At 49.9% G+C, this 69,800-nt stretch overlaps 2 protein-coding genes and 1 pseudogene across 15 annotated transcripts; all 3 read left to right on the forward strand.

The window, feature by feature from the left end:
• The first annotated feature begins 372 nt into the window (after positions 1-372).
• Positions 373-12,121, forward strand: CDK16 (cyclin dependent kinase 16). Of its 11 annotated transcripts, none has more exons than XM_070067003.2 (16): positions 373-822; positions 5,980-6,187; positions 6,805-6,938; positions 7,038-7,163; positions 7,251-7,307; positions 7,407-7,521; positions 8,154-8,248; positions 8,338-8,400; positions 8,653-8,776; positions 8,930-9,050; positions 9,159-9,256; positions 9,341-9,446; positions 9,515-9,578; positions 9,721-9,811; positions 10,677-10,754; positions 10,837-12,121. In XM_070067003.2, exons 2-16 carry the CDS (start codon positions 5,986-5,988, stop codon positions 10,872-10,874), a joined length of 1,512 nt encoding a protein of 503 aa, XP_069923104.1. In that variant the 5' UTR covers positions 373-822; positions 5,980-5,985; the 3' UTR covers positions 10,875-12,121. The 11 variants fall into 11 exon arrangements, with proteins under 11 accessions (XP_069923104.1, XP_069923108.1, XP_069923110.1 ...); XM_070067007.2 differs by having other exon boundaries at positions 9,536-9,578; XM_070067006.2 differs by lacking the exon at positions 373-822 and adding an exon at positions 856-1,260 and having other exon boundaries at positions 9,536-9,578.
• Positions 12,122-14,975: 2,854 nt separating this feature from the next.
• USP11 (ubiquitin specific peptidase 11) lies at positions 14,976-29,166 on the forward strand. 4 transcript variants are annotated; one of them, XM_008272547.5, is made up of 21 exons: positions 14,976-15,153; positions 20,122-20,231; positions 20,420-20,550; positions 20,881-20,998; positions 21,400-21,545; positions 21,661-21,722; positions 21,847-21,943; positions 22,278-22,451; positions 22,554-22,712; positions 23,098-23,322; positions 23,447-23,530; positions 23,640-23,734; positions 25,157-25,363; positions 25,983-26,035; positions 26,231-26,494; positions 26,588-26,658; positions 26,932-27,044; positions 27,967-28,116; positions 28,224-28,339; positions 28,495-28,583; positions 28,667-29,166. In XM_008272547.5, the coding sequence occupies exons 1-21, from the start codon at positions 15,005-15,007 to the stop codon at positions 28,787-28,789; spliced, it is 2,736 nt and encodes a 911-aa protein (XP_008270769.3). In that variant the 5' UTR covers positions 14,976-15,004; the 3' UTR covers positions 28,790-29,166. The 4 variants fall into 4 exon arrangements, with proteins under 4 accessions (XP_008270769.3, XP_069923085.1, XP_069923084.1 ...); XM_070066984.1 differs by lacking the exon at positions 14,976-15,153 and adding an exon at positions 15,446-15,584; XM_070066983.1 differs by lacking the exon at positions 14,976-15,153 and adding an exon at positions 15,456-15,794.
• Positions 29,167-54,787: 25,621 nt separating this feature from the next.
• Positions 54,788-55,364, forward strand: LOC100350690 (glycine cleavage system H protein, mitochondrial pseudogene; annotated as a pseudogene).
• The last annotated feature ends 14,436 nt before the right edge of the window (positions 55,365-69,800 follow it).

The raw sequence follows: 69,800 nt of genomic DNA on the forward strand, positions 1-69,800 counted from the left end.
AGTTCCGAGCCTGCGCAGTAACAGAGCCCGCCCCTGTAAAGGGCCGCCTTTTTCCTGTCTTTTCAGCCTTGACTCCGCCCCCGAGGGACCTGCTGGAGGAAATGGGAGGGAATAAAGGTGGGACAAAACTCCATTGAGCGTTCTTGGCCAATCACCTGGAGGAATATTTGTTCTATAGTGAGAGAGGAGCTCAGAACAAAAAGGAGGCCCCCTTCCCTGATGGGGAAAACCAATGAAAAAACGTGTAGAGGAGTGGGGGCTGAGGGAGAAAAGCTGAACCACGCCCTTCATTCTTGCTTTGCCTCACTACAGGACGCCAACCCGATTGGTTGGGCAATAACCTCAAAGGGCGGGGCTGCAAACGTTCACAGTAGCAAAAGAGCTAGCGGTGGAGGGAACAGCGGGGCGGGGCCAGCCTGTCCTAGCTGAGGTGGTAAAGGCCAATGATTACCCAAGCCGCCTGTCCTAGAAAAGTCATCTTCTCGCGAACCTTTAAAATTCCTGCTTGCTGAAGCACCTCAAGGGACCAAAACTGACAGCCTCATTTGTCTTTTTCCTTCTTGCAAAAGTCCCGTTTGCCACCATGGGGATGTACCAAATGAGACTGAGTAGGGGGAGCGAGCGGTGACTGGCACGCCTGACTAGGGCTGCTGCTCACCTAGACACTAGCAAACTTCTGGCAAGACCCGAACTGAGTCCTAAGCAGCTTCTGCACTTGCCCCTCTGGCGCCGTTCCAGGGCAGGCGCCACATTCCTCTGTGGGCGCGCAATGGCCGCACCCCCTCCCGCAGCGGACGGGTCTTTTGGTACGTGCAGTCCGAGGTAAGTCCCCTCCTACCCGCTTCACCCTGTCCAGCGCGTGCGTGCGCATGCGCGGAGCGCGGCGCGCGCGGCGGTTGGGCCGTTGGCTGCTCGGCCCTGGGATCCGCGTCTCCGCGAGCAGTCGGCTCTGAGCCGCAAGTCGCCGTGAGCACTCGGATTCGAGCCGGCGCCAACGAGCCCGGGGGCATCGCCCGCAGCGGCCAAGCTCATGGCCGGCTGAGCGGGACGCCGCCTCCGCCTCAGCCACCGCCGCCGCCGCCGCCTCCTCCTCCTCAGCCGGCGGCGGCCCGGGCCCAGCAGCCATGGCCGAAGACTACTGGGACGGGCGCCTGCGGCGAACTGGAGGAGAAGGAGGTCGCGCGGCCTGTGGCCAGGCCGCCGCCCCAGGCGCCGCCGCGCCGGCCCCGCGGCTCTGAGGTTGCTCGCGCGCCCCCGCCGGTGAGCGCGTCCCCGAGACGTGGGGTGGGGGCTGTCCTTCCTCCTATAGAAAGAACGCGACCCCGGGCCCTGCCCAGGGGTCTGGCCTGCAGGGCTGGCAGGTGCCCCCACCCCCAACGAATTTCCCAGAATGCACCGGACAGGGGGGTCATTCGGGGCCTCCCCTGACCTTGGCCCCGCCCTGGGCCCGTCCTAGGAGCTAGGGATGGGGAGTGCTGTGGGTGTTAACGGGGTAATCTAAGGACCAGAGAGTTTGGAAATGGGTGGCATGGTGGTGAAAGGCTTGAGGTTTACTACCAGGGAGGGAGGGGGGAGGGGGGCTGACCTCCGCAGGGGTTCAAGCATGTGGTCACAAGCCTTAGGGCTGTGTGCTCATGGAAGGGGGTGCAGGACAGCGAGGGACAGCGGGGTATGTAATAATAGGGGTAGGGTATCGGGACAGTTCCAGGACACGCTAGTAGGGGCTATGGCTGTAGAGAGACCCAGTGTATAATGATGGGTAGGAATGTAGAGGTACCAGCAAGTGTGCTGATAGGATCAGGGCTCTGAGGCCCCGAGACTGATAAGTGTCAGTACGGTGTTAATGTTTCTTTGCTTGCCCATGGGAGGCTACAGTGTGAGGGTCCCGAGTGCGCCGCTGAGACTCCAGTGCGGAGTGTGCTGATGGGGCTCATGGCTGTGTGTGCATGTGGTCCTGGAAGGGGTGGGTAGTGGGGGCAGAGTGACAGATGGACTTGATGAGTGTGTTGTGGGGGTGGGACAGTGAAGACCTGAGCCCTGTACTACTGAATGTCAGAATTGTGTGTGTGTGTGTGTGATTCAGAAAGTTCATGGAAAACTCACATCAGCTTTCCCTTCCATCTTCCACGAACTTTTTGAAGGCCCTGCAGATGGGGGGGGTAGTGGTGAGGGAAATGTCCTAGTACTGTAAGGGACTTGGTGCGCTAAGGGTTAGGGTACTGAGCGTATGTCCATGAAAAGTGGGGAATGCAGGTCTCCAGGGCATGTCAAGGAAGTACAAGGTAATACATGAAGTTCTAGTGATTGCTCATGTGGGCTTAGAACCATAGAGCCACTTTTTAAAGAAGACTTTTTTATTTGAAAGGCAAGAGTTACAGAGAAAGAGGGGGGGGGAGACAGAGAGATCAATCTTCCATCTGCTGGTTAAGTCCTCAAGCGGCTGTGGCCCAGGCCAGGCTGAAGCCAGGAGCTTCTTCCGGGTCTCCCATGTGGGTGCCACTTGGACCATCTGCTACTGCTGTCTCAAGCACATTAACAGGGAGGTGGGTTGGAAGTGGAGCAGCCAGTAGGGATTTGAACCGGCACCCATATGGCATTCCCAGGTCCTAGGTAGCAGCTTAACCCCACTGCACCACAATTCTGGCTCCCCATAGAGGCTCTTAATATGTATGTCAAGTGGAGGGGGAGCCAGAACAGTGTGAGTTCTGGAATGTGCTGATCAGCATAAGAACATGGTGAAGACAGTGTGTGCCTGCGTGTGTGTCCGTGGAGAGCTTTAATGTATTGAGACTCCAGGGAGTGCTGATGGGAGATAAAGCTGTGCAGGGGACCTACAGTGTAATAAGGGGGAGCAGGGCTTGTGAAGGGACCCAAGTGTAAACCAATAGGGGTTATGGCTGCAGAGGAGTTGAAGCAAAGAGACACAGAGGACAGGACATGCGATGGTCTAGGTGTGCTACAGTAGATCCGAGCCATGGAGAGCTGCAGTGTGTGCTGCTGAGGGTTGGGGTAGAAAGAAGAGCTTTGTGCACTAATGAGGGTCAGGCTGTTGTAGAATGGTATGTTTGTGTGTCCCTGGGGAACACGGTTGAGTAAAGGTTCAGGGTGTGCTAATGCGGAGCAGCGCTGCGTGAGGCCCAGCATGTGCTAATAGGGGTCAGGATAAAGGTTCACTTTGTGATGGAGGGGATAGGGTAATACGAGGACAGGAATGTGTGTCGATGATGGGGCCTGACTGTGCCCAACTAGTTAGGGATCTGCAAGGTTCACTTTGTGTTAATGGGATTCAGAGCAGCGTGAAGATCCTGTGAGTACTCATGCAGGTCAGCTGTAGAGCACCCCAAATGCATGGTAATAGGGGTCAGAATCAGGTAAGGGGAGCAGTATGTTAATGGAGGGGGAGACATCGGTGCTATGGAGAAACTGACAGGTAGCTGGGCCAGGGAAGGGCCCAACCATGTGGTGGCAAACGTTTCTTGGAAGGGGCCGCAGGAATGCTCAGTGGAGTTCAGTGGGATACCATAGGGCTTTGAACACCTCTGGGGGTTAAAGGTACACAGGGAGGTCACGGGTGCCAATAGCAGTTAAGATACAGTGAGGCCTTCTTGAGAGTCTAGTGCATGCTGGCGAGGTCAGGACTCAGGAGGTGTGGTGAAGTGTGAGGAGTGTATCCTCATCAGTGGTCTGTGTGCTAAGTGGGGGCCAGGATCTGTGGGTGTGAGAGTAGTCTGAGGATGGGTGTGTGTCCTTGAGGGTCAGGAATGATCAAGAAAGACCTGTGATTTTTTGGGGGTAGAATTGTGTGTCCAGTTCTTCCTCCCTCCTTATTCTTAACTATGAAAAACTCAGACAGCTGAAATGATACTATTTTGGAAGTTTTGTTGCATATAATTGTTCAAGTATCTGTTCACAGGAACCTGCCCAGGGTGCACACCCCTTATTGGGAGTGCTGCTTGGTACATATCTTGTTCCCCATCTTCCTAAAACCTCTCACCACAACTGAACTCTTCAACATGTTCAGCCCTTGGCATTTCCACTCAGAGGCCGTAGTTCATTCTGGCTCCCTCCCATCATCCTTTAAGTCCTGCTAACAGTCTCCCCAGCCCTTGCCCCATTGCCTATCACAACATGCGAAGCAACTGGATATCTGTGCCATATGGGGACACAAGATAGTCTTTGGGAGCTGGGCACACTTTGCCTTCTTCGGCCTTGGGTCCAGGATTGTTTTGTCGCTGTTATGCTGGGTTCTGTGTGGATGGACCTTGTCTTCTCTTAGGTCTTTCTGCTAGGCTAGTCCCTCTACCCCTCCATGGGGGTGGTGAGTTCAAGCAGGCAGGAGTAGGGGTGGGAACTGCTTGGCTAAGCACCAGGTTTCAGGGTAACAGATTTCTCTCCTCAAATCTAGCCCCAGCCTCATCCTCGACCTCCTATCTAGCTCTACTTCCCTTGGGCCAGGGCCATCTTGGGCCCTGCTGTGAGTCCAGATGGTTCCTGGGCCAGGTCTTTCCCCCTCCTTGCTGGCCCAGCACCGAGGAGGAAGTAGAAGAAGGCCAGCCTAAGCCTTTTGGTGGCCCCATTCCCTCCAGCAGCCCATCTAGGTCATCTTCCTGTCGATGCCAGCATCTTTGGAGCACCCTTGTTGGGGGTTGTTCCTAAATAGCAGGGACCCCCTGCCTCAGCAGAGATGGTTCCTAGGCTCTCAGCTCCCTGATGCAGTCATTTCTGCCATAAGCGCTTTTGGGCATCTGCTGTGTCAGTCACTATTCTAGGTCCTCAGGATATAACTGTGACCTAAACAGAAAGACATTTATCCTGGCAGAGCTGATCTTCTAGTTGTGGCAGTGAGGAGACAGTAAAGAATAAAAGAAACCAATAAGTAGATGTGTTATCTCCAAGGAGGTGATGAGTTCTGAGGGGGATAGTTGGCAAGATGAGGGAGCTCAGGATGGTTGAGATTTTAGATATTCACGGAAGCTTCACGTGAAAAGTTGAGATTAGATCAATGACCTGAAGGGAGTGGGGAGTGAGCTGTTTCAAAATCTGGGGGAAGGTATTCCAGGTACCAGGAACAGCCAGTGCAAAGGCCCTGAAGTGGGACTCTGCTGGGTGTGGTACAGAACAACAACTAGGAATGATCCTCGAGGTAACAGGGCAACTGAGGTATAAGACCTTGTAGGCCACATTGAGGACTGGGCTCTTTATTTGGGGTGATAAGGGGGCTGTGGTTCATTTTCAAGTAGAGGAGAAATGTGACCTGGCTTTTAAAAATCTGGATTGGGCCTGTAGGTGCCTACCAGATCAAACATTTCCAGCAGTCCTGAGGATAGCTGGTCTATATTGAAATGGGGGGGGGGGTCTCTCAACCCAGTGGTAGGGTCTGAGTAGGATCCTCCCTGCATCCCCTACATGAGCAGACTTAATGGTTTGGTTCACTTGTCACCATGACGATGGTCACTGAGGGAAGCACGGAGTTCCTTATGGCTAGAGAGAGCATTCTACCTTGGCAGTTGGGGGTGATGTGGGGCTGGTGCCAGCGGAACATAATGTTTTATGGGCGTGCCCAGGGCCATGGTTCCTTGGTTCTGGGAGAGCCTCCTGTACCACCCAAACCTGGGTCCATTACTGCCGCTGCACCTGACAATACCTGCTGTGGAGCCTTCTGCTCCCACAGTGAGGCTGCCACCCTAGAGACCATCAGTCTACCTAGTGGGCCCTTGCCCTCAGCCAGCCACCCAAGTCTGAGTACCCAGGTAAGCCCCTCAGGAGCAGGGCCCAGGGGCTGGTTCTGGGTGGGCGGGCACTGACAAGGGTCCCCATCCATACGGCTTTCTCAGGACTCCTGAACAGGGCCAGGGGCCCACAGTGGGTGGGCAGCCACTGACACAAGTTCACGTTGGTGTTCCCTACTAGGTTGTGGGTTTTAGGGGCCTCCTAGTGGACCAGCAGATGCTAATAGAGGAGCCCTGTGCCCTTACTCAGGTCGCCATGGATCGGATGAAGAAGATCAAACGGCAGCTGTCAATGACACTCCGAGGGGGCCGAGGCATAGACAAGACCAATGGTGCCCCAGAACAGATAGGCCTAGACGAGAGCGGCGGTGGCGGTGGCAGTGACCTTGGAGAGGCCCCCACACGTACCGCCCCAGGAGAACCTCGCTCTGGACGGGGCCCACTCAGCTCTGCACCAGGTGGGTCCACAAACTACTCCTTGGTCTCATGTCTCTAGGCTGGTTCCCAGGTGCTGCCTCCCGATCCAGTTCCTCTTAGACTTGTGCTCCCATTTTCTTCCCCTTTCCTGTTCCATGTGTGCTGTTTTTTCCCCTTCCCTGCCATCCTCTCTCAGCATTCTCTGTCCAACTGTGCCCCTGTCCTTGGCTTTGTGCCAGGCCCCAGGGGAGGAGACGTACCTTGCATGTTGCACCTGCCCCAAGGTTTCCTCTGCCCTTCTCCTGCACCCTGCGGTGGCCCCCTCAGGCCTCCTGGCACCTACCTATCCAGTGCACTTGCCTCCCAGAGCGCTTGGCTACCTCTGCCACCACCTGCCTATTGGCCCCAGTTCAGGCTAGCTGCATTTTCAACTCACCCTGGAATGGGTACTCCACTAGGTGACTGTTGTCCGTCTCCCTCTCTGTCCTGGACCTGCCTAAGCTCCCCTAGGCCCCACCACCTTCTCCTTGAGGAACTGTGGGCTGCTCCAGGGGCCATGCATGCACATGTATGAGGAGGGAATGTATTGCATGGGAGAGGGAGTGTCTTGGGGTTCCTGACCCCATCTGGCATACCCTCCCCCTCTCCCTGCCACCAGAGATTGTACACGAGGACTTGAAGATGGGGTCTGATGGGGAGAGTGACCAGGCTTCAGCCACGTCCTCGGATGAGGTGCAGTCTCCAGTGCGAGTGCGCATGCGCAACCACCCCCCGCGCAAGATCTCCACTGAGGTGCTTAACTCACTGTTCGGGTGATGGGAACTGGAAAAGGGGGCTGGAGGTAGGGAGGTAGAGCTCATGGTCCCTTTTCGCCCCTGTCTTGCTTGGTAGGATATCAACAAGCGCCTATCACTACCAGCCGACATCCGGCTGCCTGAGGGCTACCTTGAGAAGCTGACCCTCAATAGCCCCATCTTTGACAAGCCCCTCAGCCGCCGCCTCCGCCGTGTCAGTCTGGTGAGCACTTTCTGTTCCTGTCCTCTCTCCTTCCTCTCCCTGTCCCCTCCCCTGAGCCTGCTTCGACCTGCCTACTTTATCCCACAGTCTGAGATTGGCTTTGGGAAATTGGAGACCTATATCAAGCTGGACAAGCTGGGTGAGGTGAGAGACAGCCAGGAGACCCACGGTGGGGATGAGGGTCAGCAGGAGCTCCCTGCAGCCTCATTACGCCTCTCCTGTCACACTTGCTCACACCCCCAGGGTACCTATGCCACCGTCTACAAAGGCAAAAGCAAGCTCACGGACAACCTTGTGGCACTCAAGGAGATCAGGCTGGAACATGAAGAGGGAGCACCCTGCACCGCCATCCGGGAAGGTACAGATCCCTGGCCCACCTTTCCCAGGCTTTCCTCACGACACATGTACATCCTCACTCCATGGTGTGAGCAGAGACAGAGGGTTCTGGAACTCCCCCTTCCAACACACTAGCATCTATGAGAATGCCCATCAACCCTATATCTGGGTAATAATCAGAGTCACCAGAAATCGGTTCCTGCTTGGAGGAAAGGTAGATGAATTGCAAACCAGGGTGCTCACTTTGGTTCTGACAGCATCTTTGATAATCCTCACCAGTGTACTTGCTCCAAAGTGTATAGTCAGAATATCAAATGGAATGAATTTGGATTGCACAGAAATTGAGTGTGCAAGCTCAACTTCACACGATGCTACAGGCCTGTGTACTGAGGGTCAGAGCTAGGCCCCTTCCCAGAAACTAAAAGCAGGTTGTGAAAATCTAATTCTTGCCCAGTCCTCTTCTTGAACCTTATTTCTACATGTGGAACATGAAGACCCACCTTCCTGGCATAGGGTGGGTCAGAGCTGGTGGTTGTGAGGTGGTACCCCAGACTGCATGGGGAAAGAAGGAAACCATGGGCTCGTCATCCCTGCCCAGTCCTTGTCCTCACCTCTGTCCTGACTTTCCCCCTTCCCATTCCTTGCTTCTTGCAGTGTCCCTGCTCAAGGACCTCAAACATGCCAATATCGTCACACTACATGACATCATCCACACGGAGAAGTCCCTCACCCTTGTCTTTGAGTATCTGGTAAGGCAGTAGGTCTTGCAGGGAAGTAGGGAGATGACTAGGAATGACAGAATGTGACCCTTGTTCTGTCCCGCTCTGTCTGTCCTCAGGACAAGGACCTGAAGCAGTATCTGGATGACTGTGGGAACATCATCAACATGCACAACGTGAAAGTGGGTGTGGGGCAGGAAGCAGGGGCACCAGGGGTCCCCCTCTCACTGTACCCTTCAAATCTCCGACAAATGGACTTTTCCCATTTGGCTTTTTTGTAGTTGTTGGAAGCCCTTGGAGGGCACTGGGACCCTGTCCTCTTGTGTGTGACACGGCTCTGGGCTGGCTGTCTGGGGAGGGGGGGAAGCAGTGCTTGCTGGGGGTTGGACTGGTAGATACTCTTTGACCTCTGCCTGTCATTCCTGGGTCCTCAGCTGTTCCTGTTCCAGCTGCTCCGTGGCCTGGCCTACTGCCACCGGCAGAAGGTGCTACACCGAGACCTCAAGCCCCAGAATCTGCTCATCAATGAGAGGGGAGAGCTCAAGCTGGCTGACTTTGGTACTGCTGCCTCCCCTTTCTTCCCATTGATCCCCAGCCTCATTCTGCCAGCCTCCTCCTTCCCCACAGTTGCCTGGTCTCGTTCCCCTTGAGCCTCTCCAGACTTTGCCAGCAATCTCCTCGTTTCAGATGCCCCTTCTCTCTGCCTCCCAGGCCTGGCCCGAGCCAAGTCAATCCCAACGAAGACATACTCCAACGAGGTGGTGACACTGTGGTACCGGCCCCCCGACATCCTGCTTGGGTCCACAGACTACTCGACCCAGATTGACATGTGGTGAGGACAGGTGGAAGTATGGCTGGGGCCGTGCATTGAAGGGGGTGGCTTGGTCACAATAGCCACCTAGCCAACTGCCTCCCCATCCACTGTGTCCTCCATGCCCAGGGGTGTGGGCTGCATCTTCTATGAGATGGCAACAGGCCGGCCCCTCTTTCCGGGCTCCACAGTAGAGGAACAGCTGCACTTCATCTTCCGCATCTTGGGTAAGGAGGCATGAGCCCTAATTGCTGTGGAGATATGCAGGGAGGACCTGTGAGAAGTTTAGGGTGACTCTTCTCCCCTGCCAGGAACCCCAACTGAGGAGACGTGGCCAGGCATCATGTCCAATGAGGAGTTCAAGACATACAACTACCCCAAGTACCGAGCCGAGGCCCTTTTGAGCCATGCACCCCGGTGAGGCTAGTGGGTGGGTGGGCGGGCAGGTGTTAGGGGCCAGAGTGCCCAAACTCAATGTAAAGCAGATCCCCTTGTCCTTGTGGTAGACTTGATAGCGACGGGGCCGACCTCCTGACCAAGCTGCTGCAGGTGAGACCACCTTCCTGGGCCAGCCATGGTTGGGAGGGGATTCCCGACGTGAGAACACAGACTCCCGAGGACAGGGTCTAAGGTGAGCAGGAAGAGGGGACCTATTTGTTGAAAATACTAATATTCCTCTGCTCCAATTCAGTTTGAGGGTCGAAATCGGATCTCCGCAGAGGATGCCATGAAACATCCATTCTTCCTCAGTCTGGGGGAGCGGATCCACAAACTTCCTGACAGTGAGTGGAGCTAGGGGATGGACTGGCTGGTGGAGGGGCCACGGGGAACGGGACTGCCGGGGACAGCTGGGTGCATCGTGGAGGGTTCTGAGTATGCCACTTCTACAGGAAGGACAGCTTCATACTGTGTGACGGGTTGTGTTTGTTATAAAAATGCTATTTCTTGTTTTTTAGTTCCTTTTTCCACTCATGAAATGTTTCAAATATACATAGGATAGATTTTAACATGTTGAAGCAGACATTCCTTGTGATGTGTGAGGCTACTTCAGAAAGATCATGTGTTAGTCAGCTTTTCATTACCTGAAAATTAACTGAAATACCCAAGAGGACCTTCTTGGGAAGGAAAAGGTGTTATTTTGTATGACATTTTTGAGGATCATGGTTCAGAACCAGGCACCCCCATGAACCTGGCACTGGGACAGTGGGTACACAGGGACAGTCATGGGGTGAGCCAAGAAGCGAAAAGAAAAACTAAGATGAACTCAATTTAAATAAGCCACCCCCTCGCAAGAATTACATTCTGAGGGCAGTCCCCCAATGACCTAAGTAGCTCTCACCAGGCCCCCTGCCCACTCAGACATCACAATGAGATCAAGTCTCCACCCTTCATCCAGCCACCCTCAACATAACATCTGCCCAAGTTTGGGGAGCTAAGTCCTGCTCAGACAAGTTCATTTAGGTACAAAAAAAAAATACTGGAATCCCTGAGTTTTTTTTTTTTTTCATAATATGTACTTATGAGCTTTTTGAGGACCCCCTCATATGTGCGTAAGATGCATACATCACTACTAGACAGAATAATAGGATGAGTCCCTAGCTATTCCAACAAGTCATCAGCTCATTTTTGTGTCTCCTCCACCCACAGCTACTTCCATATTTGCACTAAAGGAGATCCAGCTACAAAAAGAGGCCAGCCTTCGGTCTTCATCAATGCCTGACTCAGGTAGGTGTGGTCCCTCCCTTCCCCATCCCACCCCCCTACCTGCTTGCCCACCAACAGCCATCCGCTCTGCTTCCCCCTGCAGGCAGGCCAGCTTTCCACGTGGTGGACACCGAGTTCTAAGCCGATTCTAAGCCACAGACCGAGGCCCCAGCAGGCAGCGGCTGGAGGGATGCCACACCCCTCACAGGGCAGCCCCCAACTGCATCCTCCCTGCTTGCTGCCTGCCTACCTACCTGCCTGAGCCATGCTCACCTGCCCACTTGTCCCTTGCTGCCTGTGCAAACATCTGACCACTGTCAACTCACCCATTGGCCTGTCTCCTGGGTGCTAACAAAGCTCTCATCGCTCCTACGCCTGGTCTGTCTGTCTGTCTCTCTTTGTCTTGGTAGTTGCCGGCGGACAGCATGGCCGTGCCAGCCTCCCACACTGAGGCCAGGCCTCTCCCTCCTCGTCGTATCCTCCCCCAGGACCACTACCCCATGGCCAGCCAGGGGTCCGGAGCTAGCCCAGGCTGGGGCTCTCGACTCAGACAACATGGTGGCAATGCCTTGGGTCTGAGGTGTCCCCTGGCTGCTTTCCTGCCTACCCCATCTGCCTCATGTTGTGTGGGCCTTTTTTGTTTGTTTCATTCATTGTTGGTTTCTTTTTTAATTATTTTAAATGAGGTTTTCATTTTTTTAAATGCAATATCTCTGTATACAGACTGGCTGGGCCCCACCCCCTGCGTGTGGCCCTCCCACAGTATTTTGTGCAATGAAGCCCCGCTCCCAGCCTTTCAGAGGCAGGGACACAGCCCCTATTCACAACCCTGACCTTCACCAGACCCTGGGATCGGCTATAGGAAAGCATGCCTCGGCCACTCGCCTTCCTACCCCCGCCTGCCATCCCCAGCCGCAGGGGGATCTGGGGGCTACTGGAGACTCTGGGAGATGGACAAGGTGGGGGGCCCACTCTCCCTCCTGCAGTCCTGTAGCCGGGGCCTCCTTCCTTCTCAGGGTCTTCCCAGCCCAACCCTTCTGCCCCCATCCCACTTGGTGCTGTTGAGTAGGGGCCCTGCCAGGAACTGACCAACTCAGCAAGGAGCCATAGTGTGTATATGTGCACAGCAGGGACAGAGGGGCATGTGGAGGTGTGTGCCCAGATGTTGCCCCCAACCCCTGGGTGGGGGGTGAGGCAGGGCAGGGACAGTCTTCTTCGGGGTCAGCCCCCGGATGGGTGGTTACCTCCCCTTGTTCCACCCTAAGCCCTGGGGCCCTCAAATGGGGTGGGAGGGCAGGGGTGGGAGCCCTCCTCATGGGGTTTGGGGGGTTGGGTTCCTGAATGCACCATAATCGCTGTATGAAATATTAAAAAGTCTAAAGTGTAAAGCCTGATTGCAAATCCTGTGGGTGTGGGGGCTAAGCCCACTGTGTTGGTGGGAGTGACTACTGGGACCTCAGGGAACTGATACCTGGCCCTCGTTGTCTAGAAGAGCACTGGGAATGGGCCACAGATACCACATGACTGAAAAAGGCATCTGAAGTGCTACACATTTACTGGCACATAGAGCTGAGGCAGGCAGGGCAGGCTGAACAGTGTTGATGAGCTGAGAATCAAGCAGAAGCGGAGATTAACCCAGGACCAGGAGGAAGCCTGGAAGAAAGTAGAGGCAGGAGGGTGTAATGAGGCTGTCTGAAGGCCCAATAGAAGCAGGGGTTGGAGGATGTGGCAGAGAGGCCTAATATCGCCACGTATGTGTCTGGGGCACTGGGAGAGGGAATGTGAGAGAGTAGGTTCTAGACCACTAAGCGGATTAGGGGAGTCTAATACATGGGGTGATAGAACTGGAAGTATGGATTATTGGTGTCCAGGAAGTAATGGGAACCACAGGCATGGATGAGATGACCCTGGGAAGGATGCTATGGATTGTAAGGGTAGAGGTCAGATGGCCTAGTCTGGGTCTTGCCCTCAGGTGTGAGGATAGTTGAGGTTTTGGTTTTCTTTTTCCTGTGAATTCAAGCCCCTGTCCCCACCATCCTGGGTAAAGGCAAGGATAGACTTCGGGCAGAAGAGGTGCACTGGATGGGGCCGGCAAATAGTGCGAGTAATAGCAAGCCTAAGTGATTGTTTACTGAAGCCCAGCAGTGGGAGCCTGTGGTTCTCTAGTCTCTCTGCTGTGTCCTTATAAGTACTTCAGTGATAGCTTGCAGCTTCAAGGTGCCATGATGGCTTCTGTGTCCCCAGAGGTGGCAAAGCAAACTGAGGAAACAGGAGTCCCACCTATTTTCTTGAAACAGGGCTGGAACTTCCACAGGCTCAGCAGACTTCCCATGCCATCCCTTAGCTAGAATCTGGTGACACAGCCACCTCTGGCAGCAAGGGTAGCTGGGAAACTGAAGACCTTGCAAGAGGATAACATTGCCAGGCTGGACTCAGGACTAGAAATCGCCCAACTGCTCTGAGAAGTGGTAGGGTCTGGATGTGGGCAGAAGCTGGCCTCTGGGAAGTGGAGAAAGTTAAGTCAAGGCCAGGAGATGATTGGATTTACCTGGCAGCCCAGGTAAACGAAGAGGGGGGATTCTGCAGATGGGCAATGAGGAGCATCAATTCTGAGTAGCTGACAAGATTCAGAAGGGCTCGAAGATCAGCTGTTTGCCATGTGCCAGACCCAACTCATGCCACTTTGTTTGGGGACCCGCCCCCCACCAAGTGAAAGGGCTTCTCTTCCTCAGGGTTTAGAATCACAGTAATAAAGACAATCTCTGCCTCACCAAGGTTAACTGAAAATAAGGGGTAAATTAGGAGATCCTGTGGGGAAATGATTGGGGGGGGTATTGCAGAGAGAGAGAGAGACACCTGTGTGTGCATGGGTCAGGGGTGTAGAAAAGGTAAGGTTTGTTTTTGCCTGTGGGGACAGTGAAGGAAGTCACAAACAGCCCAAGCAAGAATCATGATCCTGTCCTGGGGAACTTAAGGCACGGCTGGATGAAGACAGCCAATAGGCAGCTAGATGCTAGGAACCACAGAGGAATACATTAAAGGTACCACCAACAGGTAGAACTGGGAGCCCTAACAGAGAAAGAGCATAGCACAGTGCAGTGGCTCTCAGCCAAGGACAGCCCCTACCCCAAGCCCGGGAGTGGGGTGGGCATCTGGCAGGGAGCCAATTCCTTGTCCTGAGGGGTGATCTGGTGGTAGAATCCAAGAATGCAACTAAACATCCTCTCTACAACACATAAATCACAGTGCTGAGATTAAAAAACCCCGGCCTTGTCGACTGTTCTCAAACTTTTGGTCTCAGGATCCCTTTATATTAAAGATTGAAGACACCCAAAGAGTTTCCTTCTTATATCAGGTAGCTTCTAGATAATTCTGTACACGCATCAGAGAATGGAAAGTACTGTGAAAATAGTTTTGACTTTGTGAATCCCCCGAGAAGGTTTCCTGGACCAATAGATAGCCTCGGACCACAGTTTGAGAATTCCTGGCCTGGTGTTTAAGGTGACAGCCCCGGAACCAGATTTCCACCGGCAGGAACCACACACAGCACTACCACTTAACTAGCCAGGAGGCAGTGAGGTAACATTTCTGGTCCCCAGCTTCCCCCATAGTTGCCCCTGAGCAACAAGATAGTACCTGCTACCTGAGGCTACTATTTAAGTTCAATAAAGCACTTAAACTGGCCAGACTATTAGTTACCGCTTGTTGTGACTCCAACAAACACCCAGGGCCCGGGGCTACTTTGCCTTCAACAGGGATTCTGAAGACACAATGGCAGGCCTGGGCCGCTCTCTCTGGGGATGCATTGAGTTTTCACAGCTGAGAACAGTAGTGCCATGAAGGGAGAGCATTCCAGTCTGGATAACAGAAACATTGTCCCCAAGGTCGGGGTCCGCGGTTCTCAGAAAAGCACACGGCTGGGAAAACTCAGGGCCTTTGTGACCACAACACTCCCAACTTGCCCTCGCCCACCTCTAGAGCCTCGGCCTCTGCTTTCCATGCAACCTTTTACCCTAACTCAACATGGCGTTAGAGTCCCACAACCCTTGTTTAGTTGTCTGTGTTCGTTCCCAACTGGATGTTTTACCCCGCCTCTCCCCGATGTACGCCCAGCCCCCCAACTCGTCTAAGCCTGGGGCCCATTTCCAAGATGGCAGTAGTCCCCTGGTTGTTCGGGGGGCTCTGCTTCCGTTTCCGGTACCAGAATCCGGAAGTGGCAATCGAGGGTCTTCCTATCTCCAGTTGCGTCGGCAGAGAGAGGACGAACGGCGATGGCGGCGGTCGCAGCGGATCGAGCTGCGGCCGCGGCCGCGGCCAGACAGCCACGACGCGAAGCTGTGCCCGGCCTCGACAGCCAGCGACACCAGATAGAGAATGGCGAGAATGGGCGAGAGCGTCCTCTGCGAGCCGGCGAAAGCTGGTGAGGTTGGGCTGCCGCGGACGGTGGGGGCGATAACCACCGCGGAGGGTTTGGCAGCCGAGGTCCGCGGAGAACTGCTTGAGGGGGCGGGGGAGGGGCTGGGGGGGCGGACAGCGGGAGAGAGGGGCGGGGTCGTGCTTGAGATGAATGGCAGTGTCTGGGAAAGGGGAGGGGCCTATGAGGTACAACCTGACGACTGAGAACAAAATGGGGCTAGTTGTGGGGGCGGGGCCCAAAGGGAGCCGTCTATGGAGGTGGAACCCCGCCTGCTTGGGAAGAAGGCGGGCTCTGCGACGTAAGGCGGGGGGCGTGGCCTGCGTTGCGTAAGGGAGTATCTCAGGGTTCTAAGCGGTTTGCGATTGCTCTCGGGAGCTTGCGAACGCGGCGAGCGTTGGGACGTCAGCAGAAGAGCAGGATCGGGGCCAACCGCTGTAGGTCGCTGGGAGCGAGGGATTACGTGTGAAAGAGCGAAGCCAAGTTCGTGACGTGGGCCGAGGGGCGTGGCCTGAGGCTGGGACAGACTGGAGAGGAGGCGGTACCGAAGAGGCAGAAAATGGCGCCTGCGAAGGTGTAAAGTTTGTGAGGCGGCGAGGTTTTTGAGTTGAGAGGAGGTATTTTTCCCAGGACGGGAGGAAGAGCAGGTGATTAACGTGGGAGGGACCTTGATGTTAAATTCGGTTTCTTTTTTAGTACTTCTTTTTCTTCTTACAATCCGAAAAAATAAGCAGTAAAAATCACTGCCTAGCGATAAATCGGATTTTATCGATTTCTCTAATGAATGACTTCTGAAATGTTCTGTTTTTTTCTTCATTTTCACCGAATCGCATCTCGCCTTTGAAATTCTGAAATACGTAAGACGTAAAAAGATTATGGTACAAAATAATTATTCAGTCCAGATTGATGGACATCCTAGTAACATAAACCGCCTATATTCTTCAAAAATGTCATGGTTGTGAAAGACAAAGGCTGAAGAACTATTCCAGAGTGAGAGAATTGATTTAGTTGAACAAGTTCTGATAACTAAATGCAACATGTGATCCTCAGTTGGATCCATGAGGGTTGTTTTTCTTATAAAATTGTCTTTTTATCTTTTACTGAAAAAGACGATGGGAAAAAAAGGTGAAATGTGCCTGAAGTCCATAGGTTAGCTATGAGTACTGTTCATTTCTTGGTTGTGAACATAGTCTTTTTGAAAGAATATCCTTGTTTTTAGGACTTAGGTACTGAAAAATGTAGAGGTAAAGAACCGTCATGTAACCAAGCTTATACCCAAATGATTGAAAAAAAAATAGTATATTGCAGAAAATGTACATGAGGGGGATTGGGAAGATGTTGGTGAAAGGATACAAAATCCGAGGAGTGAAGTTCGGGAGGCTTGTTGTAAACCGTGGTGATTCACATTAATAATAGTGTGTTACATTTTTGAAAATAAGTGGCAGATTTAAATGTTCTCATTACAAGAAAAAAGTGATTAGTACATGGTGTGATGGATATGTTCATTAGCTTTAATCAGTCCACAGTGTATACACATGTCAAAACATCCGGCTGCAGCAACACAAACAGGCAGGATTTTTGTCGATTTTAAAATACATTAAAAACATCCCCCAAATGCAATAATTGAGAAAATGGGTAAGATGTTAGATTTGGGGACTCTGGGTGCAGAGCGTACAGGGAGTAATTTGTATATTATTTCTGCCACTTTTCTTAGTCTATGTCAAAGTAAAAAAAAAACAACCTGAAATATGATAAAGGAAAAACACGTGAAGTGACCACCGAGGTTAGCATTGGGAACATCACCTTAAAGATACCCTTCTGGGCCCCTCCCAGAGGGACATTCTCCTCCCCCATCCGGGGAGGAGCAGCTCTTACCCTGAATTCCAAGCTAACTAGCTCTCCTTTTGCTTCAGTGTTCTACCTCCTGTGTATGCATCCCTAAATAGTATTTGCTCCCTAGGCACATACAGAGTGTGTGTATGTATATATGTATGAAATCAGACTTCATATATGACACATAGGAATTCGTGCTGGATACATACTGTGAGCCCTTGTCCTGTCAGGCTATCCATGGGCTCCACATGACAGCAGCATTTGTGATGTTAACCTGGATGCTTGTTAGGCTAGTTTCTGGGCTACAAAGGGCGCCAGTTTTCTCTTTAGGCACACAGTAAGGGATTTTTGAACTATGTATCATGTCCATTCCTCACAGTATTCTCCTAGCTTCGCATCTCATGCTGTGTAAGTGGCTTACAGGGCTTTGAGAGGCTGGTCCCCTGCTTCCATTCTACTTCTTACTGCCACCTCCCTGATGACACACTCCCTCCCTCTTTCTCCGTCATGGTCAGCCATGTTGGTCTCCTGCTGTTTGGCAGCCACGTGAAACCTCAGAGGGCTTTCTAGTGAGGCTTTCCTGCATTGAGTCCTTCAGTAACAGTAGCAGTGAAGTGTGGTCCCTGTTACTGGAGAGATACATTGAGATTCCCCAGATAGGGATACAAAAACCAAACAATGTTTCTCTGCCATTACCTCATAGCTCTCCAGCAGGGAAAAGCCTCAGCGGGTCTTGAAAACAAACAGTAGGCAGAATGTGTTATAGCCCGCTTGGAGATGTTTCAGAGGGCTCCAGGCTTGGTTTCTCGGACCCTTCCTACCATGACAGCCTTGTCATGACTGTGTCATTTGGTAGGTAGGCCATGAGACCCTGTCATCCTTGGCAGCACTCTTTACAATTACCCACCAGTACCAGGTTTCCTTTTGTAGTGATGAATGGAGCTAGGTAGAGGTCATGATTGTACAACATTGTGAATGTTCTAAACCCCACTGCATTACCGGTTAACCTTAAAATGGTTAGTTTTATGTTATGTGAATTTTACCTTATTAAAAAAAATTATCACACCAGTGCCGGTTCAGCTCTTGTGGGCACTATGGAGCATTTTTGCTAAACTCCACTTTTTAAATGCTGATCTATTTAGGTGACGACAAAGCATCTCAAGGTTACTTTGCTATCCGTTTTTTAGGGATTGGCTGCAATGGTCAAGAAATACATGTTTACAAAGCATCTTGAAGTCATGGGTTAACCCCAAATCACAGACCTTGTATGAATATTGTTATTTGCACTTTGTATCTTGTGTCAGTTGCCAGATCTGGACGAGGGCAATTAATAATTTGGTTGTCTGAATTGATATGACTTCTGGGCACAGCTTATATTTTAGGAGTAAATTCAAATTTATGACAGTATATCTTCAGAAATTGGTAGTTTTTCTTTTCGAGTGTGAACCACCTATGAACACAATGAAATGAGCTGTAACCAGGGAGTCGAGCAGGTCTGGGCAGGGTGTGGATAGTTGGCCAGCAGAGGTAAGCAGTCCCAGGGTTCCTGTTTAGGTGAAGGAAACAGAGTGGTTGAGTTCAGAGCCTTGCAGCAGTGGGTGAATGGAAGGCAACAGTGTCTCATAGGAGATTGACCCAAGAAACATTGGTAGATACTTATGTTAGCATATCTGATTATATCTGATTATAATTGACATAGGAAGCTAAACTTCTTTTTTAGTTGGAAAAATGAAAGCTCATATAAAAATTGTAAACTAATTAAAGTTAGAAAGTAACTACTATTTGGACCATGTTGGAGAAATGTGATTGTTCTTACTGCCCTTCCTTTGTTGATGCAAGCTCAGATCTTTTTGAGGAACATCTTAGCAGTATTGCCCTGGACTCCATATAGTTGTCTTACAGAAAAAGACCCCAAATCTAGTTTTCCACCTTTGGTATGTTAGTCATTTAACAACTTACAGTAAAGGATTTGTTAATATGCCTTTATATATATATATATGTATTTAGGCATATACAGGTATAATAAAATTTAGTACAACAGTGTTACATTAACCATCTGAATAAACCAACAGCCTTTTAAGAAACAAGTAGGGAACCATTTCTTATATCCATGTTTCTATTTTTCTGTCATTATTATATAATTAACCCATTTATGTAAATCATTAGCATAACTAAAATAACCAGATTTTCTCAGAAATGAGAAAAATGTGAGCACTGTGGCAGGGTTTGGGAGCGGTCACTACAACAAAAAACAAACCATCCAAACTGGGCAAGAAACTCCACAGTAGTCAGGTGAATTCTAGTCTATTCCAAGATTGTTCTGTGCTTCCCAACTCCCACCTCTCCGATGCTTTTATGAACAAGAAAACGTTGATGTGTAAGAGATCAACATTTATGAGATTAAACTGCTGGGAAACAGACCAGGACCATGTTATGCGTATTCCATCAATTTGGTTATTTTCTAAAAAGTGTTCATTTGGGGCTGTTAAATATTTAAGGCAGCCTTTTTATGCATCAGAAGTTCATAGCAAAGCAGTTGTGTGTGGGAGGAAGGTTATATGTTTCTGTGTCTACACTTTTACATTCAGGCCTTGGGGTCAGAGCAGTAACGCTTACTACATGATGAGTATATTCCAGACTTTAGAATGTCTCAGCATTTTTCTTTTTTTAAAACAAATATTTATTGTTTTTTTGAAAGGCAGAGTTAAGAGAGAGACAGAGAGATGAGAGGTCTTCCATCTGCTGGTTCACTTCCTAAGTGGCCACAACAGCTGGAGCTGAGCTGGACCCAGAGCCAAGAGCTTCTTCTAGGTCTCCCATGCGGGTGCAGGGGCCCAAGGACTTGGGTCATCTTCTACCACTTTCCCAGGCCATAGTAGAGAGCTGGATCGGAAGTGGAGCAGCCAGGATTCAAACCGGTGCCATTTGGGGTGCCGGCACTGTAGGCAGCAGCTTTACCCGCTACGCCACAGCGCCGGTCCCACACTGACTAACTTTTGCTTCTGATGTATATTTGTATGATTTGACAGTTCTCATGTTGAATTGCAGTATGTTGGTGGAAGTTGTACATGAATCGCGAATCTCCAGGTAACTTGAATCTCCAGGTAACCATGTAACACCCTTTTCCCTGTCTGGCCCTAGGTTCCTTGTGGAGCGAGACTGGTATAAACAGTGGGAGCTGTACGTCCAGGAAGGCAACCAGGACTCCTGCACCTTTCCTGGCTGCATCAACAATGCCAAGCTCTTTGAAGGTATCAGGCCTCTCCTGCGTCCTTCTCACTAACCTAGCCCTGGAGATCTTGTGCCCTCTGTCCCTACAGATGGCCGGAAGCCCATTTTCTGTGCTAGCTCATGGGTAGGATGGCCAGAGTTACTTGTCAGATTCCTTCCCTGATTCTTTTTTTTAACCACCCTTCCCTCCCCCTCCCCCACCCCACAGATCAAATAAATTGGCGCCTCAAGCAGGGCTTGGTGGAAGGCAAGGATTACGTACTGCTGCCAGCAGCTGCTTGGCGTTACCTGGTCAGCTGGTATGGTTTAGAGCATGGCCAGCCACCCATTGAACGCAAGGTATAGTGGATTGGGAGGGTGCCGATAGGTAGATTCCATGGGAGGTTGGGTGCGAGGAAGGCCTTAGAGGTCCGGGGTGGGTCCAGACCCACGTGTGTGTGCACATCCGTGTTTTCCGGGTAGAGTCACCTGTGTCTCGGCTCACAGCTCGTGCTGCAGGTGTCTGCATGTGTCTGTTGTGTGAGTTCAGCTCCACTTACAGATGGCTGTGTGTCGTCATCTGCTACTATCAAAAGCCAGCGTGTTTGTTCCTTTGACCTCGGGTTATTGTGCTTGTGTCTGTGTGCATCCTATGTGAGCATGCCTGTGTATGTACCACTGTCTTCACAGGTCATAGAACTGCCTAGCATCCAGAAGGTTGAGGTGTACCCGGTGGAACTGCTGCTTGTCCAGCACAATGATATGAGCTCACCTCGCACTGTTCAATTCAGCCACACGGATTCTGTTGGTGAGTCCAGGGCGCATGGAATGGTTGTTGGTGTTCCCAGCTGTGAGTCATAGCTCAGTGACATGAGTGTGCATGGGAGTAGGCTGTGGCACACTTGAGAGTGCACCCATCAGACCTTGGAGGACCAGGAAGGCATCGCTCAAGTTAGTGGGAGACACTCGGCGTGGGGGAGGGGGTTCTGCTAGAGTTTCCAGAGTTGTGTGAGCAGCACCCCAGTGGTTTAGATGTAGGGCAGAGGGTATTTGCTGGGAATCTGAAGTCCTGAGTGTGGATCAGCCACTTGGAGATTGGTCTGGGGACATGGAGTATTGACTAAGAATGTGAAGATGAGTCGGGGATGCTAACATGGGTCAGTTCTGAGGCCCAAGAAAATCTTGAATGTGCCCCATCAACCCTCACAGACCTAATACTACGGACAGCACGGCAGCAGTTTCTGGTGGAATCTCACGTGGACACGCGGCTTTGGGTCAAGAACTCAGAAGGCACTCTAGATCGCCTGTGTGACCCACACGTCACAGTGCTGGACGCTGCCCTAGAGTCTGGGCAGGTAAGAGTAGGGAGGACTTTTCTGCTCAGGTAGGCTGGGGGGAAGAGAGGAGGAAGTGCCCACCAGGCCCTCCATGAATGCCTCTGCATCCCTTCTTTCTCCTTTTCCAACCCAGCTGATTATTATGGAGACCCGAAACAGAGATGGCACTTGGCCCAGCGCGCAGCTGCATGTCATGTAAGCCTTTGGGTGGTTGGTCCACAGTGGGGGTGGCCCACAGTCAGCCAAGTGATTGCACCCATGTGCCCCTCGTCCCCATACGTAGTAGGCCTTCCGCTGACACGTTTCTCATCCAACTCAGGAGCATAGCGGAAGAAGATGAGGACTTCCAGGGCCAGCCGGGCATCTGTGGTCTTACCAATCTGGGCAACACGTGCTTCATGAACTCAGCCCTACAGGTTTGGCCATTACAACCATTTCTGGCACTGCCACAGGGTGGGTGGCAAGACCTGGGGACAGAGTAGGGGGCTGGGGCAAGGGCTCAGGTTGGAAGCTCAGGCCTCACAAGCCTGCGTCAGCATGCCCGTATGCACCCCTGAAACACCAATCCCTTCGCTCTCTGCTTGTCCCTTGCTTTCTCTAGCCTCCCCTCTACCCCCTCCCACCACTTCCTCCTCGGGCAATACTAATATCTTCTTTTTCCCGATTTCCCTTTCTCTTCCCTCTTTCTTTCCTTTTCCCTGTCCACACCTTGGCCACCTCCTCTCTCTCCTGGCCCTGCCGCCCCTGCAGTGCCTCAGCAACGTGCCACAGCTCACTGAGTACTTCCTCAACAACCGCTACCTGGAGGAGCTCAACTTCCGCAACCCGCTGGGCATGAAGGGGGAGCTCGCAGAGGCCTACGCAGACCTGGTGAAGCAGGCGTGGTCGGGCCACCACCGCTCCATCGTGCCGCACGTGTTCAAGGTGCGGCGCTACCCTGGGGCGCCCTCACCCCGCCGCCGCCCCTCCTGCCTCTGCTGACTCCCTCCGTCTCATCTCACACTCTCTCTGCCCTGCCCACCTTAGAACAAAGTCGGCCATTTTGCCTCCCAGTTTCTGGGCTACCAGCAGCACGACTCGCAGGAGCTGCTGTCATTCCTCCTGGATGGGCTGCATGAGGACCTCAACCGGGTCAAGAAGAAGGAGTACGTGGAGCTGTGCGACGCTGCTGGGCGGCCAGATCAGGTGGGTGCTCCTCAGTCCCACGGAAGCCCCCACGGCCTCTGCCTCGGGAGTTCTCTGGCCTGCCGCCGAGTACCCAGCATCCCCCTGTTTGCTGTTAAGTTCCTTTACCCTGGACGTCCACTCCAGCCTCAGTCTCGGCCCGTAGCTCCAGCACCATATCTGCCTCTGCACCTGCTCAGAGTTGTCCCCAACCCAAGCTCCTGCCCCAAATAAACTCCAGCCCTCGGAGCGAGCAGTAGATGTGCTTAGTTGTAACTGTGCTGCCGGCCCTCAGCAGCAGCCTCCCCTTTAACCCTGTACAAATCCACCCGAAACCATGATTCTGCCCTGCCCTGGGCGAGCCCCTCCTCCCGCCACACGCACACCATCATGACCCTGTCAACAGGAGGTGGCTCAGGAGGCCTGGCAGAACCACAAGCGGCGGAACGACTCTGTGATCGTGGACACGTTCCACGGCCTCTTCAAGTCCACTCTGGTGTGCCCTGATTGTGGCAATGTGTCTGTGACCTTTGACCCGTTCTGCTACCTCAGTGTCCCACTTCCTGTCAGCCACAAGAGGGTCATGGAGGTCTTCTTCATCCCTATGGATCCCCGGCGCAAGCCCGAGCAGGTATGGGGAGACGCAGGGAAGGACAGGTGGTCAGGAGCGTGGCACTGTGCCCTACCTTAAGGTTCGCTGTGTCAGCTCACCACAGACCCTTTTGATCTTTTGTGGATACTCTTTGTCCCCTCAGCACCGCGTTGTGGTCCCCAAGAAAGGCAACATCTCAGATCTGTGCGTGGCTCTGTCCAAACACACCGGTATTGCACCAGATAGGGTGAGACTGCAGAAGGAGGCCCCACGGGGGTGGGATTCAGAGGGTGGGGAGGCAGAAGGGCCAGGGGACACCTTGCGGGCTGACCAGTGTCCCCCTATCCTGTTCTCAGATGATGGTGGCCGATGTCTTCAGCCACCGCTTCTATAAGCTCTACCAGCTGGAGGACTCTCTGAGCACCATCTTGGACCGGGATGACATCTTTGTGTGAGTGAGGGGCCCAGGGGGAGACGCTGGTTCCTTGGGAAGCTGGTCTGCTGCTTTGTAGTGGCTCTACCTTCACCACCTGCCCTCTTCCTTCCTCGGCCTCCCTCGCCGGGCACCCTGCGTAGACCTTTGGCCATGTGCTGTGGCAGGGCCGGGGCGTGTGTGTGCTGTCAGCGAGGCGAGTGTTGAGGGACACAGCTTTAATACAGGGTGTCTGTGGGTGTTTTCTTCCTCATTATGGGAGGGAAGCCGCTGTTCCTTTCTTTCACTGAGCACTCACGGGGCTCCTTCTGTGCCTTCTGAGCTGAGTTCCTTACTCTGTTGAAGTCTTCAGAACAAAAAGGGGGTTTTGAAATACAGAACACTAAGATGATTTTTGAACACAGGAGCATTTGGAACAACTTTTAAATCTGTTTCAGTTTTTGAGTAAAAACTAAACATGCTTTGTGAGCAGAAAAGTTCTTTGTAAGCCAAGCAATGGTTTTTTGTGTGTGTGTTTTTATTTATTTGTGTATTTGAAAGGTGAGTGGCAGAGAGAGAGGGAGAGAGGGAGGGAGGGAGGGATGCAGATTGGTCTTCCAAATGCTGGTTCACTCCCCAAATGGTCTAAACAGCCAGGGGCTGGGCCAGGCAGAAGTCAGGAGCCTGCAACTCCATTTAGGACCCCCTGGTTGGTGGCAGGGGCTCAGGCCTCTTCTGCTGCTTTCCCAGGCACATTTGCAGGGTGCTGGATCGGAAGTGGAGCAGCTGTAATTTGAACCAGTGCTCTAACAGGAGATGCCATTGTTGCAAGCAGCCACTTAACTCACTGCACCACAGTGTTGGCCCTGAAAAAGTGTTTTTTTTTTTTTTTTAATATTTATTTACTTATTTATTTATTTAATTTGAAAGGCAGAGTTAGGGTTCGGGGGTGGATCATCCGTCTGCTGGCTCACTCCCCAATAGCTGCAGCGGCCAGGGCTGGCCATGCTGAAGCCAGGAGCCTGGAGCTTCTTCCAGGTCTCCCATGTAGGTGCAGAGGCCCAAGCACTTGGGCCATCGTCTGCTGCTTTTACAGGTGCATTAGCAGGGTGCTGAATCAGTAGAGCAGCCGCGTGCTCCAACATGGGATACCAGCATTGGAAGCCATGGCTTAACTCACTGCACTACAGTGCTGATCCTGGAAAAGTGTTTTTTTAATAGATGATTTTTAAATTCCTTTGTCACTAAAAGTTTTTGTTAACCCCCTCAGTGCCGTACTAGAGTACATTATAAAACAACTTCTAAGTCACGTGCTGTGTAAGTCATTTCACAGTTTGTAAAGCATCAAACAGGGATTTTTTCCCCAGACTATAAGAAGGGAGTGGGTGGAGCAACTGGGACAGAGTCAGGGAGTCCTTGAGCTGCTGTGATCGGGCATGACCTGCTGTCCGCCTTCTGCAGATATGAGGTGACAGGTCGCATTGAGGCTATCGAGGGCTCAAGAGAGGACATTGTGGTTCCTGTCTACATGCGGGAGCGCACCCCAGCCCGAGACTACAACAACTCCTACTATGGACTGATGCTTTTTGGGCACCCGCTCCTGGTGTCGGTGCCCCGGGACCGGTTCTCCTGGGAGGGCCTGTATAACATCCTGATGTACCGGCTTTCGTAAGTGTGCCCTTCCTGGGGGCTGAGGGAGGTGCGGGCTGACCTGGGTATTCAGCTGCGTGTTGATACATCCCCAAGGCAGTTCAGACTTCCCACGGCCAAAGGATTTGGAGGGCTCTTGCTTTGTCGAGATCTCTGGCTTTGCTTACTGCCTGTCTTAAGTGCTAGAGACACAGAGGTGAACAGGACAAAGTGCAGAGACAGCTTCATCTTCACGTTTCACTGTCTCCTCCCTGGAGAGACCCGGTTGTGTTTTTACCGAAAGATTTTCATCATAGCCTAAAATCCAGGCAAAGCCATGTGTCATCTTCATCTTCTTTTTACCCTCAAAAGTTCCCTCCTGAGGCTGCACTTGTGGTGTGTGAGATGCGTGCTCCTGACTGTGGCTCACAGGGTGCTATGCCCTCCGGCCCCTGCTGCCACGCTAGCCTCTCCACCAATCGCCTGTCACCTTCTAGACCTGCCAGGCCCTTAAGTAAGAACCATTGATGTGTGGGTGTACCAGTGACTTCCCATCATCATCAGTCAAATTCCAGGCTCTGCCCCCGCCGCCCCGCCCCCACCCCCTGCCCCACTGTCTTTGTGCCCTGCCTTGGGAGTCTCCTCTGCTCTGTCGCAGACGCTACGTGACCAAACCCAGCTCAGATGATGAGGACGATGGGGATGAGAAAGGTGAGGGAGAGACGGTTGATGAGGATGAGGGTCCTTCCAGGTGGTCCCATGGCCTGAGTGGGGGGTGAGGGGCCAGGGCTCAGCGGGTGGGGGTTCTGGGACAGGTCTTAACCCACCCAGGGTTCTGGATGTGCACTGCAGCTTAATCCCCTGGGGCTCCCACAGGCCAATCTTCTGACATCCTCTCCATTCTAGGTGACGAGGACGACGACGATGACAGCGATGACGAGGATAAAGATGCTATGCCTGGGCCCTCCACTAGGGGCAGCCTCCGAGAACCTGAGCCAGAGCAGGCTGGGCCCAGCTCTGGGGTCACAAGGAGGTGCCCATTCCTCTTGGACAACTGCCTTCGGTCATCCCAGTGGCCCCCGCGGCGGCGGCGCAAGCAGCTGTTCACCCTGCAGACGGTGAACTCCAATGGGACCAGCGACCGTACCACTTCCCCTGAGGACGTTCAAAGTATTTCCCTCTGGCCGGGAGCTGGGCTTGGAGGGGACAGGGAGGTGGGATTGCCTGGGAACGGGAACCATGACCAACCCCTCCTCACCCCAGCCCAGCCGTACATCGCCATCGACTGGGAACCAGAGATGAAGCGGCGCTACTATGATGAGGTGGAGGCTGAGGTAAATGAGATCCCAGGGCTGATCGGGGGTGCTCAGAGTGCATACCCCCACCCCCACCTTTGCCAGCTGGGAGCAGAGCCAGCAGATCGAGGTCCAGGTGCTGCCTGACCTTGGAACCTGAACGTGGCGCTGAGCGTTCCAGGGCAGCAGGTCCCTAGAGTCAAAGCCTGTGCTCTGACCCCTCCTCCTCAGCCTGTGTCTTCCACCCCACCCCACCCCACCCCCTGCCCCCCCCATGCCCGGCCCCACGGCCACCGCTTGACCCCACCCCAGGGCTACGTGAAGCACGACTGTGTCGGGTACGTGCTGAAGAAGGCGCCGGTGCAGCTGCAGGAGTGCATCGAGCTCTTCACCACCATGGAGACCCTGGAGAAGGAGAACCCCTGGTGAGGCCCTGGAGTGGGGCGTGGGCGGGGCCCAGGGCAGCTGCCTCTCGAAACGTGTCTCCTTCCACTGGCCCCCGGATGGAGACCCCGCCTGCCCCACTGGCCACTGGCACCGTGAGCACGTTCCCTGCTGCACGCCTTTACCTGGGCTGTCTCTGCTCCCACGGGTGTTCTTTGCCCTGTTACCTCTGGGCTTGGGTCTTTGGACAAATGTGACCTGTCAGGCAGGCCGCCTCTTACTACCCTGCCGAACGCCACCCCTCCCCCGCTGTCCGCCCCCTATTCCCTCTCTGCGCGCCTGCCTTCCAGCCAAGCCTGCCTTTCTTTCTAGCTCAGTAGTGCCACTTGACATCATGTCCGGGATCCCTGTTTGTGTTCCCTGCCTTCTCCACTAGAGAGAACTTCCTCAAGGGGAGAGGCTTTCCAGTTCGGTTCCTAACTGCTTACCCTGGTGTCGGGTGTTCAGCAGACGTGCAGACACTGGCAGGATAGAGCGGAGAGGACCATGTGGAAGCCAGTCTCCCAAATACAAAAAGGAACAGCAGCATCTCCACAGAGCAGAAATATAAAATAGCCCCAAGGGGCGAAACAGTAGGCAATGAACAGATAGCTGGGGAGCGAATGAATGCCTAAAACACGAAGAGAGAAAACTCGAGAGATACAGAAAGAGTGTAAACTAAAGACTGGCATCTCACGGGCCAGAAAGCAGACACAAATACAAAGCAGTACAGAAACTGCACGGATACAGGAGGCAGGCGGGAGAGACTCAGTGAATGGGAGGGACTTGAACGAGGAGAGAGCAGCCTAACTAATGTCCCCGGGCGGGCTACAGCTGGGACAGTGTGTCTGTGGGCCAGACAGTACCAAGGCCTGCAGTAGGTGCTCAGAACGTGTCTCTTCCCCGGCTCGGCTACGTGTCTAGGTACTGCCCCTCTTGCAAGCGGCACCAGCTGGCCACCAAGAAGCTGGACCTGTGGATGCTGCCGGAGATTCTCATCATTCATCTGAAGCGCTTCTCCTATTCCAAATTTTCCCGGGAGAAGCTGGACACCCTCGTGCAGTTTCCTATCCGGTGAGGAGCGGTGGGGGTGTGAGGCAGGGGAGAGGTGGGGAGCAAGGGCGGGCGGGCGGGCAGGCGGGCAGTGGCACCGGTATTCATGGCCCTGTCTTCACCCACAGGGATCTGGACTTCTCTGACTTTGTCATCAAACCGCAGAACGAGTCGGCTCCCGAGCTGTACAAATACGACCTGATCGCGGTTTCCAACCACTATGGGGGCATGCGCGATGGACACTGTATGTGCCAGGCTGCGGGCAGGGGCGTGCCCTGGGAGGGGTCTGGACTTGGGCACAGAAGGATGCCCCGAGCGGGTTGACTAGGTGGTGGGTGAGCCTGAACAGACCTCTTCGGGGCGGGAGGGAGGATGAGGATGGCTCGCTCTCCCTTCCAGACACAACATTTGCCTGCAACAAGGACAGCGGCCAGTGGCACTATTTTGATGACAGCAGCGTGTCCCCTGTGAATGAGAATCAGATTGAGGTACAGCCTCAGTGCCCTCTCCTCCCTGCCCCGTGTGCCCATGCCCCCTGAAGTCCACACTGACTCCTCTGCTTTCCCGGCAGTCCAAGGCAGCCTACGTACTCTTCTACCAACGCCAGGATGTGGTGCGCCGCCTGCAGCCCCAGGCCCCGGCCTCCCCTGCCTGCAGTTCCACTTCCAGCGCGGAGTTCATGGAAGTTAACTGAGCGGCCCTGGGGCCTGCCACAGGGAAGGAAGCCCCCTGCCACCTTGCTTCTTGTGTCCACCCCCCACTCTCTTCTCTGTGCTCGGTGCCCCCATCAGGCGTTAACAAGGCTTAGTTGTGGCTACCGTTTTTCTGTGCCGCTGCATTGCGCTCTTCCCGGGGAGAGAAGGTCGTGTCTCCCCCGGCCTGTGTGTGCCCCTTAGAACAGTACCCTCCCTCCTGGTCTTTATTTATGGTTGTCCCTTTCCCTCTTCCTCACCCTGGAGTGTTCTGAGTGGCTGCTATGGGGGTTCACCTCAACAGAGAGTGTATTTTCTTATTGAGATCCTGTACCTTCTGCTGTGTGTGTTATATATAAAGCGCCTTGTGTTCCCTGTCCTGCGGTGTGGGTTCTTTCCCCGCCACCCTGCCCCCCACCCCGTGCTTAACTAAGCACGGGTTTATACCTGACTGTTGGTGCGCTTCCCGAATGCCGGGTGTATCAAGTTTGCTGCTCCAAGTTCTCGCTGAGCACCAAGCGTGTGCCACGTGCTGCTACTCTGAGCACTTTTCCTTATCTTGACAAAGTGTTGTCCTCTACTTGAGAGGCAGAGTGACAGAGATTTTTTTAAAGCTTTTATTTAATGAATGCAAATTTCATAGGTACAACTTCAGGAATATAGTGGCTCTTCCCCCCATACCCACCCTCCTACCCCCACTCCCGTCCCACCCCCTACTCCCTCTCCCATCCCATTCTTCATTAAGGTTCATTTCTAAGTAACTTTATATACCGAAGACCAACTTTATACTAAGTAATCATTTCAACACTTTGCACCCACACACACACAACATAGAAAGTACTGTTTGAGAACAAGTTTTGCAGTTAATTCTCATGATACAACTCGTTGGACAGAGGTCCTGACTCCTGTTATTAATTTAACAATTGACACTCTTATTTATGATGTCAGTGATCACCTGAGGCTCTTGCCATGAGCTGCCAAAGTTATGGAAGGGAGAACTTCCACTTTGCTTATGGCCTTGTCTAAATACTGATGGAGAGATCTTTTTTTTTACATTTTATTTCAGAATAGTTTTAAATATGCAACACAAAAGTTGTGAGGTAGTAAAACCAAAAGTTCCCATATACCCCTCAGCCTGTTTCCCCTATTAACCTCTCATCTTAATATCTTTGTCACAATTAGTGAGCCACACCCAGCTTCTCCTAATTTTTTTTAATCCAAACTCCTTTTATCCCTCTTGCCCCTCCATGCCAGAGAGAGAGAGCTCTCCTGTCCACTTGTTAACTCCCCCAAATACCACAACAGCCATCCCCTGTTCCAAGTGGTAAGAACCAGCTATATGCCCAGTTTTTTTTTTTAATTGATTTTGACTCATAATAACACTCACCTTAGAACAGTCTTTCGTGGGAGTTGCTATCTCCAGTTTCAGAAGGGGAGAGAGATGTACAGGAGTCCAGGAATTGCTCTGACTCAGTTAGGTCAGTATGACCTCGTCAGTTCGCAGTTGGGGTCTCTGGCCTGTCTGGACCCAGGACCACAGATCTGTGCCTGAACACAAGTGGCACCACATCTCGTGTGGAAGGAACGCACCTGGACAGACGGGCCTCCCTGTGTACGAGTGCTTTCCGGGTGTAAAGATCCCACCAGAGCACCTCACAGCCCCCTAGGAGCACCCCTGCACACGAGCTTCGCAGACCTGGCCAGCCTGTCCGCACTGCCCCCGACCGTCCTCCCACCGTGGCCTCCGCACCCCCACCACGCAGGTTCTCCCCGCCTCACCCCAGAGAAGAGCAAGAGGAGCGCCTGCTCCGGCACGATGCCTAAGCAGGCAGGCATGGTGTCTCTGAGCTTGAGGTGCCCTTCAAGCGCGGAACGTTTTCCACTCAACCTCCCCCACAGGCGCTGTCACTGCGGAGAAACGGGCTCCCCGGGGGAACAACTCTGGAGCTGAGGAGGGCGGACAAACGAGTGGCATCTGGACGTGAGCAAACCACCAAGCCTTTCACACCAAGTTAGGGGCTCCTGCTCCGTGACAGCTACCGGCCTTACCACTGCCCAGCGCCCCGCCCCCCAGCCTCCCAGTCACTTCATTGACACAGGTGGTCATGGAGGCGGTTGCTGTTAAGGAACCCAACTCAGACTGCAGCAAAATAACCAGAAACGCTAGTTTCAGTATGCCTGGATCCAGGAAAACAAAAGCTGCCGTCGAATCCTTACGTAGACCACGTGTATGACTTAGGCACTGGTGTCGCCCCGTTTTGCAGATGAGGAAGCAGGTATAAAGAACTGGCTCCAGGCCAGCGCTGTGGCGTAGCGGGTAAAGCCGCCAATGCAGTGCCGGCGTCCCATATGGGCGCCAGTTTGAGTCCCAGCTGCTCCATTTCCTGTCCACCTCTCTGCTATGGCCTGGGAAAGCAGTAGAAGATGGCCTAGGTCCTTGGGCCCCTGCACTGGCATGGGAGACCCAGAGGAGGCTCCTGGCTCTTGGCTTTGGATCAGTGCAGCTCTGGCCATTACGGCCAATTGGGGAGTGAACCATCAGATGGAAGACCTCTCTCTCTTTCTGCCTCTCCTCTCTCTGTGTAACTCTGACTTTCAAATGAATAAATAAATCTTAAAAAAAAGAGAGACAGTTATAGAGAGAGGTAGAAATAGGTCTTCCATCTGCTGGTTCACTCCCCAAATGGCTGCAATGGCTGGAGCTGAGCCAATCCGAAGCCAGAAGCCAGGAGCTTCTTCCGGGTCTCCCACTTGGGTGCAGAGGCCCAAGGACCTGGGCCATCTTCTGCTGCTATTTCTCCCCATTCTGTAGGTTGTCTTTCCACTCTGTTGATTGTTTCCTTTGCTTTGCAGAAGATTTTTAGTTTGATTGTAATCCCACTTTCCTGCTTTTACTTTTGTGGCCTGTGCTTTTGGTGTCTTGTACAAAAGAGTTGTTGCCCAGACCAATGTCATGAAGCTTCTCTGTTTTCTACTAGTAGCTTCATAGTTTTCGGTCTTAGATTTAAGTCTTAATCCATTTTGAGTCGACTTAGTATATGGTGTGAGGTAGGGTCTAATTTCATTCTGCATATAGATACCCAGTTTTCCCAACACCATTTATTGGAATGACTGTCCTTTTACCACTGTGTGTTCTTGGCACTTTTGTAAAAAATCAATTGACTGTAAACAGGTGGATTTGTTTCTGGGATCTCTGTCCCATTCCCTTAGTTGAAATATTCATCTGATGCCAGTGCGATGCAGTTTTTGTTACTCTAGCTTTGTAGTATAGTTTGAAATCAGGTGATATGATGCTTCCAGCTTTGGTCTTCTTTCTCTAGATTGCTTTGACTAATCAGGGTCTTTTGTGACTTCATATGAATTTTAGGATTGATTATTTCTGTGGAGAGCACCATTGGTCTTTTGGTAGGAATCACATTGAGTCTGAAGATCACTTTGGATAGTATGGAGTATTTAATTTTCTTAGAAACAGTTTGCTCTTTTAAGGTATTCCTTTTATGATTTGCTAGGTGATTCCAAAGAGATATTCAGTGTAGGACTAATTATTCCCCATGACTGAGGCAAGACCATTCCGAGTTCTCTGTTCAATTACCTGTGAACATTTCCAGATGGGTAAGTGGGATCAGCCGCTGTTTCCCACTCTGTATGAGTGCCAGGTGCTGTTCACGCAATCCTTTTGGATGGCTGCTCCAACCTCAGGCAGTGTACTCACACACGCGCAGTGCTTGAGCAAACTCTGCTGAAGACTGGAGGAGGACCCTCTGCCCATCTCCTGGCTTCTTTCTGTTGGCACTCTATTTTTTTAAGATTTATTTTTATTATTTATTTGAAAGAGTTACACAGAGAAGGAGAGGCAGAGAGAAAGAAAGAGAGGTCTTCTATCCACTGGCCGCAACGGCCGGAGCTGCACTGATACGAAGCCAGGAGCCATGAGCTTCTTCCTGGTCTCCCGCACTGGTGCAAGGGCCCAAGGAGTTGGGGCCATCTTCCACTGCTTTCCCAGGCCATAGCAGAGAGCTGGATCTGAAGTGGAGCAGCCAGGACTCCAACCGGCATCCATATGGGATGCTGGCACTGTAGGCCGTGGCTTTACCCGCTACGCCACAGTGCCAGCCTCTCTGTCGGCACTCTTGTCTGATTCTACATCCCGTGCTGGTTGCTGTGGACTCTCAGCTATGACTGCTGTACTCAGAGTCTGCAGAGCTCTGCCTGGGTTTCCTTCCCTGATCAGTGACCTGAAAATCTGTCAAGACAGCAGCTGGGGAGGTACCCAGGGCTCACCTCATTTGTTTCTATTGTCTTATTTTTCCAATGTCCATTGTTTTGAAAACTGATGTTACATGTATTTTGTTTGGGTCTATTGTTTTAAACAGGAAGCGAAGTCTTGCCCATGATGCTCTGTCTTGGCTGGAAGCAGAAGTGCTTTCCTTCAACTTGTAGATTTTTATTCTGTGGAACCAGCACTGTGGTGTAGTGGGTAAAGCTGGCACCAGCAGTGCCAGCATCCCATATGGGCACTGGTTTGAGTCCTGGCTGCTCCATTTCCCATCAAGCTCCCTGCTAATGGCCTGGGAATGCAGCAGAAGATGGCCCACGTGCTTAGGCCCCTGCACTCATGTGGGAGACCTGGAAGAAGCTCCTGGCTGCAGGCTTCAAAAAGGCCCAGCTCTGGCTTTTGTGGCCATTTGGGGAGTAAACCAGCAGGTGGAAGACTCTCTCTCTCTCTCTCTCTCTCTCTCTCTGTAACTCTGCCTTTCAAATAAATAAATAAATCTTTCAAAATAAAAAAAAAACTTTGCTCTTTTTCTCACTTCTTGAGATGGAGTCTTAGCTCAATAATTATTCAAACTTTTTGCCTTGATATACTTGTAGTCCTATATACTAAAAGGCAGAAATATGGGTTGTAAGAATTCCATATACATAAACTTACTACTTCTAATGCTGTTGGATTCTTTAAATTCTTTAAATCCCTAAAAAGTTCATCTACCTGTGGAATGTTTAGTTTTGGGTGCCACAGTAGCACTCATCTTTAAAAAAGTTGCTGTAACAACTGGACAAAAACAGATATAAAGGTTGCTATCCATATTGTTTGAATTTGTTTCATATTGCCCCTTTTAAAAAGTGTACATTCTTTTAGTGCAATAAGGAGACAGGAAACAGAAATGTGGAAGTTAAAAAGATGAAGGTGACAATATGAGATCACTAAAACTTTAATGTCTTTTTTTAAAAGGTTTATTTTATTTGAAAGAGTTACACAGAGAGAGAAGGAAGAGGCAGAGAGAGAGGTCTTGCATCTGCTGGTTCACTCCCCAGATGGCCACAATGGCCAGAGCTACACCAATCCAAAGCCAGGAGCCAAGAGCTTCTTCCGGGTCTCCCACATGGGTGCAGGGGCCCAGGGACTTGGGCCATCTTCTACTGCTTTCCCAGGCCATAGCAGAGAGCCGGATCAAAAGTGGAGCAGCCGGGACCCAAACCAGTGCCCATATGGGATCCCGGCACTGCAGGCGGCAGGCTCTACCCGCTATGCCACAGTGCGAGCACCAAAACTCTAATGTCTTATTTCACTTTCTCCAAGGGGTGATGAGGGGAAGAGTTTATTGGGAGTCAGGGCCATGTGAAGGCTTCCAATTTGGGGAGGAGAAAATGGCTGCTGACTCAAAACAAGGAAACAAAAGATTTGCTTTTCTTTTCTTTTTTTTTTTTTTTTTTTTAAAGATTTATTTATTTATTTGAAAGTCAGACTTACAAAGAGAGAGGAGAGGCAGAGAGAGAGGGAGAGAGATCTTCCATCTGATGGTTGACTCCCCAATTGGCCGCAATGGCCAGAACTGTGCCGATCTGAAGCCAAGAGCCAGGAGCTTCTTCCTGATCTCCCACACTGGTACAGGGGCCCAAGGACTTGGGCCACCTTTTACTGCTTTCCCAGGCCATAGCAGAAAGCTGGATTGAAGTGGAGCAGCCAGGACTAGAACTGGCACCCATATGGGATGCCGGCACTTCAGGCCAGGGTATTAATCCACTGTGCCACAGCACCGGCCCCAAGATTTGCTTTTCTGAAACATGTTTATGATAACTCAGGACCCCCTCTCTGGCTTTTGTTTCCCATGCAAACTTTTTTGCTCCCCTTTTGCCTCGACACCATCGTTCATTTTATTAAGGTTGAGTATGGTTCCTCTGTCTTGTCCTCCGCCAGACAAAGGCTTAGGGAAAGTCAAAGAACGCGTTAATTATGTTTCTTGTAAACTGACTTTTCACTTCCCCCTAGCACATTTCATTAGCTTGGTGTTTAACACTCAGTTGCTCCAAATTTGCTGTCTTTATTTAAACAAATAAAGGCATTTGACCAAAAAAAAATGAAGGAAAAAGAAAATCAGGAAAAGGGAGAATGGAAAAATAGGAAAAATAAGCAGCACATGGACAAGGCTTCCAGAAATGGCATGGAATCCCGCATGGCTTCTGGGCCTGAGGTTCTGGTGTGCATAGAATGTGACACGTGGCATGGCTGGGCCTGGTTCAGACGCATTCAGCTGTTGCCCAGCTGAGCTGGTCACTGCCTGTGTTAGCAACTGGTAAAAACAATACATAAGCACACTATAGAGATGTGACTAGGTTTTTGGTGTTTTAAGTCTGTACCCAGGATTCCAAGAGACTGTTAAATAAAGTTTTGTAGGAGTCTATTTTTTTTTAATGAATTCTTTCTTTATTTGAAAGGCAGAGTTACAGAGAGAGGGAGAAACAGAGATCTTCCATCTGCTGCTTCCATCAACTCCCAGAACTAAAGCAGATTCTGGGAATTCCAACTGATAAGGTGATCTCACAACATTTATAGGAACACAGAAGTGAGGCATAGAGTACAACTTTAATTGGCTACAGCTTAGTTGGTTTCAGCTTAACTGGTCATTACAACTTAATTGCAGGGCCTCCTGCAAGCAACCAAGCTTAGTTGCTGTGTTTACACTCTATAGTGCTTTGGTCTGTTAGGCCCAGTACAGGAGTTAAGCCGGTGAAGAGACTCCTACAGGGGCTAACGTGGTGCACTGAGCTGCCAAGTTCGAGTCTTGGCTGCTCCACTTCTGGTCCCGCTCCCTGCTATGGCCTGGGAAAGCAGTGGAGGATGGCCCAAGTGTTTGGGCCCCTGCACCCACGTGGGAGATCTGGATGGAGTTCCAGCTGCCTGGCTTCACTCTGGCCCAGCCCCAGCTGTTGTGGCCATTGGGGAGTGAACCAGTGGAAGGAGGTGCTCTCTCTCGCTCTCGCTCGCTCTCTCTCTCATCTTTCCCTCTCTCTGTAATTCTGCCTTTCAAATAAATAAATCTTTAAAAAAAAAAGTATCATTAGGCAGGTGCCCTATCCAAGGCCTCACTCTCTACTGTTTCGTCTTCCTTTTTTTAAAAAAAATATTTTATTTATTTGAAAGAGGGAGGGAGAGAGAGAGAGAGAGAGAGAGAGATGTGTTCCATCTGCTAGTTCACTCCCCAAATGACCACAATGGCCAGAGCTGAACTGATCCAAAGCCAGGAGCCAGGAGCTTCTTTTGGGTCTTCCACGCAGGTGCAGGAGCCCAAGGATTTGGGCCATCTTCCACTGCTTTCCCAGGCCATAGCAGGGAACGGGACCAGAAGTGGAGCAGCCAGGACTCGAACCAGCACCCATATGGGATGCCGGCACTGCAGGCCAGGGTTTTAACCCGCTGCGCCATAGCACCAGTCCCTCTACTGTTTCTTCTAACATGTGCCCCAAAGCATTTTAGTTCGTTTACAGAAAAAGAAAGTACTTTTCAACTCTGCTGATGAGAAAAGGAAATGTAGGAGGGTCCTTGACAAAGTTCGTCGTGCAAAATATGTTGGAATCCGTGTATACGAGGGGTCTTCCAAAGGTTCACGGAAAACGTGTGTTATGGGAAAACTGCGGATACATTTCCACATTCACTTGCACCAAAATAAACACTTTTTAGCTTCCCTTCTCTGTGAACTCTTTGAAACCCCCTCGGATTCCTGCCATTTGCAGGGCTGAGCCATGTGGGTGGGGTCAGCTCTAGAAACCTGTTGCTTATCTTTGATCGTTTCATTCCTTGGCCTCATCTCTCTTCCCACGGCCACAGTGGGATGGATGCTGCCCTGGTGGTGAAGCACTCTTCAGCCTGGGAAGGGCAAGGCCCTGGCCTCATGGGATTGTCGAGATTGCTGCTTTTTCCATGGTTCTGGCATGACGTTTGAAAGGAAGCAGTTTAGAAAAAAATATTTATTTGAAAGAGTGACAGAGAAAGAGAGTGAGAGAGATCTGCCATCCAAAAGCCTGGAGCTGGACCAGGCTGAAGCCAGGTGCCATGGAACGCCACCTGGGTCTCTGGCGTGTGTGGCAGGGACACAACTACATGGGCCATCTTCTGCTGCCTCTCAGGTGTGTTAGCAGCGAGCTGGATCAGAAGCAGAGTAGCCAAGACTCCATCCAGCACTCTCCAATATGGGATGTACGTGTCTCAAGCATGGGCTTAATGCTTGTTTGTGAAAGTAAGCAATTTAACAAAGCATTCTTTCTCTCCAACATTCTTTTTCAAATTTCAGCTATTTATGGTTGCTTTGTCTTAGCCCGGAATCAAAAACTCGCAGTTGTTATTCTGTTGCACAGAGCCTGAACATATGCTTTGACTGCTACAAGGCAAGTCGGCTCTGTCTGCTCACTTTCTTTGGCATGTTCTGGAGACTTCCACAAGGAAACCAAAGCCACAGGGCTGCCTCCATGTTTTTACAGGACATAGAAGCAACGAAAGCTTCAGATTGTGCTGCACTGGAAATGGCCACCGTTCTGGTGGGGTCATTTACATACCAGAAAAATAGATTATTTTGTAAATAATCTTGCATAAGAGGTTATCCCATGTACACAAGGGAACTACAAAAATTCATGAGAATGTACATTATGTAAAAACTATGCATGGGGGCTGGTGCTGTGGCACAACGGGTTAAAGCCCCAGCCTGCAGTGCCAGCATCCCATATGGGTGCCGCTTTGAGTTCCGGCTGCTCCACTTCCAATCCAGCTTTCTGCTGTGGCCTGGGAAAGCAGTAGATGGCCCAAGTCCTTGGGCCCCTGAAGGAGCTCCTGGCATGCAGCCATTTGGGTAATGAATCAGCAGATAGAAGACCTGTGTGTGTGTGTGTATCTACCTCTTTCTGTAACTCTGTCAAATAAATAAATCTTAAAAAATATGCATGGATCCTTTCAATTTCTTTTTTTTAAAGTGAATCTGCACTCTTTTTAAAAATTTTACTTATTTATTTATTTATTGACAGGCAGAGTTAGTGAGAGAGAGACAAAGTTCTTCCTTTCTGTTGGTTCACCCCCCAAATGGCCGCTACGGCCAGCGTGCTGCGGCTGGCGTGCTACGCCGATCCAAAGCTAGGAGCCAGGTGCTTCCTCCTGGTCTCCCATGCGGGTGCAGGGCCCAAGCACTTGGGCCATCCTCCACTGCCTTCCCGGGCCACAGCAGAGAGTTGGACTGGAAGAGGAGCAACTGGGACAGAATCTGGTGCCCCAACCGGGACTAGACCCAGGGTGCCGGCGCTGCAGGCGGAGGATTAGCCAAGTGAGCCACAATGCCAGCCCTTTCAATTTCTTTGCACTAAAATAAACTTATCTTTTAAAAATTTTTAAAGGTTTATTTATTTATTCGAAAAGCAAAGTTACAGAGAGAGGCAGAGAGAGAGAAAGAAAGGTCTTCCATCCACTGGTTCACTTCCCAAATGACTGCTGTGCCAATCTGAAGCCAAGAGCCGGGAGCTTCTTCTGGGTCTCCCATGCATCCGAGTGAAGGGACCGAAGGACTTGGGGCATCTTCTACTGCTTTCCCAGGCTATAGCAGAGAGCTGGATCGGAAGTGGGGCAGCCAGGACCGGAACTGGCGCCCATATGGGATACTGGCACTGCAGGCAGTGGCTTTTCTTGCTACGACACAGCGCTGGCCCTATGAACTTATCTTTTAATTCCACTTCCATGAACTTTTTGAAGTACCCTCAAATTTGTAGAATGAATAGTTTATATTAATCATATTCCAAAGCATACATTATATCTCTCTTGCTGTTAAAAACGCAGTAGAAAGCTCCAACAGAAAATGTTTTGTTAGAGGTAGGCCATCCACTGCTTTCCCAGGCACAATAAGGGGAGCTGGATTGGAGTTGGGGCAGCCGGGACTTGAACAAACACCCATGTGGGATTCTGGCATTGCAGGCAGTGGCTTAACCCACTGAGCCACGATGCTGCCCCCATTCCCTCAAGTGGCATCTTAACCTCTGTACCTAACACCCATCCCTGGTTTGTTTTTGTTTGTTTTTTTTTTTTGTTTTTGTGTTTTTGATAGGCAGAGTGGCCAGTGAGAGAGAGACAGAGAGAAAGGTCTTCCTTTTGCCGTTGGTTCACCCTCCAATGGCCACCGCGGCCAGCGCACCGCGCGGATCCGAAGGCAGGAGCCAGATACTTATCCTGGTCTCCCATGGGGTGCAGGGCCCAAGCACTTGGGCCATCCTCCACTGCACTCCCGGGCCACAGCAGAGAGCTGGCCTGGAAGAGGGGCAACCGGGACAGAATCTGGTGCCCCGACCGGGACTAGAACCTGGTGTGCCGGCGCCGCAGGTGGAGGATTAGCCTATTGAGCTGCAGCGCCAGCCGCCTGGTTATTTTTTTAAGTTAAAATTGTATGGGGGCCGGCGCCGTGGCGTAGTAGGTTAATCCTCCGCCTGTGGCACTGGCATCTCATATAGGCGCCGGTTCTAGTCCCGGCTGCTCCTTTTCCAATCCTGCTCTTTGCTATGGCCTGGGAAAGCAGAAGATGGCCTAAGTCCTTGGGCCCCTGCACCCACATGGGAGACCAGGAAGAAGCTCCTGGCTCCTGGCTTTGGATTGGCATAGCTCAGCCATTGCAGCCATTGAGGGAATGAACCAATGGAAGGAAGACATTTCTTTTTCTCTCTCCCTCTCACTGTCTGTAACTCTTCCTCTCAAATAAATAAATAAATTTTTTTAAAAATTGTATGAGTATTCCCAAGCATTCCAGAGTTCTGTGTCTTTTGAAAATGCAATTTTTAGAGGGCCACCGCCTGTAGTGCCAGCATCCCATGTGGGTGCTGGTTTGTATCCCAGCTACCCCACTTCCGATCCAGCTCCCTACTAATGTACCTGGGAAAGCAGTGAAGGATGGCCTAAGTGTTTGGGCCTCTGCCACCCACATAGGAAACTTGAAACAAGCTCCTGTCTCCTGGCTTTGGCCTGGCCCAGCCCTGGCTGTTGCAGCCATTTTAGGGGGGTGGTGAACCTGCAAATGGAAGATCTCTCTCTGTCTCTTCTCTCTCTGTGTAATTCTTTCAAATAAATAATCTTTAAAAGTACAATTTTAAAAACTGCCGCAGTCACTTGTTAATTTCCCTGATAAATAGCTTCCCAAAGTGCCGTTTGGGGTTTTGAAGCATTGTTGCATGATAACATTAGAGATAAAAGAGCAGTTCACGTTCTAGAGCTCCGTCATAGCCTCCACATAGGCTTCATGTATGAGAGATACCATTCTCCAATGTCACAGGGTGCCTCCTCTGTCTGAAGTTAGCATCTTCCAAATGTCGCTTCCACTTCTTCTTTCTCTAAGGATTAAGAGAAGTGCACTTGGCTTCTCATCAGCACCTCGTTCCTAACTTCCCTTTCTGGCCTTGACCTCATTCTGAACAGTTACGAAAGTAACACTGTCAGCCCTCCACACCAATTGCATTTTACATCGTCAGATTCAAGCATGGATTGGAAATCATTTTTTTAAGATTTATTTATTTATTTGAAAGTCAGAGTTACACAAAGAGGGAAGGAGAGGCAGAGAGAGAGGTCTTCCATCTGCTGGTTCACTCCCCAGTTGGTCACAACAGCCAGAGCTACGCCAATCTGAAGCCAGGAGCCAGGAGCTTCTTCCAGGTCTCCCACGTGGGCGCAGGGGCCCAAGGACTTGGGCCATCTTCTACTGCTATCCCAGGCCATAGTAGAGAGCAGGATTGGAAAAGGAGCAGCCAGGACTAGAACCGGCGCCCATATGGGATGTCGGCACTGCAGGCAGTGGCTTTACCCGCGATGCCACAGCGGCAGCCCCTGGAAATCATTTTTAAAAATTGCAATTGCACTGAACATTAGAGTTTTTTTCTTGTCATCGTTCCCCGAAGCATACAGTCTACAACAACTATACGCAAAGCATTGGGTCTCATAAGCCATCTGGAGATGATCTTAAATGTGTGGGAGGATGCACATAGAGGGCATGCAAATACTACATCATTTTATATAAGACACTTGAGCATCCACGCATCTGGCAATCTCTGGGGAGTCCTGGAGCCCACCTGCCAGATCTCGGAGGATGATCGTGTGTGGAATGGTGCTCTGAATAGAGCTCTTGCTCTTCTGAGTTTTCATGGTTCCAAAGACACAAATGAAATAACAGTGGAGCCTCAATTGTATTGGAATGTGTCATTGGATTGTATTTAGCCTGAGTGTGTGTGTATATTCTAGAAAGAATACAATTATAGTGACTGTATTCCCCAGCAATGATAAACGATGAAGAGGGGCACAATATGGCTGACTGTTGCTATGGCAACGTCTCTTGATCTCTTGATTACATGTGTGCACATTTTACTCATTTTAGTGAATCAAATTTTAATCTATAAGAGATTCTGTGTTCATGATCGCGCATTTGTGACCATCAGTTATTTGTGACCATAGTGGCTCTCTCTGCTATTCTTTCTGCTCTCAAATCTTAAAAATGCTGTGGAGGAGGAGACACAGCAAACAGATGATTCATTTTAATGCTTTCTGGGGGCCAGAGTTGTGGTGTAATGGGTGCTGGTTCGAGTCCCGGCTGCTCCATTTTCCATCCAGCTCTCTGCTATGGCCTGGGAAAGCAGTAGAAGATGGCCAAAGTCCTTGGGCCACTACATTCATGTGGGAGACACAGAAGAAGCTCCTGGCTCCTGGTTTCGGATCGTCGCAGCTGCAGCCGTTGTGGCCATTTGGGGAGTGAACTGGCAGATGGAAGACCCCGCTCTCTCTCTCTCTCTTAAAAAAAAAAAAAAAAACCATTTTCTGGAACAGACAGGTGATTGCTTCAGAAAAAGATGACTTTAGTATTTACTCCTTTTCACTCCCCTTCTCCCAATCCTTTCATAGTGATGTATAGTTGCTCGTCTGCATTGAACTTGTCCTTCAACCACTGCCATGTGGCTGGGGCAGCTTTTCAAGTGCTGTGTACATTTCAGAACACTGTGCATTTAAGTGAGTCTGCAGGAATCTTTTCAATAGAGAGACTCAGTTGTCTTCTGTTAATGGGGACAACTCTTTGAGGGCTTTATTCTTTTTAAAGATTTCTTTATTTGAAAGCCAGAGTGACAAAAAGAGAAGGAGACACAGACAGAAAGAGATCTATTCACTGGTTCATTCCCCAAATGGCCGCAGCAGTCAGGATTGTGTCAGGCCAAAGCCAGGAGCCAGGAGCTTCATCCAGGTCTCCCACATGGGTGGCAGGGACCCAAGTGCTTGACCTAATACCTGTTGCCTCCTAAGGTACGTATTAGCAGGAAATTAGATTGGAGGTGGAGTAGCTGGGACTCCATGATGTGGGATATGGGTGTTCCAAGTGGGGATATAAGCACTGCATCACACACCACCCATTGAATCAGCGGGTGCTCAGTGTCAAGTGCCGGGTGCATGTGTCACTGGTAGTGCTCATGGACGCAGCACTCAATACCGGTGGATCAGAGTGAGTGAGATGCCTCCTGCCAGGCTCTCTCAGCCTCTGTGGTGTTGGGGAGAGAAAGGTTCATCCTGGAACTAGAACATCTTTTTTTTTTTTTTTTAAATTTTATTTGACAGGTAGAGTTACAGACAGACAGAGAGAGAGAGAGAGAGAGAGAGAGGGAGAGAAAGGTCTTCCTTCCGTTGGTTCCCTCCCCAAATGGCCGCCATGGCCAGCACTGCGCCGATCCAAAGCCAGGAGCCAGGTGCTTCTTCCTGGTCTCCCATGTGGGTGCAGGGGCCCAAGCACTTGGGCCATCCTCCACTACTCTCCCAGGCCACAACAGAGAGCTGGACTGGAAGAGGAGCAACCAGGACTAGAACCCGGTGCCCATATGGGATGCTCGCGCCTCAGGCAGAGAATTAACCAAGTGAGCCATGGCGCCGGCCCCTAGAAAATCTTTTTAACAACAGAAAAGCTGGTCTCAGGCCAGTGCCATCACCAAACAGTAGTGTTTAGCTAAAATTCAACCACTGTTTTATTATATTCACATGGACCCCAGAAGGTGGAAAAAAAACAATAATTTATACAAATTTTGGTGATCACATAAACATCCTCCATTAAGAACATAAGTGTGAAGTCCAGTTAATTTCATTTAAAGAGACAAGTGAACAGTAGGATTTAGTGTGTTGATGCTACAGGAGGACTTTGACATGGAAATTCAAAGATAAGTTTATTTCAGTGTAAAAAAAAATTTTTTTTGACAGGCAGAGTGGATAGAGAGAGAGAGACAGAGAGAAAGGTCTTCCTTTGACCTTGGTTCACCCTCCAATGGCTGCCACAGCTGGTGCGCTGCGGCCGGCGCACCGCGCTGATCCGAAGGCAGGAGCCAGGTGCTTCTCCTGGTCTCCCATGGGGTGCAGGGCCCAAGCACTTGAGCCATCCTCCACTGCCTTCCCAGGCCACAGGAGAGAGCTGGCCTGGAAGAGGGGCAACCGGGACAGAATCCGGCGCCCCGACCGGGACTAGAACCTGGTGTGCCGGCGCTGCTAGGTGGAGGATTAGCCTATTGAGCCGCGGCGCCGGCCCAGTGTAAAAATTTTAAAATCCATGCACAGTTTTTTCTTTTCTTTTCTTTTAAAGATTTATTTATTTAATTGAGAGGCAGAGTTACATAGAGGCAGAGGCAGAGAGAGAGAGGGAGGGAGGGAGAGTCTTCCATCCACTCGTTCACTCCCCAATTGACTGCAACGGCCAGAGCTGGGCTGATCTGAAGCCAGGAGCCAGGAGCTTCTTCTGGGTCTTCCATGCGGGTGCAGGGGCCCAAGGACTTGGGCCATCTTCCACTGCTTTCCCAGACCATAGCAGAGAGCTGGATCAGAAATGGAGCAGCCGGGACTTGAACTGGCATCCATATGGGATGCTGGCACTACAGGCGGCTGGTTTACCAACTATGCCACAGTGCCAGCCCCATACAGGTTTTTCATAATACACATTTTCCACAAACTTTTATTTTTCTTTTATTTTTTTAAAATATGTGTTTGATTTTTTAAAAAATATTTCTTTATTTATTTGAAAGGCAGTTACAAAAAGGGAGGAAGGGATGGAGGGAGGGAGGGAGGAGGAGGAGGAGGAGGAGAGAGAGAGAGAGAGAGAGCAAGCTCTTCCATCTCTGCTGTGAAGTTCACTCCCCAAATGGCCGCCATGGCCAGAGCTGGGCCAATCCGAAGCCAGGAGCCAGGTGCTTCCTCTGGATCTCCCATGTAGGTGCCGGGCCTTGGGCCATCTTCCACTGCTTTCCCAGGCTGTAGCAGAGAGCTGGATTGGAAGTGGAGCAGCTGGGACTCAAACCAGCACCCACATGGGATGCTGGTACCCATATGTGATGTGCCCATATGGTGGCCTTACCTGCTTCACCACAGCACTGGCCCCTTTGCTTTTCTTTCTTTTTTTTTTTTAATATTTATTTAGTTAGTTCTTTGAAAGGCAGAGTCTCTCTCTCTCTCTCTCTCTCTCTCTCTCTCTCTCTCTCTCACACACACACACACACACACACACACAACCTTTCAACCACCGGCTCCTTCCCCAAATGATCGAAACAGCCAGAGCTGGGCCATGCTGAAGCCAGGAACCAGAAACCCCATTCAGTTCTCCACTTGAGCCATGCTCCACTGCATTCCCAGGTGCATTAGCAGGGAGCTGGATCGGAAGTGGAGCAGCTGGGACTTGAACCACTGCTCTAATACGGTATGCCAGCGACCCAGGCAGTGGCTGCTTCACATTAGCCCCTCCATGAACTTTCTGAAGTCCCCTCATTTTAATTCCATCAGAGTAACTCACAGTTATTATAGGGATTTTTTTTTCAAATAGCTACACAAACTCAGAAAATAAATAGGAATACCAGGTTTTTCTAGTATTTCTCTTCTTCCTCTAACATTGAGATTATGTTACTTAACAATTGTAAATCGCTATGTGATAGTGTTGCAATTGTAAGTATGATTAATGTATATGACCAAAACTTGCAACTAAAATAAGCTTTGATTCTGTTACTAATTCCCCTTCACAAACCCAAATAGATATCTGAATAAGCAACAGGCAAGGGCGGGGTGATGGCCTCGGGATATTGGATCAGAGATTGCGAGCTAGAGGGTAACCAGTCACTGAAGAGTCATTAAAACACTAGCACTAGGGCTGGTGCTGCTGCGTAGCGGGTAAAGCCGCCGCCTGCAGTGCCGGCATCCCATAGGGGTGCCAGTTCGAGTCCCCGCTGATCTACTTCTGATCCAGCTCTCTGCTATGGCCTGCGAAAGCAGTAGAAGATGGCCCAAGTCCTTGGGCCCCTGCACCTGCATGGGAGACCCGGAAGAAGCTCCTGGCTCCTGGCTTCAGATTGGCGCAGCTCTGGCTGTTGCAGCCAACTGGGGAGTGAACCAGCTGATGGAAGACCTCTCTCTCTCTCTGTCTCTCCTTCCCTCTTTGTGTAACTCTGACTTTCAAATAAATAAATAAATCTTAAAAAAAAAAAAACCACTAGCACACTAGTAGTGTGCAGACAGACTTGTCCTTCACGTGTGGGTAAAGGCTGTTGCTCACACCCCACTCACTGCACCTCCACAACTACTCATGCTATAGAAGAATATGTGTAGTATCTCCCGAGTATTCCATATCAACACATTTTAGGGCATGCATTTTCCATGAGCGTGAAGCTTTTCATCTGTTGGTCAGTTTTAAGATTTTGTTTCGTGAAACAATCTGTTTTAACTTTTTGATGAAAGAATTGTTAATTTTCATTTTATTTGAAACTCAGGGAGACAAAGAGACACTGAGAGGTCTTCCACCGACTGGTTCACTCCCTAAATACCTGCAACTCCTGAGGCTGCACTGGGCAGAAGCTAGGAGCAGGGAATTTAGTGCAGGTCTCCCATGTGAGTGGCAGACACTCCAGTCCTTGGGTGATCACCTGCTCTCTCCTAAGGTGCATGTTAGCAGGAAGCTAGATCAGAAATGGAGTAGCTGAAACTTGAATCAGGCCCTCTGGTGTGGGATGTGGGCAAACGTCTGTCCCCCAGTGTGTTTTACCTTTTGAGAGGGAAGAAGAATTGCACACCTGAGCCAGAAAATGCAATCTTTGTTTTGGGCATAGGTGCTCACTGCTGCTTCCATGGGATTTCCACTCTCAGGGGACGAAAGGGAAATTGGCAGTCCCAACCCCAAGGCTGAGAGTTTGGACGAGTCCCCTTTCAGTGTAGTGTCTCCATCTCCTGACGGGGAAGACAGTACAAGACAATGTTCCTGTTTGATTAGATCGTTCGTTGTTGACCCAATTCCCAAAACCCCTTTCCACTGTAGAGCATCTGTGACCTGCATCCATAGATTGCACAGATACACAGATTCCTTTTCACTGGAATGTTTTTCTAGGCTTTTTTTAGTTTCTAGGTTTTTTTAGTTATGATTTCTTGTCTTCTTTTTAGGACTATCATAAGGAACATGGCCCCTTTGAGTTCCCTGTGGGTTGCCCAGGGCTAACAGTGTGCACGGTTCCTTACCCTCAGAGGTGTGATGTATTAAGCAGAGTGACACAGGAGGCTGATATGTGAAGTCATAAGATAAGGGGACATTGGGAAGATGTTTCATCAAAATGCCAAAGTGAGAGAAGAGCACTTCCTCCCTCGCATTTGCGCACATCGATGTCAAGTGGTCAAGCTGTTCCTAAGCAACGGTGTGGAGGTGGTTGCTAGGCTGGCTTATCACATGTCTGCAAGAGTAGGTGAGCCCAAATGCTTCCAGATTATTCCTTAAAGAGACAGCGAAACTAAGACCACCCTGATGTCAGCTCCCATGTCCCCAGTCCCAGCGGATGACACTGAACTGGATGGGCTATGTGAGAGGCAGAACAGATAGCAGGTTGCTCTGTCACTGAAGAGCCAACCCTACACCCCAGCCGAGCAGTTTTATAGTAGGCTTGTACAGAAGCCTGCAACTGTACCCTACCTGTGGCCAAGACGGATAACCCTGTGTCTCACCAGAGGCAAGGAGGCTGATGAGAAGGTGTCTCAGGACTGCTTGTCTTGCCATGTATAGGAAAAAAATCTCAGGATGTTCTGCTGAGTAGCAAATGAGACTTCAGTGAAGCCTTGGCCCTGTGGCCTATGTGGAGATGTGCCAGGTCACGTCTCCAGCTGAGAATTCTTTTGAGAAGCACAGCCACCCCTATCAGATGTCTCAGTGAATTGTGCTGATCGGGGCTTGGCTGAAATCCTATCTGTCTTAGGCAACATCAAATAAGAGTAACTGTGCTTACGACCTCTAAGAGAGAAGGATCAGAACAAATTGGAGGCTCCTGGTCCAGAGCCAAACCAGCCTCACCTGCAACTGAAGGTACTGGAGCCTTGGTCTTGAACCTCCCAGCCTCCAGAGACGTGAGAACTAAATGTCTGTCATTCACAAGGTTTGCTAGAGCCACCCAAATGGACTAAGACAACTTTTGTAGCCCCCCTGCCGTGGCCTGCTCAGGGAGAACTGGATTTGGCTAACAGGTGTGTAGCAACTTCAGCAATAGCATTTTGTTGTCTTGAAGTCGAGGACAGGGTTACCTAACCTTTCGGAGATGAACAAGCCAGGCCAGTTTCCTGCAGGCAAGAGCTAAGAGAGGCTAATGGTGCCCATCCCCCTCCACCCACCTCCTCAAGTCTAAGGTGTTCCTTCCCCAAAGCTCGCGTTCTCCTTCGTGGCCCAGTGACCAGTGTGATCAGTGTTCAAAGTAAGCCCATTTCCAATTCTTGCCCAGAGCGTTCCCACACTGTGCGTGGAGATTCACCCTGAGGGGGTTCAATGCTTTCTTTTTTTTGCATACCTTGTGCCATCCTAAAGCAACGCCTACCCACTGAGGTCTGCACAACTCCAGGCCCAGCGTAGAAGGTGTCGCCTCACACCAGTGAGCATGATCGCCCACATCCATAACTGCCCAGACTGGCAATATAACCGGGTGGTGGGAGAAATAGCAGCTCAGAGGCTCCAACCTCCCCTCTGTTCTTTTGATTTATTGAAGAGAGAGAGAGAGAGAGAGAGAGATCCCATCTGCTGGGCCACTCCCAAAATGCCCACAATGATTGGGGCTAGGCAGAAACTGGGAATCAGGAACTTAATCCAGACCTCTCATGTCAGTGGCAAGGAACCTAAGCACTTGAGCCATCATTGCTGTCTTTCTGGGTCTGCATAAGCAGGAAGCTGGAATCAGGACCCTGAGGCTGGTGTTGAACCCAGGCACTCCAATATGGCTTGTGAGGGTCTTAACTGCCATATTAACTGCTATGCCAGATACCTGCCCTAACACCCCCCCCCCTTTTTTAATGGCATTTGTGCCTGTGAGTGAAGTGGGCATAAAATGTTCAATGAATGATACCCTGCTGGGTAACTTCTCCTAAAAGGTGGCAGCATTTGGTGGCGATTTTGACGTGTTTGGGAAATCTGAAAACACAGCCTAATCCTTTTAAATAATATGTCCCCACTTGCTGTGCAGACAAAGGTGGCAGTGCCATACTCTGGGAAGGCACCAACTGCTGTTGGTGTCTGGCAGATCTCACTTATTGAGATGGGCATTGTGGCCCAGGGAGTTACGCTGCTGCTTGGGATGCCTGCATCCCGTGTTGGAGTGTCAGTTGGAGTCCTGGCTTCTCTACTTCCAATCCAGCTTCCTGCTAATGCACCAGGGAAGACAGCAGATAATGGCCCAAGTGCTTGTACCCTGCCACTCACGTGGGAGACTTGGATGGAATTCCCGGCTCCTGGCTTCAGCCTGACCCAGCCCTGGCTGTTGTGGCATTTGGATGGAAAAATCTCTCTCAATCTCTTTCTGTCTCCCCCCTTCCCCCATCACTCTGCCTTTCAAATAAATAAATCTTTTAAAAATGACAGGGGAATATTCTGAGAAATGTGTCAATAGGTAATTTTGTCACTGTGTGATCATAATAGTGTGTACTACACAAACCTGGATGGTATAGCCTGCTGTGCACCTAGTCTATACCGTATATAGTTGTATATATATGATCTAGCCTGTTGCTCCTAGAATATGATGAACAAAACAACATGAGATTAAATCAAGCACAAAGGAAAATGATGCACTTGAGACATGATAGACCTGAGACATGTTAGACTACTGGTAACAGAACCCAGCATGTGGTTTTAAGTAAACTTTACAAAAAGCTTTTTAAAATTTGAGAGGCAGAGAGAGGGATCACATCAACTGGTTCACTCCCACCCTAAATGCCCCATTGGGCTAGGCCAAAGCAAGGAGCCAGGAACTCAGTCAAGGTCACCCATGTGGGTGGCAAGGACCTGACCATTGGAGCCATCACCACTGCCTCCCAGGGTTCACACTAGAAGGAAGCTGCAATCAGGAGCCAGAACTGGGTATGGAACTAAGTCACTCCATGTGAGACATGGGCATTTTAACTTAATCCAGATTGTTCTTTATGAACAAGCAGAAGGAGCACACCGTAAAATAATGATGAAAGTGCAATATAGTAAATACATAAACTAGTCCCATAGTCATTCATTATCATTAGCAAGTATTCTATACTGTGGGGAGCAATCCGGACTGGACTAAGTTACTGAAATTAAGACTTATTCTATGCATCTGCTCTCCCACAACATGGCGTTGGGAGAGAAGTAAACAGCTTCTGCACAGCTGCCTCCAGTTCAACTAATAAACTGTAGGACTTGCTCCTGATTGGAGGAGAGCAGCGTACTCGGCGTGTGGGCAGCCGAGTTAGGATTGGCGGAGGAGGACTATAAAGGAGGAGAGAGACGGCATGCACCAGGAACATCTATGGGGAACATCTAAGGGAACCCGTGCAGCCCCCGAGAAGAGCCGGCCGGCGGTGTGCCGCTCCCCTGCGGAAGTGGGGAATGTGGCCAGGGGGAACTGCCCTTCCACGGAGGTGGAAGGGATAGTAGCCAACCCGGGAAGAACCAGCAGCAAACCCGGGGAGGGCCGAGCAGACAGAAAGAACAGCGCAGGGTCCTGTGTTGCTCCTCCACGAAGAGGGGGAGCGACATAATGGTGCCGTGACTCGGATATGAAGCCTAGGCAGGGTTTAGTGTCGTTCCCCCACGAAGACGGGGAGCAACACTATACTATTGATAATTATATGTGCTATACTTTTCTACGACTAGCAGAGCAGTAGGTTTGTTCACACCAGCATCACTGCAAACATTACGTAATAATGCATTGCATTATGATGTTCTAATAACTATGACGTCACTGGGCAATAGGAATTTTCCAGCTCTCTTGTGGCGCACTGTTGTGTGTGTGGTCCATGACTGACCAAAACATCATAATGTGGACTCTGAAGTTTTCTTTGCCACCCGATTGTGTAACTGGTGGTCTTAACACCTCTGTCAGTGTCCTTGGCTTGCTGAGCTGGAATCACTGGACTGTGTCTCAGGGCCTGGTGGTGGATGGGTGACTACGTTTTGTGTGACACCATGCCCAGGCAATTCAGCTTGCTAATGTCCCTCCCCAAAGGGTCCTGTGCTTTGGGGCTTGTGCAATCTGCTACCATTATGTTCGGCCCCGTGGAGCCTGAGACTCCATCACCCATTTGCTTTCTTACCAGGCTCCTCTCCGTGGGGCCAGGCCAAGCCCTGCGGCTGTGCCCATACAGTTGCATTTTCTGTGCAAAGTGTTGTTTTAACTTTGGCTTTTGAAATCACGATAAGTTCACATGGAGTTGCAAAAAACAACAACAACAACAACAACAAAAACAAACAAACAAAAAAAACACACCAGTACACATCGATTCCATGTATATTTATGCAATGGTTTGCATGACTATAGAACGACAGCAAATGGAGGATATTGACATTGGCACAGTCCACCAGTTTTATTCAGCTCTCACAAGTTTTACGTGGGCTCATTTGCATGTGTGTGTTATGTGATTTTATCCCATGTAACAATGACTGGATTCAACATTCAGAAGCATTCTCCCAGCATAAAGAACATCATGCTAACCTCTTTCAGTGCCCCTGCCTCCATCCCTGTCCCCTTGGCAACCACTAATCCGTCCGCCATCTCTATAATTGTATTATTTCTAGAGTGTCACAGAAATGGAATTACGCAGTAGGAAACCTTCGAAATTGGCTTTTTCCACTCAGCGTAAGTCCTGGGGATCCAACTGAGCATTTATTGTCAAGGATCTTCTCTCTTCCTACAGGATGTGCAACTGTTTAACCCTTTGCTCACCGAAGGACATCTGTGCTAATTCTAGTTTGGGGCTGTTATGAATAAAGCTTCTAAAACCGTTTGTGTACAGGTTTCTGTGTGAGCATATGTTTCATTTCTCTGGGATAAATGCCCGGGGAATGCAATGTTGGATCATATGCTAGTTGTGTGCTTCGTTTTATAAGAAACTGCCAAAATATTTCCTCCAATCTGTAGCTTGTGTTTTCTTTTTCTAATTTTAAAAAAGGAGTTGTTTATTTGGGAAGCAAAGTGGCCAGCGAGCAAGTGAGAATCTTTCATCCGCTGGTTCACTCCTCAAATGCCCACAACAGCTAGGGCTGGGCCAGACCCAACGCCAGGCAGTCTGAAACTCCATCCTGGTTTTCCACATGGTGGCAGGGGACCAAGCACCAGAGCCATCACCCTATGCCTTCCCAGGTGCATTAGCCGGGAACTGGATCAGAAATGGAGCCGCTGGGACTTGAACTGACACTCTGATATGGGATGCTTGCATGGCAGGCGGTACCTTAACCCACTATGCCACAATGTCGGCCCCAGCTTGGGTTTTCATTCTCTTCAAACAGTCTCTCTCTTAGGGCTGAAAAATGTAGTTTTGATGAAGCGCAGTTAATGGAATCTTTTTATGCATTGTGCTTTTGATGTTGTCACAAAAGCTCTTCACCCAGTCCAAGGGCCTGGAGGCTTTCTCCTATGAACACTTTGAGAAGTTTTATGTTTCATGTTTGATCCTGTGATCCCTTTTGAGTGACTCTTTGTATAAGATGTGTAACTTAGGTCATGGTTAACTTTTTTGGCCCATGGTCGTCCAATTGTTCCAGCACCTTCCTCCATTGAACGGCTTTTGTTCCCTTGTCAAAAATCAGTTGGGCTCATGGGTATGGGGCTCTTTTTGGGTTAGGTACTCTGTCCCCTTCTGTGCGTGTGTCCTGCTACCCCAGCTTCTGACAATTACTCCTTATACTGAAGGAGCAAAGGGCAAAAGACGCTAAGTTTGGTACATTGATTATTTCAGGCTGAAAGCACTGGAGGAACTGTGACTTCAGACAGGGCCATGGGGCCTCTTTTCCTACAAGCACAAACCATAAAGATTCTTTAGGGAGGGTATGTCCTCCACATGCCGAGGCTGGAAAACAGCCTTGATCACCAGAAATGTGACACTGCCGTGAACTTGCATAAATAGGGAGGAACCTTTATCTTCCACCAATTTTTACCCCACCCCCTCCATACATCTCTTGGAGACATCTCCAAAATTTATGACCCCAGTCCAGAGATCCATTAGTCCTGTCACCCTTAGCAATTTTTTTGAGGGGGCCTAAAATGTAGAAGAACATCATGCTTTGGTCGTGTTTTTTTTTTTTTTTTTTTTTTTTGATTTCCATCTCTTGTAAAGATCCCCATGTAGATGCAAATTTAATCAGACATTTATGATTTTTTTCTTATTAATCAGTCTTACATCAATTGGTTTCCTAGGTCCAGTTAACAATCTCACATAAGAACTAAGGGGGGGTGGTTCCCAGCAAAATGGTGTAGTGGATAAAGCTGCCGCCTGCAACCCCAGCATCCCATATGGGCACCGGTTCAAATCCCGGCTGCTCCTCTTCCAATCCAGCTCTCTGCTATGGCCTGGGAAAACAGTAGAAGATGGTCCGAGTCCTTGGGCCCCTGCACCCACATGGGAGACCCGGAAGAAACTCCTGGCTCCTGGTTCAGATCGGCCAAGCTCTGGGGAGTGAACCAACATATGGAAAATCTCTCTCTGCCTCTGCCTCTGCATCTCTGTGACTCTGCCTTTCGAATAAATAAATAAATCTTAAAAAAAAAAAACTAAGGGGGGGGGGTGGAGGAAAGACACACACACACACACACACGCACACACTACAAGTCCTTAACATCAAGGACTGTGATTCTTCCCACTGTTTTCTTTAAAGCTCTTCTGATGTCTTTCATCAGTGTTTTGTGATTTTTAGCATACATGCACTATACATGTTTTGTTACCTGTACACCTAAATATTACATCTTCTTTGGTGTGATTGTATGTGGTATTGTGCTTTAAATTTTGATTATTAGGATGAGGGTGTATCAAAAAGTGCATTGAAAAATGAAATAGAAGATATGCATATTTTTGGTGCAAATGTGTGCTCCATGATACAGGGAAAATTCACTCCATGAAATAAACTACTCACAGGTTTAACAATTTTGCACCAAAACAAACTCATCTTTTTCGTTCTGTTTTCCATGAACTTTTGGAAATGCCCTTGCCTCTAGCAATGCTATTGACCATGTGTTCTTTTTTTTATTTTTTGACAGGCGGAGAGGACAGTGAGAGAGATAGAAACAGAGAGAAAGGTCTTCCTTTTGCCGTTGGTTCACCCTCCAATGGCCGCCGCGGCCAGCGCACCGCGCTGATCCGAAGCCAGGAGCCAGGTGCTTCTCTTGGTCTCCCATGTGGGTGCAGGGGCCCAAGGACCTGGGTCATCCTCCACTGCACTCCCAGGCCACAGCAGAGAGCTGGACTGGAAGAGGGGCAACTGGGACAGAATCCAGCGCCCCGACCAGGACTAGAACCTGGTGTGCTGGCGCCACAGGTGGAGGATTAGCCTAGTGAGCCGCAGCGCTGGCTGACTGTGTATTCCAACCACACTTTCTTTACAAACGCAGACCATGGCTCGTGTTTGGCTACAGACCATGCTTCGCCGGCCCCCACTGTGAGACAACATAAAAAGAACTTAAAGCAGATATACTCAGGATTTTTTCTCAAAGGCACATTTCCGTTACTAAATAAACAAAAAACGACAATTAGGCTTTTTTTTTTAATTATTTACTTGAAAGGCACAGTTACAGAGAGGCAGAGAGAGAGAGAGAGAGAGAGAGGTCTTCCATCCAATGGTTTACTCCCCAAATGGCTACAAGGGCTGGAGCTGAGCCTAACTGAAGCCAGGAGCCAGGAGCTTCTTCCGGGTCTCCCACACGGGTGCAGGGGCCCAAGGACTTGGGCCATCTTTCACTGCTTTCCCAGGCCATAGCAGAGAGCTGGATCAGAATGGAGCAGCCGGGACTAAAACCGGTGCCTGTATGGGATGCTGGCACTGTAGGTGGCGGCTTTACCTGCTACGCCACTGCGCCGGCCCCTAGACAGGTTTTCAATGACCAAGTACATAAATATATCACCTCTGAATCCCTTTTATGTGAGGGTCTTTAAAAAATTCATGGAAGGGCCAGGGCCGTGGCTCACTTTGTTAATTCTCTGCCTGCGGCGCCAGCATCCCACATGGGCTCTGGATTTTGTCCCAGTTGCTCCTTTTCCAGTCCAACTCTCTGCTGTGGCCCGGGAGTGCAGTGGAGGATGGCCCAGGTGCTTGGGCCCTGCACCCGCATGGGAGACCAGGAGAAGCACCTGCTCCTGGCTTCGGATCGGCGCAGCGCGCTGGCCGTGGTGGCCATGTGGGGGGTGAACCAACAGAAGGAAGACCTTTCTCTCTGTCTCTCTCTCTCACTGTCTATAACTCTATCTGTCAAATTAAAAAAAAATTCATGGAAAATGTGTATTATGAAAAAACTAGAGACCCTCGTCACCCCTGCAGCCTGCCCGCGGACTCGGCACCCACCGCACCCTGCTCGCCTCTGCCCGGGCGACTGCCGGAGGGTGCCATCCGGACGCTGTGCACGGGACCCGTTCTGCTCTCAGTGCGTAAATTCACCGAGAAACATGAATGGATAACAACAGAAAATGGCATTGGAACAGTGGGAAACAGCAATTTTGCACAGGGAGCTTTAGGAGATGTTGTTTATTGTAGTCTGCCTGAAGTCGGGACAAAATTGAAAAAAAAACAACAAGATGAGTTGGGTGCTTTGGAAAGCATGGAAGCTGCTAGTGAACTCTGTTCTCCTCTCTCAGGAGCAGTAACTGAGGTTAATGAAGCCTTGCAGAAGACCCAGGACTCGTCCACACATCTTGTTCTGAAGATGGTTGGCTGAGCAAGATGACCACTGAGCAACCCTTCAGAACTAGATGAACTGAGGAGAGAAGAAGCCTACGAGAAATAGATAAAATCTATAGAGGAGTGCAAGTGGAGCCCTTCCATGAGCTAGTGTGGAACCACTTAATCCAGCACAGTTTTATCTTAAATTAGCGGTGGACAAGACTTACAGTAGCAATTTTTAGCAATATTGATGGAAGAAATACTACTTGCAGCTCTGCTACTGGAAGAATATATCCCCTAACTTTGTAATGATTGCAGGTGAACACAATACGCATCTTTTTCACAGTGCCGTGTGATTTTTATACTAGGCTCTAGGCACTGGTATTCAGAATACGTGAAGTTATCTGTGGTAAAAACTAGTTATACAAATAATGTAATTCAAGGCTAACATTGTTATCTTAAGCCTTATGTAATATTGTAACTTGCTTATACCCATCCGTGGATTGGGGTTAAAATATGTAATGATCTTTCCATTGAAAGTAAGTGGGAAGGCACCACAGTTTTTGTTAGAGAAAGAACGGTACTATCTTAATTTTGCAATATATAGCATTTGCTGGTGCTGTTTTACACAGTGAAGCAGCAGCTCTACAGGAAAATTAAAAACATAGTAAAAATTTCAACTTCCTCATTAATAAAAAAAAAAAAAAAGAAAAAGAAAAGAAAAGAAACAACTAGGGCCGGCATTGTGGCATGGTGGATAAAGCACCGCTTGAGACATTGTCATCCCATGTGAGTGCTCCATTGTGTCCCGGCTGCCAATCTGTCTTTTAATTGATTTATTAGATTTATTTAAATTAATTAGTAATTTGTTGGGGCTTGTGTCTACCACTTCTTCTTGTAAATATTTATTTATTTATTTGAAAGGCAGAGTTATAGAGAGGCAGAGGCAGAGAGAGAGAGCTGTCTTCCATCCACTAGTTCAGTACCCAGTTGGTAGCAACGGCTGGAGCTGCGCCGATCTGAAGCCAGGAGCCAGGAGTTTCCTCTGGGTCTCCCACGCGGGTGCAGGGGCCCAAGGACTTGGGCCATCTTCCATTGCTTTCCCAGGCCACAGCAGAGAGCTGGATCAGAACAGGAGCAGTGAATACGCTGGTTCACTCCCCAAATGCCCACAACATCCAGGGCTGGGCCAGGCTGAAGCCAGGATCTAGGAACTCCATCGGGATCTCCCACATGGGTGGCAGGGGCCCAGGTACTTGTGCCATCTTCTGCTGCTTTCCCAGCACATTAGCAGGGAGCTGGAAAGGAAGTAGAGCAGCTGGGACTCGAACCAGCGCTCCAGTATGGAATGCCAGTATTGTAAGCAGTGGCTTCACTTGCTGCACCACAACACCAGTGCCTGTGTCTGTTGCTTTCAAAAACTATTTATTTTTCATCTACTCAAAAGGGAGAGAGAGAGAGAGAGAGAGATCTGCTCCCCAAATGCCTGCAATAGCCAGTGCTAGGCCAGACTAAAGCCATGAACCAGGAATTCCATCTGGATTGCCTATGTGGGTGACAGGGGCCCAAGTAGTTGAGCCAGCATCTGCCACTCCCCAGGATATATGGACAGGAAGCTGCATCACAATTGGAGCATGGAGCACTCAGGACATGAACCTGCACTCTGATACGGGGTGTGGGTGTCTGGAACAGGGGCTTAACCCACTGAGCCACAGCACTCAGCCCTGTGCCTGCCATTTTATTATTCGTTTTCTATTTGTCTCCTCTGATTTCTCTGCCATTGCTGTATTTTTAGAGTATCATTTTTTAGAGTTCGATTTTGCTTTGTTTGTATAATTCTCAAGTGTGTCACTTTGTATAGTTTTCTTGGTGGTAGTTCTTGGTGTTACGATGGGTGTGTGTAACGCCACAGTCTACTGATATCAGTGTCTTACTGCTCTGATCGAAGTGGAGAGACCTCACTTTCCTTTGGGTCTCTTTACCCTTCCTGCTTTAAAAATATAATTGTCCTAAGTATTTTGTTTAAATACATTGAGTACCAAGTCATATGATACTGCAATTTTTGCTTCAGTTATTAACTATGATATGAAAAGCTCATGATGATAAGGCTATTTATTTACTACGACTGAAACCCATTCTATTATTCTTTTATTTTAAAATATTTATTTATTTGAGAAGCAGAGTTACAGAGAGAGAGAGAGAGAGAGAGAGAGAGCTCTTCCATCTGCTGGTTCACTCTTCAAATGGCCACAATGGCTGGAGCCAGGAGCTTCTTCTGGGTTTCCCACGCATGTGCAGGGGCCCAAGTGCTTGGGCCATCTTCCACTGCTTTCCCAGGCCATAGCACAGAGCTGGATGGGAAGTGGAGCAGCCAGGACTCAAACTGGTGCCCATATGGGATGCCAGTGTTGCGTGTGGAGGCTTAGCCTGTTATACCACAAGGTTGACCCATTATAATATTCTTATTTACATTCTGAAATTCAGTCCTTCATATGTTATTATTTTCATTCACTTCCTCCAGCCATTCTTTATGAGCAGATCTGCTAGCAACAAACTCCATGAGGGTCTTAGCAATCCAGTTACTTGAACCATCACCTGTTGCTTCCCAGAGTCTACATTAGCAGGAAGCTGGGATTGGGAGCCAGATCCAATGCACACATCTTCTTTTTTTTAAAGATTTATTTATTTATTTGAAAGGTAGAGTTACAGAAAGGCAGAGGCAGAGAGAGAGAGAGAGAGAGAGAGAGAGAGAGAGAGAGAGAGAGATATCTTCCATTCACTGGTTCACTCCCCAAATAGCTGCAATGGCTGAGCTGAGTTGACCCAAAGCCAGGAGCCAGGAGCTTCATCTGGGTCTCCCACGTGGGTGCAGGGGCCCAAGGACTAGGGCCATCATCTGCTGCTTTCCCAGGTATCTTAGCAAGGAGCAAGATGGGAAATGGAGCAGCTGGGACTTGAACCGGCGCCCATATGGGATGCCAGCGCCACAGGCAGAGGCTCAACCTACAGCATCACAATGCCTGCCCCTACTAGTATTTTTTTAAATTCAATGACGATTTTTCTTGGCTTTGGTATGATATCTGATTATTTATCATAACCTGGGCATTTTATCTGTTAGCTTAGGACATTTGGGATCCTATTTAACTACTGTTTCGCCAAGTAGTCATGCTGTGTAGGCTTAACAAGCATGTCCTGGCTTCTGGGACTGTGGTTCCAATGACATTTTAGTTTTCCGAGACCTTTGCCTGGTGCTGCTGCGGGCCCCTGTCAGCCTTTGGTGGTGACGGAGTGGGTGTCAGTGTTCCTATCTGGTGCTGCCGGGGAAGGGATGGAAGTTGTAGGGCTGGGAGGTGGGAGTACTTCGGTCAGCTTCCTGGTGCTGGCGGGCCTGCTGCTCCATTGGCACTGCTGCTGCTGCCCTCAGGCCAGCACGGCCCTTCCCTGGGCCAGCACGCTCCGTGCACAGTTAGAAACTGGGTTTGTGCTATGAGTGATCACCCTGCTGAAGTGGCCTGTGACGCTCTGTTAGACTTTAACTCAGCTGACCCCTCTGGAAATCAGGTCCTGTTCTCCTTAGGAATCTCTAATGACTCAAGGCAGGTGCCCGTGTGCAAAACCCCAGAGGGCAGGGTGGCCTGATGCTGACTTCTTTTTGCCACACCCTCGCGTGTGCATAATTGTCGTCGGCCACTGACGCTTGGCTCCTTAGGCCTGGCTGGGCTAATGGAAATGAGGGTCTGTGCAGACTGTTGTGGTTTTGTTGTTGTTTGTTTTATTAAGCACTTCCATCCCTATTGTATTTTTTGTGAAGAATTGTTTATTTATTGAACCTAGGGAATATTTGCATCCACGACCAAATCTTTTTAATAAAGATTTATTTATTTATTTGAAAGGCAGACTTACAGAGAGAGACAGAGAGGAAGAGACAGAGACAGAGAGAGAGAGAGAGAGAGAGAGAGAGAGAAAGGTCTTTCATCTGCTGGTTTATTCCCCAAATGGCTGCAATGGCCGGGGCGGGCCAGGAGCTTCTTCCAGGTCTCCCACTTGGGTGCAGAGGCCCAAGCACTCAGGCCACCTTCCATTGCTTTCCCCAACACGTGAGCTGGGAGCTCGATCGGAAGTGGAGCAGCAGGGACACAAGCTAGTGTGCATATGGGATGCTGGCACTGCTGTGTTGCAGCATCGGCTCAATACACAACCAATTTTAAATTTACATCTTTTAATTCAATTTTGAAATGTTTTCAAACACCGATACACATAAAATTGGCATGCAATAGTTGTCCCAAGATGAAACACAGACACCTTATTGATGAACTATTGCAAGCTGTTTTCACCCACAGTTGCAAAAGTATTTGTCCTAAACATGGAAATCTGTAAGAAATATAAATGAATTATATAAAACTTGGTACAGTTTTCTCTTTGTAAAAGTCCAAGGGGCCGCCATTGTGGCACAGTGGGTTAAGCTGTGGCCTGCAATGCCGGCATCCCATTTGGGCGCCAGTTTGAGTCCTGGCTGCTCCACTTCCCATCCAGCTCTCTGCTAATGTTCCTGGGAAAGCAGTGGAGGATGGCCCAAGTTCCTGGGCTCCTGCACCCATGTGGGAGACCCTGAAGAAGCCCTTGACTCCTGGCTTCAGCTTGACCTAGTCCTGGCTGTTTCAACCATTTGTGGATGAACCCAGTTAGATGGAAGATCACTCTGTGCCTCCCTCTCTGTAACTCTGCCTTTCAAATAAATACATAAGTCTTTAAAAAATGTACAACTAATATATACCAGTCATAACATAATCCTGGATCATTCCCACATCAACAACAGATGCTCCTTTAATCTTAAAACCTATCATCAGAGATCAAAACAGTTATTCCATTCTATTTAAAACAAAATTCACATGGGCAAAAAAATGAAAAACAACCAAGACAACAAGACCCAGGAGAAACAAACAAAAATCCCTAGAGCTGACCCCAATGTCCGGTGCCCTAGTTAGGGTAGCCCCAAAATAAAATAGTGGCTGTGTGTCACTGTGACCAACTCCAACAGGCTTTAACTCTGTGGCATTAGAAATCCAGATTTTTCCAATTACATGAGTGCGTGCTTCCTTCGTGCCAAGAATGGCTGTGTCTTTGCAGAAGGAATGTGCTGTTGCTGAAACACCTGGGGAGTTGGCTTTTAGTAAGGTTTCTGCCAAGGTTAGGTAGAGACCAGAAAATGATTATGAGCTGCTTTTTGTCATCAGTTTAAGTGGAGGTGGCCAAAGCCTCCGATTCACTGTAAAAACTCAGAGGAGCCTTCTCTTTAAAGCAAAAATCAAAATCAAAATGTGAAAGCCCCCAGTCTGAGGGTGTACTCTAAAGCCAGCAAAATACTATCAGGGTTCATGCCAATTTACTGAACAAATTGCATTTTAGTATGAAAACCATAAAAACTCTATTGCCACATTTCCCGGGTTGAGTTCTTTTTTTTTTTTTTTTTAAGGATTATTTATTTGAAAGGCAGAGCCACAGAGAGGCAGAGGCAGAGAGAGAGAGAGAGAGAGAGAGAGAGAGAGAGAGATCCTCCATCCATTGGTTCATTCCCCAGACCGCCGCAATGGTTGGAGCTGGGCTGATCCAAAGCCAGGAGCCAGGAGACTCCTCTGGGACTCCCACGTGGGTGCAGGGGCCCAAGCTGCTCCACTGCTCTCCCAGGCCACAGCAGAGAGCCGGGCCAGAAGTGGGGCAGCTGGGACTTGAACCAGCGCCCACATGGGATGCCAGCACTGCCCACCCACTACACCACAGTGCCAGCCCCTGGGTTGAGTTCTGAAAGCATCTGTATCATGAAGGTAGCATTCCAATAAAAAAAATGCCAATCAAATGTCAGATTTTCACTGTGACTTACCTAAGAAGATTTTTCTCCCGCAATGTCACAGCAACTGGAACAAGAGCTTCCGGGAAGGAGCAAAGGACCCCTGTGCTGTTTGGGGTGTCGCTGATGCTCTGTGCGAGTCTTGCCGCTTCACGGCCATCCTGGCCACTGCCAGCCCGTTCATCGTGCCTTCTAGCTTGTTCTGGTGAGCTGCTCCTGCTTCCGAGTCTTGTGCTTTCTGACTCTCCCCAACAGCAGTGGTGAACATCGCTGTCTCTGGACTCACGGGCTCCTTTATAAATTCCTTTATCATCAGCTCCTGTAATCTCCACCTTGATGTCCAGGAAGCTGCCCTCGGCCCCCCGCAAAATGAGGCCCATCTTGGTGCCTGAGATGATTCACTGGAAGGTGCACTCCTTGGCCTGCCCAAGGGTGTGGCCAGTGGAGCAGCCAGCAAGCATCACCATAGCGGGGCTGGGGCCGAAACCAGGACCAGGACTGCAGCTTCCAGATCTTATTTATCGTCCACCCTCTCTTGCTCAATTTAACTGATACCATGTGGCTGGGTTGAGGACGCCAGGGCAGTTCCTGGTCATGTCTTACCTCACTGTTACTATTTTACTTATTTATTTGTTTATTTGAGAAGTAGAGAAAGAGAGAGAATACAACAGACAAAACTCCCATTCACTGGTCTACTCCCAAAATACCAGGAACCAGGAACACAATCCAGTTCTCCTATGTGGGTGACCAGGACCCAGGGTGCACATTAACAAGAAGCTGGGGTTGGGTGCAGAGCCAGGACCCTGAACCCAGGCACTCTAGTATGGCATGTGGGTATCCCAACTGGCATCTTCACTTCTGGGCCAAATGCCTGTCCCTCACTGCTAGCATTTTAATTGCGCCATTTCTGCATTGGGGACAGCCAATATAATAGAGGCATCATGCATTCCTAAAACATCTATCAGTACAGTACTTTTAACAGCATCAGTTCAAATCACTCGGGTTTATGTCCATCAAGTAAAATACGACATAGTCTCAACAAGTATCAATGATGGTGAGACTTCACTGGTAACGTGAAAAGATGTCATAGGCCTAGTGGAGTCGATCTATTTGGAGCAGATTGGGCTAATGCCTGCTCTGATGGAGACTAACCACAAGACCAATGGAACCGATTTTTGGCAAGGAATTACATGTCTGGCATGCAATAGAGGGTTTCATATCACAAACATAGTGTTGTCTCCTTTGTAAGAAACAGCACGGTTTTTTCTTGTCTTCCAGAGGGACAGAATGTTGTGAATCCACCCACCTAGGTAATATACTTTAGTTGGCGAGCAGGACTTTGTGTTTTGTTGGGGTTGACCAGCTGGTGGAGGTGTGGTAACACCAAAGTAAGAGCTATTGGGGCTAAGGCTTTTGATTTGCCAACCGACAGGGCATCACCTATGTAGCGAACGCTTTAGGCGTCAGAGGGTAGAGACACTTGCACTGAATCTCAACACACCCATTGGTGAGGAATAGCAGTGGTGTTTGCCCCATGAGTGCTTTTTACTTATGGCAGTTTCCTAAAAATAGAAAGTCTCCTTGCATCTCTTAACTCGGCCTGCACAAGTCTCTCTAAAAAGGCATCGTGACCTTGCATGGCCGCACATGGGGTGCCAATTTGTCATGCTGTCAAGTAGGCCCTGAGCAGCAGCACAGTTAAGTCCATAAATTCAGCTAGTGAGGGGACAATGAAGTCATAAGGGTTTGTCATGTACACAGACAGTAGAAGCAAGGTCAGCATTGCATCGCTCCTCACCTGCTTTGTCTCAGCAGACGGCACTGAGGCAGAGAGGCTGGATGGTGGGAAGTGAGCATGGCCACTCACTCTGTCATGGATGATCCTCTTCTAAACGACCGCCAACAGCTGAGCCCTAAGGGGAAGCACAGGTCAAGGCATAAAGTCCCTTGCGTCACTAGGACAAGGGAGGCAGATGAGAAATGGCCTCGTGACAGCTCTTCACAAGACTGCTGTGTTCCAGGGACAGATGACAGGGCATGCTGCCAGGCCTCTGGTGACTGCAGGCAAGTTCTAGCTCTAACAAATGCAAGTTCCCAGGGCTTTCAGGCTGGAGCCCTTTGCCTAAAATTTATACATGAAGGCTTGCACCTTGTAGCTTAGAATCTCAGCAGCATTTTATAGGAAGTGACAGTCTAGGCACAAATGGCCCGTCAGTACAGAGTTGTGAGTGGTACCATTAACAGTAAGATTGTGTTGTGTTTTTTTTTTATTCTTTTTTTTTTGACAGGCAGAGTGGACAGTGAGAGAGAGAGACAGAGAGAAAGGTCTTCCTTTGCCGTTGGTTCACCCTCCAACGGCCGCCACGGCCGGCGCACCGCGCTGATCCGATGGCAGGAGCCAGGTGCTTCTCCTGGTCTCCCATGGGGTGCAGGGCCCAAGCACTCAGGCCATCCTCCACTGCACTCCCGGGCCAATTGGTAGGATTCCAATTATTCAAACTCAAGAGCAGACAAAATGAATGTATGGTGGAACTAGTCGGAGAGTGGTTACTTTGAGGAGGCAAGAGGTGAATGATTTGGAAGGACTCCAAGCAAGACTTGTGGGGTGCGTGTGGTGGTGATGTTATACTTATCCCACACTCTCTCTCTTTTTTTAAAGATTTATTTATGTATTTATTTGAAATTCAGAATTACAAAGAAGGAGAGGCAGAGAGAGAGAGATTGAGAGAGAGAGAGAGAGATGTTCCACCTGCTGGTTCACCCCCAAAATGGCCAAGTGACCACAACAGTCAGGATTCAGCTAGGCTGAAGTCAAGAGCTTCATCTGGATCTTTCACATGTTTGCAGGGGCCCAAAGAATTAGGCCATCTTCTGCTGCTTTCCCAGGCACATTAGCAGGGAGCTAGTTAGTAGAGCAGCTGGGACTTGAACTGGCATCCATGTGGATTGCTGGTGCTGCAGACAGCAGTTTAATTCACTATGCCACAGTACCAACCCCATCCCACACTCTTGATTGATCTCATCACACCTATTTCTTCCATTGCTAGGGGGTGCAGGGTAGCCCCCATGTTGTTATTCTATACTTTTCTTTCTTAAGCTCAAAATAAACATTTCAGAAAGGATTTTTTTTTGGAACATAAGTCCTCCTAGATACCTTATGGGGAGAGAAGCAGATCCACAGTCAAATAATTTGGAGAAATGTCCTTACTCTTGCAAATTCATGATGGATATCAACCTTGTAAATAGGCTATGCACCTATTTAACCAAAATTTTTCTAATTTTTTTTACCATGAGGATTTTCTCACAGTTTTCCCTTTGCTAGTTGCTACTGCCCTGAAGAAATTTTTTTGGTGACCTCTTTGGGAAATGCTGCACTTAACCCCTTTAGCCAACCATCTGACAGATGTCTTTATCTGGATGTCAACTGGATACACATCAAAGCCATCTTGCTCAGAACAGTGTTCAGACTCTCCCTGTAACCTTCAGTTTCCACATCTCACCAATTATGAAATCCCAGCAATCTCTCTCAACACCCCCCTGGCCCCCCCTTCCCCCATTCTCAGAGTTTTCACTTCAGGCCATTGTTACATTTTTTTTCCCACCTGAACTCTTGCAGTAGTATCCTAAATGTCTCTCTGATGCTATCCTCTTTCTCCTTCCTTAAACACACACTTTGCACTGCCACCAGACTGAACTAAGAATAGACAGTGACTATCTTATTCCATTTGCTTCGATGAAAAGCTTGAATTCCTTGGTGGGGCCTAAAGTATGCCCTGTGAATGCCCTCGCCCAACATAGAAGCCTCTTGCGCTTTCCTTCTCCCTGTGCACAGACTGCAAGCCACTTCCTCCACTCCCTCTGCCTACAACCTCTTCGTCACCCTTGTAGATTAGTAGAGTCAGACCTGGGTCCACATTCTAGCTTTATATCTGCTATGATTGGATTATGATTTGTCCCCTGAACTCACACAGGTAGAATTAGAGAGATATATCTTTTATCTGCTGGTTCAATCCCCAAATGGCTGCAATGGGCAGGGGCTGGGCCAGGCTGAAGCCAGGAGCCAAGAGCTTCTTCTGGATCTCCTATGTGGGTGCAGGGGCCCAAGCACTTGGACCATCTTCTACTGCTTTCCCAGATATGTTAACAGGGAGCTGGATTGGAAATGGAGTATCTGGGACTTGATTAGGTGCCCATGTGGGAGGGTGGTGCTGCAGGCAGCAGTTTGACCCACTGCACCACAGCACAAGTCCCTTATATTAACAGTATTAAGCAGGGAGAAACTTAATCTGACCATGGTGTTTACAAGTAGGACCTTTGGGAAGTGACTAGGATGAGATAGTTCAAACCCTTGGGCCCCTGCACCTGCATGGGAGACCCAGAAGAAGCTCCTGACACCTGGCTTTGCATCAGCCCATCTCTGGCCGTTGCGGCCATTTGGAGAGTGAAGCAGCAGATGGAAGATTCTCTCTCTCTCTCTCTCTCTCTCTCTCTCTGCCTTTCCATAACGCTGCCTTTCAAATAAATAGATGAATCTTTTTTTAAAAAAAATTACTGTTACAATTTTAATTTTGTTTCTCTCAAATTTTATTTCTCTTGTCTTTTGGTCCCAACCACCATAGCTAATGTAATTTCTGCTTCCACTGTGGGTGAGTTCACCACACAAGTCTATATTTTAGCTTGCTTGCCTGGTTTATTTGTCCCAGATGTTATCTTGAGTATTGATACACTTATTGACTCTTCTATCCCTCCTAGAATTTTACCTTGAGCAGAGGGACTAGGTCATTTTTATTAATGCCTTAGGCACCTCCTTGTTAACCACACCCATGCCAAGCAGGCATCAGCTCCCTCCCCCAAACGCATTGAGCTTGAACCCCATCCTTCTCACCCCACCCAGCTGAGTGAGTTCTCCAATCTCCCATGGACCCGTATGTAGAATCGGTCCCCAAACTGTTCACCAAGCCCAAGCCTCCACCCCTCAACCAGATGAACTATTCCATCCACAAATACTTCCAGTAAGTGTACTCACAATGTTTATTTTTATGTATGTTGGACGAATAAAAGAATGAATGAATGAATGTAATATCTTGGTATTAACTCGGTGCTGAGCACTGGTGATGCAAAAATGAAAAAAAAAAAAAAGATCCATGCCCACAGAAAGGTTATTTTTCAGTGGAGGGAAAAAAGCAATAAGCAGATAAATAGGTGAAGCACTCTACTTGTGGATTGATAGATGATTGATGAGAGATGTTACCGGTCCTGGAGGGGAGGCTGGTTGCTGGAGTGAGTGTCGTGGGTTCTCTTCCTCTGCTTAGTATAGAAATAAAAAGCCGCTAAGCAATTTGCAAAGAAGCAGAAACTTTTATTTGACAACAAAGTGTCTAGTCCAAGAGGAGACCAGGCAGAATGCCGGAGCGAGACACTGGCTTTAAGGAAGTGTCCCAGGTTTTTAAGGCATTATTATCTGATCATTGGGTCATTCTAGTGGGGGTGCCCATTGGACAGGGGCTTCACATACGTATGTTGATTGGCTTGGGGCTCATGGAGATAGCGGGGGTCTCCTGGAGATGGCCCGTCTCCTCCGTATTGGCTCAGCCTCCTCCCCTGCCGACACTGGGTAAAAGATCGCAGGTACTCTGAAGGTGTGAGTTAAGGCCACAGGGTCACACAAGATAGCCTGGATCTCCTGGAACCAGTCTGGCTCTCCCCAGGGGCTCAGCCCCTTCCCCTGCCAGCTCTGAGTGAAAGACTGCGCCCACCCTGAATGTGTGATTTAAAGCTGCAAGAACACACATGCAGCACAAGAAGCTGTTAGTGGGGGAGATGCCGGTCAGTCTGGAGACAAGCTCCCCGCCGCAGCCCAACTGGACAGCTGAGAGAGAGAGAGAGAGAGAGAGAGAGGTCTTCCATCTGCTGCTTCACTCTCCAAATGGCCGCAATGGCCAGGGCTGGGCCGATCCGAAGCCAGGTGCCAGGAGCTTCTTCTAGGTCTCCCATGCAGGTGCAGGAGCCCCAGGATTTGAACTATCTTCTGCTTTCCCAGGCCATAGCAGAGAGCTGGATCGGAAGTAGAGCAGCCAGGACTCAAACTGGTGCCCATGTGGGAAGCCGGCACCGCAGGTGGATGTTTTACCTGCTACTCCATGACACCAGCCCCAGCAATAACTTTTTTTAAAGATTTATTTATTTATTTGAAAGGCAGAGTTAGAGAGGAGAGGCAGACAGAGAGAGAGAGAGAGAGAACAAGGGGGGGGGGTCTTCTATCCGATAGTTCACTCCCCAATTGGCCGCAACAGCTAGAGCTGAGCCGATCTGAAGCCAGGAGCCAGGAGCATCTTCCGGGTCTCCCACGTGGGTGCAGGGGCCCAAGGTTCAAGCAGCTGGTCTCGAACCAGTGCCCATATGGGATGCCGGCGTTTCAGGCCAGGGTGTTAACCTGCTGCGCCACAGCGCTGGCCCCAACAATAACTTTTTATTAAATAAACTGAAACAATTAAAGTATAGTCAGTGGGGTTGGTGCTGTGGCATAGCGGGTAAAGCCGCCACCTGCAATGCTGGCATACTATATGGGTACCGGTTCGAGTCCCAGTTGCTCCACTTCCCATCCAGCTCTCTGCTATGGCCTGGGAAAGCAGTAGAAGATGGTCCAAGTGCTTGGGCCCCTGCACCCGTGTGGGAGATCCAGAATAACCTCCTGGCTTCTGGCTTTGGCCTGGCCCAGCTCCAGCCATTGCAACCATTCGGGGAGTGAACCAGTGGATGGAAGATCTCTCTTTCTTTAACTCTCCCTCTCTCTGTAACTCTGCCTTTCAAAATAAACAAATAAAAATTTTAAAAAAGTACAATCAGTGAAAAACAAAACAAAAAAAAAAAACAAGGAGCTACCTAAGGAGGGGGATTCCCGTCCCATCTCCCTGGCCAACCACCCAAGATAGTGGTGTCCAATAAGGGGCTGCAGTGTGGGCATTGCCATCTTGTTTGAGTTTAGGGAGGCAGGAGATTGTGGGGAGGGCCACACTGGTTTAAGGCACTAGTCTACAGTCTTAAATCCCCAGTGTATATGCCAATATTCTATCCCTTCAAGTACAAATACCTGTTGGCATTCTATAGAGCTTCTATCTTCATGTATATGCTTAATTTGATCCTAATAACAGATCCCCTCCAACAAGAAGCCACCCACAGGCAAAGCCAGGCTCTAACTAATGCTGGGTCCTGGAAATGAGCAAAGTCCACATGACTCTGAGAAGCCCAATGGGGATTTGTGATGTGAGTGGTGAGATCTCTTGGTGAGTGACAGGTTCTTTTTTTTTTTTTTTAAGATTTATTTATTTATTTGAAAGGCAGAGTTACAGAGAGGCAGAGGCAGAGAGAGAGAGAAAGGAGAGAGGGAGGGAGAGTCTTCCATCCGTTAGTTCACTCCCCAAGTGGCTGCAATGGCCAGAGCTGGGCCGATCTGAAGCCAGGAGCCAGTAGCATCTTCCAGGACTCCCACATGGGTGCAGGGGCCCAAGGGCTTGGGTCATCTTCTACTGCTTCCCCAGGTGCATTAACTGGATTTGAAATGGAGCAGCTGGGACTGGAACCACCGCACAGATGGGATGCCAGCACCAGAGGTGGAGGCTTAGCCTACTACGCCACATCGCTGATTCCGTGGCAGGTTTTTGCTATGAATCCTGGGCATTCAGAGGGGTGTCTGGGTAGTGAGTTAGAGTGAAGGGCGAATGAGAAGTGCGTGAGGTGAATTATGGGCTCCTTGTGGGAAATGTGGACGCCTATGGGGGTGAGTGATGGTGTGGGTCTGTTGTGTGCAGAATGGGGCTCTTTGGAATGGTGAACATGTGGGGTGAGCGGCGGGGAGTCCAGCAATGAGCAGGGCTGCACATAGTCTGAGGACGGGGTTCTGCAGGGTTCACGGTGGAGGGTATCTTGGTTGAGTACTGAGGTCTGCAGGTGACAGAGTGGGGAGCGAGTGCTGAGGTCTGTGCTGAGTGAGGAGGGTCTGGGCAGGGGTAGGAGGGTTCCGCCCAGTGAAGGCTGGAGCGGCCGTGTCTCTAGTGATGAGGGCTACAGTGTATGTGAGAGTGGCAGAGGGGATGCAGAGGAGTGATGGTGCTCTGAGTACGAGTTAGGGCGACTGTGTGTGTTAGTGCCGGGGTTTTTCTTGGGCTGTGTGCTCACTGCCTGTGGGCTGTGTGACAGGGCTCTTTGGAGTAAGGGATGGCAGAACTATGGGGTGAGAGATGAAGACTTGGCATAGAGGGGTGCCTGACGGGGCTAGGTTCAGTCATTGGATGCTTCCCTTTAGCTCCTTTCATGTTTCTTCACCAATTTTCTGCTTTTATTCTTCTCTCTTTTAAAGATTTATTTATTTATTAGAAAGGCAGAGCTACGGAGAGGGAGAGGCAGAGGCAGAGGGGGGAGGGGGAGGGGAGAGGGGGAGGGGGAGGGGGAAGGCAAGGAAGAGAGAGAGAGGCCAGTGTTGTGGCAGAGCAGGTTAAGCCACCACCTGCAGTACCGGCATCTCATATGGGCACCAGTTCGAGTCCTGGATGCTCCACTTCCGATCCAGCTCTGTGTTGTGGCCTGGGAAAGTAGTGGAAGATGGCCCAGGTCCTTGGGCCCCTGCACCTGCGTGGGAGACCCAGAAGAAGCTCCTGGCCGGGAGTTGTGATTGGATACGTGCAGCTCTGCCACATTTGTAGATTTGTGTAACCACCACCACAATTAGGGTGTGGAACTGTCTCATCAGTACAAAGATCTCCT

This window comes from Oryctolagus cuniculus, chromosome X, assembly GCF_051225735.1.
Source record: "Oryctolagus cuniculus isolate XC-2025 breed Fujian yellow rabbit chromosome X, ASM5122573v1, whole genome shotgun sequence".
Classification (NCBI taxonomy): Eukaryota; Metazoa; Chordata; class Mammalia; order Lagomorpha; family Leporidae; genus Oryctolagus; species Oryctolagus cuniculus.

Coding starts and splice junctions, on each gene's coding strand:
- CDK16 (XM_008272542.4), top strand. CDS start 5,442: ATGACGATGGTCACTGAGGGAAGCACGGAGTTCCTTATGGCTAGAGAG. Junction 7,164..7,250: donor GCCTCCGCCGTGTCAGTCTG/GTGAGCACTTTC, acceptor TTTATCCCACAG/TCTGAGATTGGCTTTGGGAA. Junction 7,308..7,406: donor AGCTGGACAAGCTGGGTGAG/GTGAGAGACAGC, acceptor TCACACCCCCAG/GGTACCTATGCCACCGTCTA.
- USP11 (XM_008272547.5), top strand. CDS start 15,005: ATGGCGGCGGTCGCAGCGGATCGAGCTGCGGCCGCGGCCGCGGCCAGA. Junction 26,495..26,587: donor TTCCCCTGAGGACGTTCAAA/GTATTTCCCTCT, acceptor TCCTCACCCCAG/CCCAGCCGTACATCGCCATC. Junction 28,584..28,666: donor TGAATGAGAATCAGATTGAG/GTACAGCCTCAG, acceptor CTTTCCCGGCAG/TCCAAGGCAGCCTACGTACT.